General features: G+C 49.6%; 1 protein-coding gene and 1 pseudogene across 1 annotated transcript; one reads left to right on the top strand and one right to left on the bottom strand.

Moving 5' to 3' along the window:
- Positions 1-17,982: 17,982 nt before the first annotated feature.
- Positions 17,983-26,588, top strand: LOC141078036 (actin-related protein 2/3 complex subunit 1A-B-like). The gene is made up of 4 exons (XM_073564843.1): positions 17,983-18,061; positions 22,079-22,272; positions 26,241-26,331; positions 26,412-26,588. Exons 2-4 carry the CDS (start codon positions 22,145-22,147, stop codon positions 26,415-26,417), a joined length of 225 nt encoding a protein of 74 aa, XP_073420944.1. The 5' UTR covers positions 17,983-18,061; positions 22,079-22,144; the 3' UTR covers positions 26,418-26,588.
- Positions 26,589-36,506: 9,918 nt separating this feature from the next.
- Positions 36,507-53,038, bottom strand: LOC141078025 (uncharacterized; annotated as a pseudogene).
- Between the last annotated feature and the right edge of the window lie 15,895 nt (positions 53,039-68,933).

The following is a 68,933-nucleotide window of genomic DNA, read 5'->3' on the forward strand; positions in this document are numbered from 1 at the left end:
TTTTAGTGCTCGCCCATCAGTAACTGTGACCGTAATCTCCCTGTTACACCTACATGTAATATACAACGAGCCCCCGAGCATTTTAGTGCTCGTCCATCAGTAACTGTGACCGGTAATCTCCCTGTTACACCTACATGTAATATACAACGAGCCCCCGAGCATTTTAGTTCTCGTCCATCAGTAAATGTGACCGGTAATCTCCCTGTTACACCTACATGTAATATACAACGAGCCCCCGAGCATTTTAGTGCTCGTCCATCAGTAACTGTGACCGGTAATCTCCCTGTTACACCTACATGTAATATACAACGAGCCCCCGAGCATTTTAGTGCTCGTCCATCAGTAACTGTGACCGGTAATCTCCCTGTTACACCTACATGTAATATACAACGAGCCCCCGAGCATTTTAGTGCTCGTCCATCAGTAAATGTGACCGGTAATCTCCCTGTTACACCTACATGTAATATACAACGAGCCCCCGAGCATTTTAGTTCTCGTCCATCAGTAAATGTGACCGGTAATCTCCCTGTTACACCTACATGTAATATACAACGAGCCCCCGAGCATTTTAGTGCTCGTCCATCAGTAAATGTGACCAGTAATCTCCCTGTTACACCTACATGTAATATACAACGAGCCCCCGAGCATTTTAGTGCTCGCCCATCAGTAACTGTGACCGGTAATCTCCCTGTTACACCTACATGTAATATACAACGAGCCCCCGAGCATTTTAGTGCTCGTCCATCAGTAACTGTGACCGGTAATCTCCCTGTTACACCTACATGTAATATACAACGAGCCCCCGAGCATTTTAGTGCTCGTCCATCAGTAACTGTGACCGGTAATCTCCCTGTTACACCTACATGTAATATACAACGAGCCCCCGAGCATTTTAGTGCTCGCCCATCAGTAACTGTGACCGGTAATCTCCCTGTTACACCTACATGTAATATACAACGAGCCCCCGAGCATTTTAGTGCTCGTCCATCAGTAACTGTGACCGGTAATCTCCCTGTTACACCTACATGTAATATACAACGAGCCCCCGAGCATTTTAGTGCTCGTCCATCAGTAACTGTGACCGGTAATCTCCCTGTTACACCTACATGTAATATACAACGAGTCCCCGAGCATTTTAGTGCTCGTCCATCAGTAACTGTGACCGGTAATCTCCCTGTTACACCTACATGTAATATACAACGAGCCCCCGAGCATTTTAGTGCTCGTCCATCAGTAACTGTGACCGGTAATCTCCCTGTTACACCTACATGTAATATACAACGAGCCCCCGAGCATTTTAGTGCTCGTCCATCAGTAACTGTGACCGGTAATCTCCCTGTTACACCTACATGTAATATACAACGAGCCCCCGAGCATTTTAGTGCTCGTCCATCAGTAAATGTGACCGGTAATCTCCCTGTTACACCTACATGTAATATACAACGAGCCCCCGAGCATTTTAGTGCTCGTCCATCAGTAACTGTGACCGGTAATCTCCCTGTTACACCTACATGTAATATACAACGAGCCCCCGAGCATTTTAGTGCTCGTCCATCAGTAACTGTGACCGGTAATCTCCCTGTTACACCTACATGTAATATACAACGAGCCCCCGAGCATTTTAGTGCTCGTCCATCAGTAACTGTGACCGGTAATCTCCCTGTTACACCTACATGTAATATACAACGAGCCCCCGAGCATTTTAGTGCTCGTCCATCAGTAACTGTGACCGGTAATCTCCCTGTTACACCTACATGTAATATACAACGAGCCCCCGAGCATTTTAGTGCTCGTCCATCAGTAACTGTGACCGGTAATCTCCCTGTTACACCTACATGTAATATACAACGAGCCCCCGAGCATTTTAGTGCTCGCCCATCAGTAACTGTGACCGGTAATCTCCCTGTTACACCTACATGTAATATACAACGAGCCCCCGAGCATTTTAGTGCTCGTCCATCAGTAACTGTGACCGGTAATCTCCCTGTTACACCTACATGTAATATACAACGAGCCCCCGAGCATTTTAGTGCTCGTCCATCAGTAACTGTGACCGGTAATCTCCCTGTTACACCTACATGTAATATACAACGAGCCCCCGAGCATTTTAGTGCTCGCCCATCAGTAACTGTGACCGGTAATCTCCCTGTTACACCTACATGTAATATACAACGAGCCCCCGAGCATTTTAGTGCTCGCCCATCAGTAAATGTGACCGGTAATCTCCCTGTTACACCTACATGTAATATACAACGAGCCCCCGAGCATTTTAGTGCTCGTCCATCAGTAACTGTGACCGGTAATCTCCCTGTTACACCTACATGTAATATACAACGAGCCCCCGAGCATTTTAGTGCTCGTCCATCAGTAACTGTGACCGGTAATCTCCCTGTTACACCTACATGTAATATACAACGAGCCCCCGAGCATTTTAGTGCTCGTCCATCAGTAACTGTGACCGGTAATCTCCCTGTTACACCTACATGTAATATACAACGAGCCCCCGAGCATTTTAGTGCTCGCCCATCAGTAACTGTGACCGGTAATCTCCCTGTTACACCTACATGTAATATACAACGAGCCCCCGAGCATTTTAGTGCTCGCCCATCAGTAAATGTGACCGGTAATCTCCCTGTTACACCTACATGTAATATACAACGAGCCCCCGAGCATTTTAGTGCTCGCCCATCAGTAACTGTGACCGGTAATCTCCCTGTTACACCTACATGTAATATACAACGAGCCCCCGAGCATTTTAGTGCTCGCCCATCAGTAACTGTGACCGGTAATCTCCCTGTTACACCTACATGTAATATACAACGAGCCCCCGAGCATTTTAGTGCTCGCCCATCAGTAAATGTGACCGGTAATCTCCCTGTTACACCTACATGTAATATACAACGAGCCCCCGAGCATTTTAGTGCTCGTCCATCAGTAAATGTGACCGGTAATCTCCCTGTTACACCTACATGTAATATACAACGAGCCCCCGAGCATTTTAGTGCTCGCCCATCAGTAAATGTGACCGGTAATCTCCCTGTTACACCTACATGTAATATACAACGAGCCCCCGAGCATTTTAGTGCTCGCCCATCAGTAACTGTGACCGGTAATCTCCCTGTTACACCTACATGTAATATACAACGAGCCCCCGAGCATTTTAGTGCTCGCCCATCAGTAACTGTGACCGGTAATCTCCCTGTTACACCTACATGTAATATACAACGAGTCCCCGAGCATTTTAGTGCTCGCCCATCAGTAAATGTGACCGGTAATCTCCCTGTTACACCTACATGTAATATACAACGAGCCCCCGAGCATTTTAGTGCTCGCCCATCAGTAACTGTGACCGGTAATCTCCCTGTTACACCTACATGTAATATACAACGAGCCCCCGAGCATTTTAGTGCTCGCCCATCAGTAAATGTGACCGGTAATCTCCCTGTTACACCTACATGTAATATACAACGAGCCCCCGAGCATTTTAGTGCTCGCCCATCAGTAACTGTGACCGGTAATCTCCCTGTTACACCTACATGTAATATACAACGAGCCCCCGAGCATTTTAGTGCTCGCCCATCAGTAACTGTGACCGGTAATCTCCCTGTTACACCTACATGTAATATACAACGAGCCCCCGAGCATTTTAGTGCTCGTCCATCAGTAACTGTGACCGGTAATCTCCCTGTTACACCTACATGTAATATACAACGAGCCCCCGAGCATTTTAGTGCTCGTCCATCAGTAACTGTGACCGGTAATCTCCCTGTTACACCTACATGTAATATACAACGAGCCCCCGAGCATTTTAGTGCTCGTCCATCAGTAAATGTGACCGGTAATCTCCCTGTTACACCTACATGTAATATACAACGAGCCCCCGAGCATTTTAGTGCTCGTCCATCAGTAACTGTGACCGGTAATCTCCCTGTTACACCTACATGTAATATACAACGAGCCCCCGAGCATTTTAGTGCTCGCCCATCAGTAAATGTGACCGGTAATCTCCCTGTTACACCTACATGTAATATACAACGAGCCCCCGAGCATTTTAGTGCTCGTCCATCAGTAACTGTGACCGGTAATCTCCCTGTTACACCTACATGTAATATACAACGAGCCCCCGAGCATTTTAGTGCTCGTCCATCAGTAACTGTGACCGGTAATCTCCCTGTTACACCTACATGTAATATACAACGAGCCCCCGAGCATTTTAGTGCTCGTCCATCAGTAACTGTGACCGGTAATCTCCCTGTTACACCTACATGTAATATACAACGAGCCCCCGAGCATTTTAGTGCTCGCCCATCAGTAAATGTGACCGGTAATCTCCCTGTTACACCTACATGTAATATACAACGAGCCCCCGAGCATTTTAGTGCTCGCCCATCAGTAACTGTGACCGGTAATCTCCCTGTTACACCTACATGTAATATACAACGAGCCCCCGAGCATTTTAGTGCTCGCCCATCAGTAACTGTGACCGGTAATCTCCCTGTTACACCTACATGTAATATACAACGAGTCCCCGAGCATTTTAGTGCTCGCCCATCAGTAAATGTGACCGGTAATCTCCCTGTTACACCTACATGTAATATACAACGAGCCCCCGAGCATTTTAGTGCTCGCCCATCAGTAACTGTGACCGGTAATCTCCCTGTTACACCTACATGTAATATACAACGAGCCCCCGAGCATTTTAGTGCTCGCCCATCAGTAACTGTGACCGGTAATCTCCCTGTTACACCTACATGTAATATACAACGAGCCCCCGAGCATTTTAGTGCTCGCCCATCAGTAACTGTGACCGGTAATCTCCCTGTTACACCTACATGTTATATACAACGAGCCCCCGAGCATTTTAGTGCTCGCCCATCAGTAACTGTGACCGGTAATCTCCCTGTTACACCTACATGTAATATACAACGAGCCCCCGAGCATTTTAGTGCTCGTCCATCAGTAACTGTGACCGGTAATCTCCCTGTTACACCTACATGTAATATACAACGAGCCCCCGAGCATTTTAGTGCTCGTCCATCAGTAACTGTGACCGGTAATCTCCCTGTTACACCTACATGTAATATACAACGAGCCCCCGAGCATTTTAGTGCTCGTCCATCAGTAAATGTGACCGGTAATCTCCCTGTTACACCTACATGTAATATACAACGGGCCCCCGAGCATTTTAGTGCTCGTCCATCAGTAACTGTGACCGGTAATCTCCCTGTTACACCTACATGTAATATACAACGAGCCCCCGAGCATTTTAGTGCTCGCCCATCAGTAAATGTGACCGGTAATCTCCCTGTTACACCTACATGTAATATACAACGAGCCCCCGAGCATTTTAGTGCTCGCCCATCAGTAAATGTGACCGGTAATCTCCCTGTTACACCTACATGTAATATACAACGAGCCCCCGAGCATTTTAGTGCTCGCCCATCAGTAACTGTGACCGGTAATCTCCCTGTTACACCTACATGTAATATACAACGAGCCCCCGAGCATTTTAGTGCTCGTCCATCAGTAAATGTGACCGGTAATCTCCCTGTTACACCTACATGTAATATACAACGAGCCCCCGAGCATTTTAGTGCTCGTCCATCAGTAACTGTGACCGGTAATCTCCCTGTTACACCTACATGTAATATACAACGAGCCCCCGAGCATTTTAGTGCTCGCCCATCAGTAACTGTGACCGGTAATCTCCCTGTTACACCTACATGTAATATACAACGAGCCCCCGAGCATTTTAGTGCTCGTCCATCAGTAACTGTGACCGGTAATCTCCCTGTTACACCTACATGTAATATACAACGAGCCCCCGAGCATTTTAGTGCTCGCCCATCAGTAAATGTGACCGGTAATCTCCCTGTTAGACCTACATGTAATATACAACGAGCCCCCGAGCATTTTAGTGCTCGTCCATCAGTAACTGTGACCGGTAATCTCCCTGTTACACCTACATGTAATATACAACGAGCCCCCGAGCATTTTAGTGCTCGTCCATCAGTAACTGTGACCGGTAATCTCCCTGTTACACCTACATGTAATATACAACGAGCCCCCGAGCATTTTAGTGCTCGTCCATCAGTAACTGTGACCGGTAATCTCCCTGTTACACCTACATGTAATATACAACGAGCCCCCGAGCATTTTAGTGCTCGTCCATCAGTAACTGTGACCGGTAATCTCCCTGTTACACCTACATGTAATATACAACGAGCCCCCGAGCATTTTAGTGCTCGTCCATCAGTAACTGTGACCGGTAATCTCCCTGTTACACCTACATGTAATATACAACGAGCCCCCGAGCATTTTAGTGCTCGCCCATCAGTAAATGTGACCGGTAATCTCCCTGTTAGACCTACATGTAATATACAACGAGCCCCCGAGCATTTTAGTGCTCGTCCATCAGTAACTGTGACCGGTAATCTCCCTGTTACACCTACATGTAATATACAACGAGCCCCCGAGCATTTTAGTGCTCGTCCATCAGTAACTGTGACCGGTAATCTCCCTGTTACACCTACATGTAATATACAACGAGCCCCCGAGCATTTTAGTGCTCGTCCATCAGTAACTGTGACCGGTAATCTCCCTGTTACACCTACATGTAATATACAACGAGCCCCCGAGCATTTTAGTGCTCGCCCATCAGTAACTGTGACCGGTAATCTCCCTGTTACACCTACATGTAATATACAACGAGCCCCCGAGCATTTTAGTGCTCGTCCATCAGTAACTGTGACCGGTAATCTCCCTGTTACACCTACATGTAATATACAACGAGCCCCCGAGCATTTTAGTGCTCGTCCATCAGTAACTGTGACCGGTAACCTCCCTGTTGCACCTACATGTAATATATAACGAGCCCCCGAGCATTTTAGTGCTCGTCCATCAGTAACTGTGACCGGTAATCTCCCTGTTACACCTACATGTAATATACAACGAGTCCCCCGAGCATTTTACTGCTCGTCCATCAGTAACTGTGACCGGTAATCTCCCTGTTACACCTACATGTAATATACAACGAGCCCCCGAGCATTTTAGTGCTCGCCCATCAGTAAATGTGACCGGTAATCTCCCTGTTACACCTACATGTAATATACAACGAGCCCCCGAGCATTTTAGTGCTCGCCCATCAGTAACTGTGACCGGTAATCTCCCTGTTACACCTACATGTAATATACAACGAGCCCCCGAGCATTTTAGTGCTCGTCCATCAGTAACTGTGACCGGTAATCTCCCTGTTACACCTACATGTAATATACAACGAGCCCCCGAGCATTTTAGTGCTCGTCCATCAGTAACTGTGACCGGTAATCTCCCTGTTACACCTACATGTAATATACAACGAGTCCCCGAGCATTTTAGTGCTCGTCCATCAGTAACTGTGACCGGTAATCTCCCTGTTACACCTACATGTGATATACAACGAGCCCCCGAGCATTTTAGTGCTCGCCCATCAGTAACTGTGACCGGTAATCTCCCTGTTACACCTACATGTAATATACAACGAGCCCCCGAGCATTTTAGTGCTCGTCCATCAGTAACTGTGACCGGTAATCTCCCTGTTACACCTACATGTAATATACAACGAGCCCCCGAGCATTTTAGTGCTCGTCCATCAGTAACTGTGACCGGTAATCTCCCTGTTACACCTACATGTAATATACAACGAGCCCCCGAGCATTTTAGTGCTCGTCCATCAGTAACTGTGACCGGTAATCACCCTGTTACACCTACATGTAATATACAACGAGCCCCCGAGCATTTTAGTGCTCGTCCATCAGTAACTGTGACCGGTAATCTCCCTGTTACACCTACATGTAATATACAACGAGCCCCCGAGCATTTTAGTGCTCGCCCATCAGTAACTGTGACCGGTAATCTCCCTGTTACACCTACATGTAATATACAACGAGCCCCCGAGCATTTTAGTGCTCGCCCATCAGTAACTGTGACCGGTAATCTCCCTGTTACACCTACATGTAATATACAACGAGCCCCCGAGCATTTTAGTGCTCGCCCATCAGTAACTGTGACCGGTAATCTCCCTGTTACACCTACATGTAATATACAACGAGTCCCCGAGCATTTTAGTGCTCGTCCATCAGTAACTGTGACCGGTAATCTCCCTGTTACACCTACATGTAATATACAACGAGTCCCCGAGCATTTTAGTGCTCGCCCATCAGTAACTGTGACCGGTAATCTCCCTGTTACACCTACATGTGATATACAACGAGCCCCCGAGCATTTTAGTGCTCGTCCATCAGTAACTGTGACCGGTAATCTCCCTGTTACACCTACATGTAATATACAACGAGCCCCCGAGCATTTTAGTGCTCGCCCATCAGTAAATGTGACCGGTAATCTCCCTGTTACACCTACATGTAATATACAACGAGCCCCCGAGCATTTTAGTGCTCGTCCATCAGTAACTGTGACCGGTAATCTCCCTGTTACACCTACATGTAATATACAACGAGCCCCCGAGCATTTTAGTGCTCGTCCATCAGTAACTGTGACCGGTAATCTCCTTGTTATACCTACATGTAATATACAACGAGCCCCCGAGCATTTTAGTGCTCGTCCATCAGTAACTGTGACCGGTAATCTCCCTGTTACACCTACATGTAATATACAACGAGCCCCCGAGCATTTTAGTGCTCGTCCATCAGTAAATGTGACCGGTAATCTCCCTGTTACACCTACATGTAATATACAACGAGCCCCCGAGCATTTTAGTGCTCGCCCATCAGTAAATGTGACCGGTAATCTCCTTGTTACACCTACATGTAATATACAACGAGCCCCCGAGCATTTTAGTGCTCGTCCATCAGTAACTGTGACCGGTAATCTCCCTGTTACACCTACATGTAATATACAACGAGCCCCCGAGCATTTTAGTGCTCGTCCATCAGTAACTGTGACCGGTAATCTCCCTGTTACACCTACATGTAATATACAACGAGCCCCCGAGCATTTTAGTGCTCGTCCATCAGTAACTGTGACCGGTAATCTCCCTGTTACACCTACATGTAATATACAACGAGCCCCCGAGCATTTTAGTGCTCGTCCATCAGTAAATGTGACCGGTAATCTCCCTGTTACACCTACATGTAATATACAACGAGCCCCCGAGCATTTTAGTGCTCGTCCATCAGTAACTGTGACCGGTAATCTCCCTGTTACACCTACATGTAATATACAACGAGCCCCCGAGCATTTTAGTGCTCGTCCATCAGTAAATGTGACCGGTAATCTCCCTGTTACACCTACATGTAATATACAACGAGCCCCCGAGCATTTTAGTGCTCGTCCATCAGTAACTGTGACCGGTAATCTCCCTGTTACACCTACATGTAATATACAACGAGCCCCCGAGCATTTTAGTGCTCGCCCATCAGTAAATGTGACCGGTAATCTCCCTGTTACACCTACATGTAATATACAACGAGCCCCCGAGCATTTTAGTGCTCGTCCATCAGTAACTGTGACCGGTAATCTCCCTGTTACACCTACATGTAATATACAACGAGCCCCCGAGCATTTTAGTGCTCGTCCATCAGTAACTGTGACCGGTAATCTCCCTGTTACACCTACATGTAATATACAACGAGCCCCCGAGCATTTTAGTGCTCGTCCATCAGTAACTGTGACCGGTAATCTCCCTGTTACACCTACATGTAATATACAACGAGCCCCCGAGCATTTTAGTGCTCGTCCATCAGTAACTGTGACCGGTAATCTCCCTGTTACACCTACATGTAATATACAACGAGCCCCCGAGCATTTTAGTGCTCGTCCATCAGTAACTGTGACCGGTAATCTCCCTGTTACACCTACATGTAATATACAACGAGCCCCCGAGCATTTTAGTGCTCGTCCATCAGTAAATGTGACCGGTAATCTCCCTGTTACACCTACATGTAATATACAACGAGCCCCCGAGCATTTTAGTGCTCGTCCATCAGTAACTGTGACCGGTAATCTCCTTGTTACACCTACATGTAATATACAACGAGCCCCCGAGCATTTTAGTGCTCGTCCATCAGTAACTGTGACCGGTAATCTCCCTGTTACACCTACATGTAATATACAACGAGCCCCCGAGCATTTTAGTGCTCGTCCATCAGTAACTGTGACCGGTAATCTCCCTGTTACACCTACATGTAATATACAACGAGCCCCCGAGCATTTTAGTGCTCGTCCATCAGTAACTGTGACCGGTAATCTCCCTGTTACACCTACATGTAATATACAACGAGCCCCCGAGCATTTTAGTGCTCGCCCATCAGTAAATGTGACCGGTAATCTCCCTGTTACACCTACATGTAATATACAACGAGCCCCCGAGCATTTTAGTGCTCGCCCATCAGTAACTGTGACCGGTAATCTCCCTGTTACACCTACATGTAATATACAACGAGCCCCCGAGCATTTTAGTGCTCGTCCATCAGTAACTGTGACCGGTAATCTCCCTGTTACACCTACATGTAATATACAACGAGCCCCCGAGCATTTTAGTGCTCGCCCATCAGTAAATGTGACCGGTAATCTCCCTGTTACACCTACATGTAATATACAACGAGCCCCCGAGCATTTTAGTGCTCGCCCATCAGTAACTGTGACCGGTAATCTCCCTGTTACACCTACATGTAATATACAACGAGCCCCCGAGCATTTTAGTGCTCGCCCATCAGTAACTGTGACCGGTAATCTCCCTGTTACACCTACATGTAATATACAACGAGTCCCCGAGCATTTTAGTGCTCGCCCATCAGTAACTGTGACCGGTAATCTCCCTGTTACACCTACATGTAATATACAACGAGCCCCCGAGCATTTTAGTGCTCGTCCATCAGTAAATGTGACCGGTAATCTCCCTGTTACACCTACATGTAATATACAACGAGCCCCCGAGCATTTTAGTGCTCGTCCATCAGTAACTGTGACCGGTAATCTCCCTGTTACACCTACATGTAATATACAACGAGCCCCCGAGCATTTTAGTGCTCGTCCATCAGTAACTGTGACCGGTAATCTCCCTGTTACACCTACATGTGATATACAACGAGCCCCCGAGCATTTTAGTGCTCGTCCATCAGTAACTGTGACCGGTAATCTCCCTGTTACACCTACATGTAATATACAACGAGCCCCCGAGCATTTTAGTGCTCGCCCATCAGTAACTGTGACCGGTAATCTCCCTATTACACCTACATGTAATATACAACGAGCCCCCGAGCATTTTAGTGCTCGTCCATCAGTAACTGTGACCGGTAATCTCCCTGTTACACCTACATGTGATATACAACGAGCCCCCGAGCATTTTAGTGCTCGTCCATCAGTAACTGTGACCGGTAATCTCCCTGTTACACGTACATGTAATATACAACGAGCCCCCGAGCATTTTAGTGCTCGTCCATCAGTAAATGTGACCGGTAATCTCCCTGTTACACCTACATGTAATATACAACGAGACCCCGAGCATTTTAGTGCTCGTCCATCAGTAACTGTGACCGGTAATCTCCCTGTTACACCTACATGTAATATACAACGAGCCCCCGAGCATTTTAGTGCTCGCCCATCAGTAAATGTGACCGGTAATCTCCCTGTTACACCTACATGTAATATACAACGAGCCCCCGAGCATTTTAGTGCTCGTCCATCAGTAACTGTGACCGGTAATCTCCCTATTACACCTACATGTGATATACAACGAGCCCCCGAGCATTTTAGTGCTCGTCCATCAGTAACTGTGACCGGTAATCTCCCTGTTACACCTACATGTAATATACAACGAGTCCCCGAGCATTTTAGTGCTCGTCCATCAGTAAATGTGACCGGTAATCTCCCTGTTACACGTACATGTAATATACAACGAGCCCCCGAGCATTTTAGTGCTCGTCCATCAGTAAATGTGACCGGTAATCTCCCTGTTACACCTACATGTGATATACAACGAGCCCCCGAGCATTTTAGTGCTCGTCCATCAGTAACTGTGACCGGTAATCTCCCTGTTACACCTACATGTGATATACAACGAGCCCCCGAGCATTTTAGTGCTCGTCCATCAGTAACTGTGACCGGTAATCTCCCTGTTACACGTACATGTAATATACAACGAGCCCCCGAGCATTTTAGTGCTCGTCCATCAGTAAATGTGACCGGTAATCTCCCTGTTACACCTACATGTAATATACAACGAGACCCCGAGCATTTTAGTGCTCGTCCATCAGTAACTGTGACCGGTAATCTCCCTGTTACACCTACATGTAATATACAACGAGCCCCCGAGCATTTTAGTGCTCGCCCATCAGTAAATGTGACCGGTAATCTCCCTGTTACACCTACATGTAATATACAACGAGCCCCCGAGCATTTTAGTGCTCGTCCATCAGTAACTGTGACCGGTAATCTCCCTATTACACCTACATGTAATATACAACGAGCCCCCGAGCATTTTAGTGCTCGTCCATCAGTAACTGTGACCGGTAATCTCCCTGTTACACCTACATGTAATATACAACGAGTCCCCGAGCATTTTAGTGCTCGTCCATCAGTAAATGTGACCGGTAATCTCCCTGTTACACCTACATGTAATATACAACGAGCCCCCGAGCATTTTAGTGCTCGTCCATCAGTAACTGTGACCGGTAATCTCCCTATTACACCTACATGTGATATACAACGAGCCCCCGAGCATTTTAGTGCTCGTCCATCAGTAACTGTGACCGGTAATCTCCCTGTTACACCTACATGTAATATACAACGAGCCCCCGAGCATTTTAGTGCTCGTCCATCAGTAACTGTGACCGGTAATCTCCCTGTTACACCTACATGTAATATACAACGAGCCCCCGAGCATTTTAGTGCTCGTCCATCAGTAAATGTGACCGGTAATCTCCCTGTTACACCTACATGTAATATACAACGAGCCCCCGAGCATTTTAGTGCTCGCCCATCAGTAAATGTGACCGGTAATCTCCCTGTTACACCTACATGTAATATACAACGAGCCCCCGAGCATTTTAGTGCTCGTCCATCAGTAAATGTGACCGGTAATCTCCCTGTTACACCTACATGTAATATACAACGAGCCCCCGAGCATTTTAGTGCTCGCCCATCAGTAACTGTGACCGGTAATCTCCCTGTTACACCTACATGTAATATACAACGAGCCCCCGAGCATTTTAGTGCTCGTCCATCAGTAACTGTGACCGGTAATCTCCCTGTTACACCTACATGTAATATACAACGAGCCCCCGAGCATTTTAGTGCTCGTCCATCAGTAAATGTGACCGGTAATCTCCCTGTTACACCTACATGTAATATACAACGAGCCCCCGAGCATTTTAGTGCTCGTCCATCAGTAACTGTGACCGGTAATCTCCCTGTTACACCTACATGTAATATACAACGAGCCCCCGAGCATTTTAGTGCTCGCCCATCAGTAAATGTGACCGGTAATCTCCCTGTTACACCTACATGTAATATACAACGAGCCCCCGAGCATTTTAGTGCTCGCCCATCAGTAACTGTGACCGGTAATCTCCCTGTTACACCTACATGTAATATACAACGAGCCCCCGAGCATTTTAGTGCTCGTCCATCAGTAACTGTGACCGGTAATCTCCCTGTTACACCTACATGTAATATACAACGAGCCCCCGAGCATTTTAGTGCTCGTCCATCAGTAAATGTGACCGGTAATCTCCCTGTTACACCTACATGTAATATACAACGAGCCCCCGAGCATTTTAGTGCTCGTCCATCAGTAAATGTGACCGGTAATCTCCCTGTTACACCTACATGTAATATACAACGAGCCCCCGAGCATTTTAGTGCTCGCCCATCAGTAAATGTGACCGGTAATCTCCCTGTTACACCTACATGTAATATACAACGAGCCCCCGAGCATTTTAGTGCTCGTCCATCAGTAACTGTGACCGGTAATCTCCCTGTTACACCTACATGTAATATACAACGAGCCCCCGAGCATTTTAGTGCTCGTCCATCAGTAACTGTGACCGGTAATCTCCCTGTTACACCTACATGTAATATACAACGAGCCCCCGAGCATTTTAGTGCTCGCCCATCAGTAACTGTGACCGGTAATCTCCCTGTTACACCTACATGTAATATACAACGAGCCCCCGAGCATTTTAGTGCTCGTCCATCAGTAAATGTGACCGGTAATCTCCCTGTTACACCTACATGTAATATACAACGAGTCCCCGAGCATTTTAGTGCTCGCCCATCAGTAACTGTGACCGGTAATCTCCCTGTTACACCTACATGTAATATACAACGAGTCCCCGAGCATTTTAGTGCTCGTCCATCAGTAAATGTGACCGGTAATCTCCCTGTTACACCTACATGTAATATACAACGAGCCCCCGAGCATTTTAGTGCTCGTCCATCAGTAAATGTGACCGGTAATCTCCCTGTTACACCTACATGTAATATACAACGAGCCCCCGAGCATTTTAGTGCTCGCCCATCAGTAAATGTGACCGGTAATCTCCCTGTTACACCTACATGTAATATACAACGAGCCCCCGAGCATTTTAGTGCTCGCCCATCAGTAACTGTGACCGGTAATCTCCCTGTTACACCTACATGTAATATACAACGAGCCCCCGAGCATTTTAGTGCTCGCCCATCAGTAACTGTGACCGGTAATCTCCCTGTTACACCTACATGTAATATACAACGAGCCCCCGAGCATTTTAGTGCTCGCCCATCAGTAACTGTGACCGGTAATCTCCCTGTTACACCTACATGTAATATACAACGGGCCCCCGAGCATTTTAGTGCTCGCCCATCAGTAACTGTGACCGGTAATCTCCCTGTTACACCTACATGTAATATACAACGAGCCCCCGAGCATTTTAGTGCTCGTCCATCAGTAAATGTGACCGGTAATCTCCCTGTTACACCTACATGTAATATACAACGAGTCCCCGAGCATTTTAGTGCTCGCCCATCAGTAAATGTGACCGGTAATCTCCCTGTTACACCTACATGTAATATACAACGAGCCCCCGAGCATTTTAGTGCTCGCCCATCAGTAAATGTGACCGGTAATCTCCCTGTTACACCTACATGTAATATACAACGAGCCCCCGAGCATTTTAGTGCTCGCCCATCAGTAAATGTGACCGGTAATCTCCCTGTTACACCTACATGTAATATACAACGAGCCCCCGAGCATTTTAGTGCTCGCCCATCAGTAAATGTGACCGGTAATCTCCCTGTTACACCTACATGTAATATACAACGAGCCCCCGAGCATTTTAGTGCTCGCCCATCAGTAACTGTGACCGGTAATCTCCCTGTTACACCTACATGTAATATACAACGAGTCCCCGAGCATTTTAGTGCTCGCCCATCAGTAAATGTGACCGGTAATCTCCCTGTTACACCTACATGTAATATACAACGAGCCCCCGAGCATTTTAGTGCTCGTCCATCAGTAAATGTGACCGGTAATCTCCCTGTTACACCTACATGTAATATACAACGAGTCCCCGAGCATTTTAGTGCTCGTCCATCAGTAACTGTGACCGGTAATCTCCCTGTTACACCTACATGTAATATACAACGAGCCCCCGAGCATTTTAGTGCTCGCCCATCAGTAACTGTGACCGGTAATCTCCCTGTTACACCTACATGTAATATACAACGAGCCCCCGAGCATTTTAGTGCTCGCCCATCAGTAACTGTGACCGGTAATCTCCCTGTTACACCTACATGTAATATACAACGAGTCCCCGAGCATTTTAGTGCTCGCCCATCAGTAAATGTGACCGGTAATCTCCCTGTTACACCTACATGTAATATACAACGAGCCCCCGAGCATTTTAGTGCTCGCCCATCAGTAAATGTGACCGGTAATCTCCCTGTTACACCTACATGTAATATACAACGAGCCCCCGAGCATTTTAGTGCTCGTCCATCAGTAACTGTGACCGGTAATCTCCCTGTTACACCTACATGTAATATACAACGAGCCCCCGAGCATTTTAGTGCTCGCCCATCAGTAACTGTGACCGGTAATCTCCCTGTTACACCTACATGTAATATACAACGAGCCCCCGAGCATTTTAGTGCTCGTCCATCAGTAACTGTGACCGGTAATCTCCCTGTTACACCTACATGTAATATACAACGAGCCCCCGAGCATTTTAGTGCTCGCCCTTCAGTAACTGTGACCGGTAATCTCCCTGTTACACCTACATGTAATATACAACGAGTCCCCGAGCATTTTAGTGCTCGCCCATCAGTAACTGTGACCGGTAATCTCCCTGTTACACCTACATGTAATATACAACGAGCCCCCGAGCATTTTAGTGCTCGCCCATCAGTAACTGTGACCGGTAATCTCCCTGTTACACCTACATGTAATATACAACGAGCCCCCGAGCATTTTAGTGCTCGCCCTTCAGTAACTGTGACCGGTAATCTCCCTGTTACACCTACATGTAATATACAACGAGCCCCCGAGCATTTTAGTGCTCGCCCATCAGTAACTGTGACCGGTAATCTCCCTGTTACACCTACATGTAATATACAACGAGTCCCCGAGCATTTTAGTGCTCGCCCATCAGTAAATGTGACCGGTAATCTCCCTGTTACACCTACATGTAATATACAACGAGCCCCCGAGCATTTTAGTGCTCGCCCATCAGTAAATGTGACCGGTAATCTCCCTGTTACACCTACATGTAATATACAACGAGCCCCCGAGCATTTTAGTGCTCGCCCATCAGTAACTGTGACCGGTAATCTCCCTGTTACACCTACATGTAATATACAACGAGCCCCCGAGCATTTTAGTGCTCGTCCATCAGTAAATGTGACCGGTAATCTCCCTGTTACACCTACATGTAATATACAACGAGCCCCCGAGCATTTTAGTGCTCGTCCATCAGTAACTGTGACCGGTAATCTCCCTGTTACACCTACATGTAATATACAACGAGCCCCCGAGCATTTTAGTGCTCGTCCATCAGTAACTGTGACTGGTAATCTCCCTGTTACACCTACATGTAATATACAACGAGCCCCCGAGCATTTTAGTGCTCGTCCATCAGTAACTGTGACCGGTAATCTCCCTGTTACACCTACATGTAATATACAACGAGTCCCCGAGCATTTTAGTGCTCGTCCATCAGTAACTGTGACTGGTAATCTCCCTGTTACACCTACATGTAATATACAACGAGCCCCCGAGCATTTTAGTGCTCGTCCATCAGTAACTGTGACCGGTAATCTCCCTGTTACACCTACATGTAATATACAACGAGCCCCCGAGCATTTTAGTGCTCGTCCATCAGTAACTGTGACCGGTAATCTCCCTGTTACACCTACATGTAATATACAACGAGTCCCCGAGCATTTTAGTGCTCGTCCATCAGTAACTGTGACCGGTAATCTCCCTGTTACACCTACATGTAATATACAACGAGCCCCCGAGCATTTTAGTGCTCGTCCATCAGTAACTGTGACCGGTAATCTCCCTGTTACACCTACATGTAATATACAACGAGCCCCCGAGCATTTTAGTGCTCGCCCATCAGTAACTGTGACCGGTAATCTCCCTGTTACACCTACATGTAATATACAACGAGCCCCCGAGCATTTTAGTGCTCGCCCATCAGTAAATGTGACCGGTAATCTCCCTGTTACACCTACATGTAATATACAACGAGCCCCCGAGCATTTTAGTGTTCGCCCATCAGTAACTGTGACCGGTAATCTCCCTGTTACACCTACATGTAATATACAACGAGCCCCCGAGCATTTTAGTGCTCGTCCATCAGTAACTGTGACCGGTAATCTCCCTGTTGCACCTACATGTAATATATGATGAGCTGTAATCCCCCTCTTATGTCTGATCTCTGGGAGCAGGTGACGCTCTCCCGGGTTCCGGCACCTGTTCACACTCCTCTGTCGTCTCATTTGCAGGGTCACCGAGCTGCGGACGGAGAATCTTCCCTTCCTGACTGTTCTATTTGTGAATGAGTGGCGGCTGGTGGCGGCGGTAAGCCTATCTCCTCGCAGGGCACCCATGTGGTCTGCAGACTTGTTGCTGTGTGACCTCAGCAGACAGATTCAGGTTAATCTGACCCTACGGGAACCTGCCAGTACAATGTTATGGAAACGGTGCTACAGTGGTGTAGGCCCTTGTGTCCCAATAAAATCATTTCTTATTTGGAGAGACTCGAGGTGCCACCGAGCCATGATCAATCTCAGGGAGGATTCATATACAAATCAGGCTGGAGGTGCTCAGGGGGCGTGTCAATGCACTTACAGGAAACCTGGTGCCATGAAATTTCCGCCCCATCTGCAGGTCCCATATTATATATTGGAGGTGACTGTATGTAGTTTTTTGAGAAAAGACTCGGTATAACTTCTATTTTATTTATTTATTCGTCTGGTCTTTCTGCGCTTTTTGGTCACATGGGCAGCCGTCCTATCAGTGACTGACAGTCACCTCAGCATGCACAATTACACAGAAAATGCTGTCAGTCACTGATTTGACCGCACACTGGACCAAAAGAGCAGCCAGTTACATGATAAAACTCCGGTTGTACCGAGACTATACTCACAAGGCTGCATCTGATCTCCTCTAGGAGATGGTCCCTATAGATCAGACTGTGTTTCTTGGTATCTATTTCCTTTAATCTCCCTCTTCCTGGTGCACTGACAGGATCCAAGAGCAATGATACGCTCCCAGTGTACCAACAAGTCCCCGGTGCACTGACACTTCCCCGAAGCACTAACCCATCCCAGTCAACTGACCTGTTCCCATTGCACTGACATTTCTCCTGTGCACTGACCCGTCCCCATAGCACTGATACGTCCTCGATGCACTGACACGTCATTGGAGCACTAACACATCCTTGGTGTATCCACCGAGTACTGATACATCCCTGATAAACTGACACTTCCCCATTGTACTGACACATTCCTGGTGCACTAACATGTCCCTGTAGCACTGATATGTCTCCAGTGCCCTGACAAGTCTCCAGTACACTGACACATCCCCGGTGCACTGACACATCCCCGGTGCACTGACACGTACCCGGTGCACTAACCTGTCCCCAGAGCAATGATATGTCTCCGGTACCCTGACAAGTCTCCAGTACACTGACACGTCCCCGGTGCACTGACACGTCCCCGGTGCACTAACCTGTCCCCAGAGCAATGATATGTCTCCGGTACCCTGACAAGTCTCCAGTACACTGACACGTCCCCGGTGCACTAACCTGTCCCCAGAGCAATGATATGTCTCCGGTACCCTGACAAGTCTCCAGTACACTGACACGTACCCGGTGCACTAACCTGTCCCCAGAGCAATGATATGTCTCCGGTACCCTGACAAGTCTCCAGTACACTGACACGTACCCGGTGCACTAACCTGTCCCCAGAGCAATGATATGTCTCCGGTACCCTGACAAGTCTCCAGTACACTGACACGTCCCCGGTGCACTGACACGTCCCCGGTGCACTAACCTGTCGCCAGAGCAATGATATGTCTCCGGTACCCTGACAAGTCTCCAGTACACTGACACGTCCCTGGTGCACTAACCTGTCCCCAGAGCAATGATATGTCTCTGGTACCCTGACAAGTCTCCAGTACACTGACACGTCCCCGGTGCACTAACCTGTCCCCAGAGCAATGATATGTCTCCGGTACCCTGACAAGTCTCCAGTACACTGACACGTCCCCGGTGCACTGACCTGTCCCCAGAGTAATGATATGTCTCCGGTACCCTGACAAGTCTCCAGTACACTGACACGTCCCCGGTGCACTAACCTGTCCCCAGAGCAATGATATGTCTCCGGTACCCTGACAAGTCTCCAGTACACTGACACGTCCCCGGTGCACTAACCTGTCCCCAGAGCAATGATATGTCTCCGGTACCCTGACAATTCTCCAGTACACTGACACGTCCCCGGTGCACTAACCTGTCCCCAGAGCAATGATATGTCTCCGGTACCCTGACAAGTCTCCAGTACACTGACACGTCCCTGGTGCACGAACCTGTCCCCAGAGCAATGATATGTCTCCGGTACCCTGACAAGTCTCCAGTACACTGACACGTACCCGGTGCACTAACCTGTCCCCAGAGCAATGATATGTCTCTGGTACCCTGACAAGTCTCCAGTACACTGACACGTCCCCGGTGCACTAACCTGTCCCCAGAGCAATGATATGTCTCCGGTACCCTGACAAGTCTCCAGTACACTGACACGTACCCGGTGCACTAACCTGTCCCCAGAGCAATGATATGTCTCCGGTACCCTGACAAGTCTCCAGTACACTGACACGTCCCCGGTGCACTAACCTGTCCCCAGAGCAATGATATGTCTCCGGTACCCTGACAAGTCTCCAGTACACTGACACGTCCCCGGTGCACTAACCTGTCCCCAGAGCAATGATATGTCTCCGGTACCCTGACAAGTCTCCAGTACACTGATACGTCCCCGGTGCACTAACCTGTCCCCAGAGCAAAGATATATCTCCGGTACCCTGACAAGTCTCCAGTACACTGACACGTCCCCGGTGCACTAACCTGTCCCCAGAGCAATGATATGTCTCCGGTACCCTGACAAGTCTCCAGTACACTGACACGTCCCCGGTGCACTAACCTGTCCCCAGAGCAATGATATGTCTCCGGTACCCTGACAAGTCTCCAGTACACTGACACGTCCCCGGTGCACTAACCTGTCCCCAGAGCAATGATATGTCTCCGGTACCCTGACAATTCTCCAGTACACTGACACGTCCCCGGTGCACTAACCTGTCCCCAGAGCAATGATATGTCTCCGGTACCCTGACAAGTCTCCAGTACACTGACACGTACCCGGTGCACTAACCTGTCCCCAGAGCAATGATATGTCTCCAGTACCCTGACAAGTCTCCAGTACACTGACACGTCCCCGGTGCACTAACCTGTCCCCAGAGCAATGATATGTCTCCGGTACCCTGACAAGTCTCCAGTACACTGACACGTCCCCGGTGCACTAACCTGTCCCCAGAGCAATGATATGTCTCCGGTACCCTGACAAGTCTCCAGTACACTGACACGTCCCCGGTGCACTAACCTGTCCCCAGAGCAATGATATGTCTCCGGTACCCTGACAAGTCTCCAGTACACTGACACGTCCCCGGTGCACTAACCTGTCCCCAGAGCAATGATATGTCTCCGGTACCCTGACAAGTCTCCAGTACACTGACACGTCCCCGGTGCACTAACCTGTCCCCAGAGCAATGATATGTCTCCGGTACCCTGACAATTCTCCAGTACACTGACACGTCCCCGGTGCACTAACCTGTCCCCAGAGCAATGATATGTCTCCGGTACCCTGACAAGTCTCCAGTACACTGACACGTACCCGGTGCACTAACCTGTCCCCAGAGCAATGATATGTCTCCGGTACCCTGACAAGTCTCCAGTACACTGACACGTCCCCGGTGCACTGACACGTCCCCGGTGCACTAACCTGTCCCCAGAGCAATGATATGTCTCCAGTACCCTGACAAGTCTCCAGTACACTGACACGTCCCCGGTGCACTAACCTGTCCCCAGAGCAATGATATGTCTCCGGTACCCTGACAAGTCTCCAGTACACTGACACGTCCCCGGTGCACTAACCTGTCCCCAGAGCAATGATATGTCTCCGGTACCCTGACAAGTCTCCAGTACACTGACACGTCCCCGGTGCACTGACACGTCCCCGGTGCACTAACCTGTCCCCAGAGCAATGATATGTCTCCGGTACCCTGACAAGTCTCCAGTACACTGACACGTCCCCGGTGCACTGACACGTCCCCGGTGCACTAACCTGTCCCCAGAGCAATGAGATGTCTCCGGTGCCCTGACAAGTCTCCGGTGCACTACTGATAATCGCTAATAGAGGCTTGTGACAAACGCGGTTTGACCTATTCCTACAGCTGAGGGCCTGCTGCAATGTGCTAGTGCATGTAGGCTCTGTACAGGTTTGTGCTGCAGTGAATATCTCACAGGACTGTGTATTATTCTTTGTCTAGGGACATGACTGTGCCCCCTACCTGTTCACCTACTCTGGCCCAGGGAAGCTGCAAGTTATCTGCAAAATGGAGTCTGAGAAGCAAGTTGCCCGTTCTGCAACCTCAGCCATGCAACACTTCCGCAACCTGGATAAAAAAGCCGCCCAGGACAGCGAGTGCTCTGAAGTGGGCACACTGCACCAAAACAGCATCAGGTGGGAGCAAACTGCACCAAAACAGCATCAGGTGGCAGCACACTGCACCAAAACAGCATTCGATGGGAGCACACTTCACCAGAACAGAATAAAATGCGGGCACACTGCACCAAAACAGCTGCAGGTGGGAGGACACTGCACCAAACCAGCAACAGGTGGGAGGACACTGCACCAAAACAGCATCAGGTGGGAGGACACTTCACCAAAACAACATCATGTGGGAGCACACTGCTCCAAACCAGCATCAGGTGGGAGCACACTGCACCAAAACAGCATCAGGTGGGAGCACACTGCACCAAACCAGCAACAGGTGGGGGGACACTGCACCAAAACAGCATCAGGTGGGAGCACACTGCACCAAAACAACATCATGTGGGAGCATACTGTTCCAAACCAGCATGAGGTGGGAGCACACTGCACCAAAACAGCATCAGGTGGGAGCACACTGCACCAAAACAGAATCAGGTGGGGGCACACTGCACCAAACCAGCATCAGGTGGGAGCACACTGTTCCAAAACAGCTGCAGGTGGGAGGACACTGCACCAAACCAGCAACAGTTGGGAGGACACTGCACCAAAACAGAATCAGGTAGGAGAACACTGCACCAAAACAGCATCAGGTGGCAGCACACTGCATCAAAACAGCATTCGATGGGAGCACACTTTACCAGAACAGAATAAAATGCGGGCACACTGCACCAAAACAGCTGCAGGGGGGAGGACACTGCACCAAAACAGAATCAGGTAGGAGAACACTGCACCAAAACAGCATCAGGTGGGGGCACACTATACCAAACCAGCATCAGGTGGGAGCACACTGCACCAAACCAGCATCATGTGGGAGCACACTATACCAAACCAGCATCAGGTGGGAGCACACTGCACCAAACCAGCATCATGTGGGAGCACACTGTTCCAAACCAGCATCAGGTGGGAGCACACTGCACCAAACCAGCATCAGGTGGGAGCACACTGCACCAAACCAGCATCATGTGGGAGCACACTGCACCAAACCAGCATCATGTGGGAGCACACTGCACCAAACCAGCATCATGTGGGAGCACACTGCACCAAACCAGCAACAGGTGGGAGCACACTGTTCCAAACCAGCATCAGGTGGGAGCACACTGTTCCAAACCAGCATCATGTGGGAGCACACTGCACCAAACCAGCATCAGGTGGGAGCACACTGCACCAAACCAGCATCAGGTGGGAGCACACTGCACCAAACCAGCAACAGGTGGGAGCACACTGTTCCAAACCAGCAACAGGTGGGCAGACACTGCACCAAAACAGAATCAGGTGGGAGGACACTGCACCAAAACAGCATCAGGTGGGAGCACACTGTTCCAAACCAGCATCAGGTGGGAGCACACTGCACCAAAACAGCATCAGGTGGCAGCACACTGCATCAAAACAGTATAAAATGAGGGCACACTGCACCAAACCAGCAACAGGTGGGAGCACACTGCACCGAACCAGCAACAGGTGGGAGCACACTGTTCCAAACCAGCATCAGGTGGGAGCACACTGTTCCAAACCAGCAACAGGTGGGAGGACACTGCACCAAAACAGCATCAGGTGGCAGCACACTGCATCAAAACAGTATAAAATGAGGGCACACTGCACCAAACCAGCAACAGGTGGGAGGACACTGCACCAAACCAGCAACAGGTGGGAGGACACTGCACCAAAACAGCATCAGGTGGCAGCACACTGTACCAAACCAGCATCAGGTGGCAGCACACTGTACCAAACCAGCAACAGGTGGGAGGACACTGCACCAAAACAGCATCAGGTGGCAGCACACTGCATCAAAACAGTATAAAATGAGGGCACACTGCACCAAACCAGCAACAGGTGGGAGCACACTGCACCGAACCAGCAACAGGTGGGAGGACACTGCACCAAAACAGCATCAGGTGGCAGCACACTGTACCAAACCAGCATCAGGTGGCAGCACACTGTTCCAAACCAGCAACAGGTGGGAGGACACTGCACCAAAACAGCATCAGGTGGCAGCACACTGCATCAAAACAGTATAAAATGAGGGCACACTGCACCGAACCAGCAACAGGTGGGAGCACACTGCACCGAACCAGCAACAGGTGGGAGCACACTGTTCCAAACCAGCATCAGGTGGGAGCACACTGTTCCAAACCAGCAACAGGTGGGAGGACACTGCACCAAAACAGCATCAGGTGGCAGCACACTGCATCAAAACAGTATAAAATGAGGGCACACTGCACCAAACCAGCAACAGGTGGGAGGACACTGCACCAAACCAGCAACAGGTGGGAGGACACTGCACCAAACCAGCATCAGGTGGCAGCACACTGTACCAAACCAGCATCAGGTGGCAGCACACTGTACCAAACCAGCAACAGGTGGGAGGACACTGCACCAAAACAGCATCAGGTGGCAGCACACTGCATCAAAACAGTATAAAATGAGGGCACACTGCACCAAACCAGCAACAGGTGGGAGCACACTGCACCGAACCAGCAACAGGTGGGAGGACACTGCACCAAAACAGCATCAGGTGGCAGCACACTGTACCAAACCAGCATCAGGTGGCAGCACACTGTTCCAAACCAGCAACAGGTGGGAGGACACTGCACCAAAACAGCATCAGGTGGCAGCACACTGCATCAAAACAGTATAAAATGAGGGCACACTGCACCAAACCAGCAACAGGTGGGAGCACACTGCACCGAACCAGCAACAGGTGGGAGGACACTGCACCAAAACAGCATCAGGTGGCAGCACACTGTACCAAACCAGCATCAGGTGGCAGCACACTGTTCCAAACCAGCAACAGGTGGGAGGACACTGCACCAAAACAGCATCAGGTGGCAGCACACTGCATCAAAACAGTATAAAATGAGGGCACACTGCACCAAACCAGCAACAGGTGGGAGCACACTGCACCGAACCAGCAACAGGTGGGAGCACACTGTTCCAAACCAGCATCAGGTGGGAGCACACTGTTCCAAACCAGCAACAGGTGGGAGGACACTGCACCAAAACAGCATCAGGTGGCAGCACACTGCATCAAAACAGTATAAAATGAGGGCACACTGCACCAAACCAGCAACAGGTGGGAGGACACTGCACCAAACCAGCAACAGGTGGGAGGACACTGCACCAAAACAGCATCAGGTGGCAGCACACTGTACCAAACCAGCATCAGGTGGCAGCACACTGTACCAAACCAGCAACAGGTGGGAGGACACTGCACCAAAACAGCATCAGGTGGCAGCACACTGCATCAAAACAGTATAAAATGAGGGCACACTGCACCAAACCAGCAACAGGTGGGAGCACACTGCACCGAACCAGCAACAGGTGGGAGGACACTGCACCAAAACAGCATCAGGTGGCAGCACACTGTACCAAACCAGCATCAGGTGGCAGCACACTGTTCCAAACCAGCAACAGGTGTGAGGACACTGCACCAAAACAGCATCAGGTGGCAGCACACTGCATCAAAACAGTATAAAATGAGGGCACACTGCACCAAACCAGCAACAGGTGGGAGCACACTGCACCGAACCAGCAACAGGTGGGAGCACACTGCACCAAACCAGCAACAGGTGGCAGCACACTGCACCAAACCAGCAACAGGTGGCAGCACACTGCACCAAACCAGCAACAGGTGGGAGCACACTGCACCGAACCAGCAACAGGTGGGAGCACACTGTTCCAAACCAGCATCAGGTGGGAGCACACTGTTCCAAACCAGCAACAGGTGGGAGGACACTGCACCAAAACAGCATCAGGTGGCAGCACACTGCATCAAAACAGTATAAAATGAGGGCACACTGCACCAAACCAGCAACAGGTGGGAGGACACTGCACCAAACCAGCAACAGGTGGGAGGACACTGCACCAAAACAGCATCAGGTGGCAGCACACTGTACCAAACCAGCATCAGGTGGGACCCTGACAACTCTCTCTTGTTGCAGCCAGTTGTCAGCGATGGATAGTGACCTGAGCGGCATCTCCAGATTCAGCAGCAGCGGGATGGACGGCGCCCTGGTCATCTGGTCCTCACAGGTAGGATGAACCTCTGTTTGATGGGGTGATTATGCTTTCCAGGGAATGAGGAGTTAATTCTACCACTTTCTGGTCTCCAGAGCTGAGCTGACTCCTGGTAACTGCAGACACTATGGCGGATGTGGACGTGTGACCCTGAGAAACCTGAGACCTGCTCAGAAGAGACTGAGAATGTCAAGAAGATTCCTGGCAGATCCCAACTTCCTTCTCACATGAGACGGGTCCATAACAAGAAAATACAACTGTGTCTTCATGTATTACTGTGTCAGCCACCTCATTCCTCACCCCCACACACCTATATAGGGACTGGACCAGAGACCCCTGCAGTCCTATACATGGACCGGACCAGAGACCCCTGCAGTCCTATACAAGGTCCGGACCAGAGACCCCTGCAGTCCTATAGATGGACCGGACCAGAGACCTCTGCAGTCCTATACATGGACCAGACCAGAGACTCCCCACACACCTATATATGGACCAGACCAGAGACCACTGGAGTCCTATAGATGGACCGGACCAGAGACCTCTGCAGTCCTATACATGGTCCGGACCAGAGACCCCTGCAGTCCTATAGATGGACCGGACCAGAGACCTCTGCAGTCCTATACATGGTCCGGACCAGAGACCCCTGCAGTCCTATACATGGACTGGACCAGAGACCTCTGCAGTCCTATACATGGTCCGGACCAGAGGCCCCTGCAGTCCTATAGATGGACCGGACCAGAGACCTCTGCAGTCCTATACATGGTCCGGGCCAGAGACCCCTGCAGTCCTATAGATGGACCGGACCAGAGACCTCTGCAGTCCTATAGATGGATCGGACCAGAGACTCCTGCAGTCCTATACGTGGTCCGGACCAGAGACCCCTGCAGTCCTATACATGGTCTGGACCAGAGACCCCTGCAGTCCTATACATGGTCCGGACCAGAGACCTCTGCAGTCCTATACATGGACCGGACCAGAGACCCCTGCAGTCCTATACATGGACCAGACCAGAGACCACTGCAGTCCTATACATGGACCAGACCAGAGACCTCTGCAGTCCTATACATGGACCAGACCAGAGACTCCCCACACACCTATATATGGACCAGACCAGAGACCACTGGAGTCCTATAGATGGACCGGACCAGAGACCTCTGCAGTCTTATACATGGTCCGGACCAGAGACCCCTGCAGTCCTATAGATGGACCGGACCAGAGACCTCTGCAGTCCTATACATGGTCCGGACCAGAGACCCCTGCAGTCCTATACATGGACTGGACCAGAGACCCCTGCAGTCCTATACAAGGTCCGGACCAGAGACCCCTGCAGTCCTATAGATGGACCGGACCAGAGACCTCTGCAGTCCTATACATGGACAAGACCAGAGACTCCCCACACACCTATATATGGACCAGACCAGAGACCACTGGAGTCCTATAGATGGACCGGACCAGAGACCTCTGCAGTCCTATACATGGTCCGGACCAGAGACCCCTGCAGTCCTATAGATGGACCGGACCAGAGACCTCTGCAGTCCTATACATGGTCCGGACCAGAGACCCCTGCAGTCCTATACATGGACTGGACCAGAGACCTCTGCAGTCCTATACATGGTCCGGACCAGAGGCCCCTGCAGTCCTATAGATGGACCGGACCAGAGACCTCTGCAGTCCTATACATGGTCCGGGCCAGAGACCCCTGCAGTCCTATAGATGGACCGGACCAGAGACCTCTGCAGTCCTATAGATGGATCGGACCAGAGACTCCTGCAGTCCTATACGTGGTCCGGACCAGAGACCCCTGCAGTCCTATACATGGTCTGGACCAGAGACCCCTGCAGTCCTATACATGGTCCGGACCAGAGACCTCTGCAGTCCTATACATGGACCGGACCAGAGACCCCTGCAGTCCTATACATGGACCAGACCAGAGACCACTGCAGTCCTATACATGGACCAGACCAGAGACCTCTGCAGTCCTATACATGGACCAGACCAGAGACCACTGCAGTCCTATACATGGACCAGACCAGAGACCCCTGCAGTCCTATAGATGGACCGGACCAGAAACCTCTGCAGTCCTATACATGGTCCGGGCCAGAGACCCCTGCAGTCCTATAGATGGACCGGACCAGAGACCTCTGCAGTCCTATAGATGGATCGGACCAGAGACTCCTGCAGTCCTATACGTGGACCGGACCAGAGACCCCTGCAGTCCTATACATGGTCTGGACCAGAGACCCCTGCAGTCCTATACATGGTCCGGACCAGAGACCTCTGCAGTCCTATACATGGACCGGACCAGAGACCCCTGCAGTCCTATACATGGACCAGACCAGAGACCACTGCAGTCCTATACATGGACCAGACCAGAGACCTCTGCAGTCCTATACATGGACCAGACCAGAGACCTCTGCAGTCCTATACATGGACCAGACCAGAGACCACTGCAGTCCTATACATGGACCAGACCAGAGACCCCTGCAGTCCTATAGATGGACCGGACCAGAGACCTCTGCAGTCCTATACATGGACCAGACCAGAGACTCCCCACACACCTATATATGGACCAGACCAGAGACCCCTGCAGTCCTATACATGGACCAGACCAGAGACCCCTGCAGTCCTATACATGGACCAGACCAGAGACCCCTGCAGTCCTATACATGGACCAGACCAGAGACCCCTGCAGTCCTATACATGCACCAGACCAGAGACCCCTGCAGTCCTATAGATGGACCGGACCAGAGACCTCTGCAGTCCTATACATGGACCAGACCAGAGACCTCTGCAGTCCTATACATGGACCGGACCAGAGACTCCCCACACACCTATATATGGAACAGACCAGAGACCACTGGAGTCCTCTAGATGGACCGGACCAGAGACCTCTGCAGTCCTATACATGGTCCGGACCAGAGACCCCTGCAGTCCTATAGATGGACCGGTCCTATACATGGTCCGGGCCAGAGACCCCTGCAGTCCTATAGATGGACCGAACCAGAGACATCTGCAGTCCTATACATGGTCCGGACCAGAGACCTCTGCAGTCCTGTACATGGTCCAGACCAGAGACCCCTGCAGTCCTATACATGGTCTGGACAAGAGACCCCTGCAGTCCTATACATGGTCCGGACCAGAGACCTCTGCAGTCCTATACATGGACCGGACCAGAGACCCCTGCAGTCCTATACATGGACCAGACCAGAGACCACTGCAGTCCTATACATGGACCAGACCAGAGACCTCTGCAGTTCTATACATGGACCAGACCAGAGACCACTGCAGTCCTATACAAGGACCAGACCAGAGACCCCTGCAGTCCTATACATGGACCAGACCAGAGACCACTGCAGTCCTATACATGGACCAGACCAGAGACCACTGCAGTCCTATAGATGGATCAGACCAGAGACCACTGCAGTCCTATACATGGACCAGACCAGAGACCACTGCAGTCCTATACATGGACCAGACCAGAGACCTCTGCAGTCCTATACATGGTCCGGACCAGAGACCCCTGCAGTCCTATACATGGTCCGGACCAGACACCTCTGCAGTCCTATACATGGACCGGACCAGAGACCCCTGCAGTCCTATACATGGACCGGACCAGAGACCCCTGCAGTCCTATACATGGTCCGGACCAGAGACCTCTGCAGTCCTGTACATGGTCCGGACCAGAGATCCCTGCAGTCCTATACATGGTCCGGACCAGAGACCCCTGCAGTCCTATACATGTTCTGGACCAGAGACCTCTGCAGTCCTATACATGGACCGGACCAGAGACCCCTGCAGTCCTATACATGGACCAGACCAGAGACCACTGCAGTCCTATACATGGACCAGACCAGAGACCTCTGCAGTCCTATACATGGACCGGACCAGAGACTCCCCACACACCTATATATGGAACAGACCAGAGACCACTGGAGTCCTCTAGATGGACCGGACCAGAGACCTCTGCAGTCCTATACATGGTCCGGACCAGAGACCCCTGCAGTCCTATAGATGGACCGGTCCTATACATGGTCCGGGCCAGAGACCCCTGCAGTCCTATAGATGGACCGAACCAGAGACATCTGCAGTCCTATACATGGTCCGGACCAGAGACCTCTGCAGTCCTGTACATGGTCCAGACCAGAGACCCCTGCAGTCCTATACATGGTCTGGACAAGAGACCCCTGCAGTCCTATACATGGTCCGGACCAGAGACCTCTGCAGTCCTATACATGGACCGGACCAGAGACCCCTGCAGTCCTATACATGGACCAGACCAGAGACCACTGCAGTCCTATACATGGACCAGACCAGAGACCTCTGCAGTTCTATACATGGACCAGACCAGAGACCACTGCAGTCCTATACAAGGACCAGACCAGAGACCCCTGCAGTCCTATACATGGACCAGACCAGAGACCACTGCAGTCCTATACATGGATCAGACCAGAGACCACTGCAGTCCTATAGATGGATCAGACCAGAGACCACTGCAGTCCTATACATGGACCAGACCAGAGACCACTGCAGTCCTATACATGGACCAGACCAGAGACCTCTGCAGTCCTATACATGGTCCGGACCAGAGACCCCTGCAGTCCTATACATGGTCCGGACCAGAGACCTCTGCAGTCCTATACATGGACCGGACCAGAGACCCCTGCAGTCCTATACATGGACCGGACCAGAGACCCCTGCAGTCCTATACATGGTCCGGACCAGAGACCTCTGCAGTCCTGTACATGGTCCGGACCAGAGATCCCTGCAGTCCTATACATGGTCCGGACCAGAGACCCCTGCAGTCCTATACATGTTCTGGACCAGAGACCTCTGCAGTCCTATACATGGACCGGACCAGAGACCCCTGCAGTCCTATACATGGACCAGACCAGAGACCACTGCAGTCCTATACATGGACCAGACCAGAGACCTCTGCAGTCCTATACATGGACCAGACCAGAGACCACTGCAGTCCTATACATGGACCAGACCAGAGACCCCTGCAGTCCTATACATGGACCAGACCAGAGACCCCTGCAGTCCTATACGTGGACCGGACCAGAGACCTCTGCAGTCCTATACATGGACCAGACCAGAGACTCCCCACACACCTATATATGGACCAGACCAGAGACCACTGGAGTCCTATAGATGGACCGGACTAGAGACCTCTGCAGTCCTATAGATGGACTGGACCAGAGACCGCTGCAGTCCTATACATGGACCAGACCAGAGACCCCTGCAGTCCTATACATGGACCAGACCAGAGACCACTGCAGTCCTATACATGGACCAGACCAGAGACCTCTGCAGTCCTATACATGGACCAGACCAGAGACCACTGCAGTCCTATACAAGGACCAGACCAGAGACCCCTGCAGTCCTATACATGGACCGGACCAGAGACCCCTGCAGTCCTATACATGGTCCGGACCAGAGACCTCTGCAGTCCTGTACATGGTCCGGACCAGAGATCCCTGCAGTCCTATACATGGTCCGGACCAGAGACCCCTGCAGTCCTATACATGGTCCGGACCAGAGACTTCTGCAGTCCTATACATGGACCGGACCAGAGACCCCTGCAGTCCTATACATGGACCAGACCAGAGACCACTGCAGTCCTATACATGGACCAGACCAGAGACCTCTGCAGTCCTATTCATGGACCAGACCAGAGACCACTGCAGTCCTATACAAGGACCAGACCAGAGACCCCTGCAGTCCTATACATGGACCAGACCAGAGACCCCTGCAGTCCTATAGATGGACCGGACCAGAGACCTCTGCAGTCCTATACATGGACCAGACCAGAGACTCCCCACACACCTATATATGGACCAGACCAGAGACCACTGGAGTCCTATAGATGGACCGGACTAGAGACCTCTGCAGTCCTATAGATGGACGGGACCAGAGACCCCTGCAGTCCTATACATGGACCGGACCAGAGACCCCTGCAGTCCTATACATGGACCAGACCAGAGACCACTGCAGTCCTATACATGGACCAGACCAGAGACCCCTGCAATCCTATACATGGACCAGACCAGAGACCACTGCAGACCTATAGATGGACCGGACCAGAGACCCCTGCAGTCCTATACATGGACTGGACCAGACCAGAGACCCCTGCAGTCCTATAGATGGACCGGACCAGAGACCTCTGCAGTCCTATACATGGACCAGACCAGAGACTCCCCACACACCTATACATGGACCGGACCAGAGACCTCTGCAGTCCTATAGATGGACCGGACCAGAGACCTCTGCAGTCCTATAGATGGACTGGACCAGAGACCCCTGCAGTTCTATAGATGGACCGGACCAGAGACCCCTGCAGTCCTATAGATGGACCAGAGACCTCTGCAGTCCTATAGATGGACCGGACCAGAGACCTCTGCAGTCCTATACATGGTCCGGACCAGAGACCCCTGCAGTCCTATACATGGACCAGAGACCTCTGCAGTCCTTTACATGGACCGGACCAGAGACCCCTGCAGTCCTATACATGGTCCGGACCAGAGACCCCTGCAGTCCTATAGATGGACCGGACCAAAGACCCCTGCAGTCCTATAGATGGACCAGAGACCTCTGCAGTCCTATACATGGACCGGACCAGAGACCCCTGCAGTCCTATACATGGACCGGACCAGAGACCTCTGCAGTCCTATACATGGTCCGGACCAGAGACCCCTGCAGTCCTGGACCAGACCAGAGACCCCTGCTGTCCTATAGATGGACCAGAGACCTCTGCAGTCCTATACATCGACCGGACCAGAGACCCCCCACACACCTATATATGGACCAGACCCGAGACCACTGGAGTCCTATACATGGTCCGGACCAGAGACCCCTGCAGTCCTATATATGGACTGGACCAGAGACCCCTGCAGTCCTATACATGGACCGGACTGGAGACCCCTGCAGTCCTATACATGGACCAGACCAGAGACCCCTGCAGTCCTATAGATGGACCAGAGACCCCTGCAGTCCTATATATGGACTGGACCAGAGACCCCCACACACCTATATAGGGACCAGACCAGAGACCACTGGAGTCCTATACATGGTCCGGACCAGAGACCCCTGCAGTCCTATATATGGACTGGACCAGAGACCCCTGCAGTCCTATACATGGACCGGACCGGATACCCCTGCAGTCCTATACATGGACCAGACCAGAGACCCCTGCAGTCCTATACATGAACCAGACCAGAGACCCCCCACACACCTATATATGGACCAGACCAGAGACCACTGGAGTCCTATAGATGGACCGGACCAGAGACCTCTGCAGTCCTATACATGGTCCGGACCAGAGACCCCTGCAGTCCTATACATGGACCAGAGACCTCTGCAGTCCTATACATGGACCGGACCAGAGACCCCTGCAGTCCTATACATGGACTGGACCAGAGACCTCTGCAGTCCTATACATGGTCCGGACCAGAGACCCCTGCAGTCCTGGACCAGACCAGAGACCCCTGCAGTCCTATAGATGGACCAGAGACCTCTGCAGTCCTATACATCGACCGGACCAGAGACCCCCCACACACCTATATATGGACCAGACCCGAGACCACTGGAGTCCTATACATGGTCCGGACCAGAGACCCCTGCAGTCCTATATATGGACTGGACCAGAGACCCCTGCAGTCCTATACATGGACCGGACCAGAGACCCCTGCAGTCCTATACATGGACCAGACCAGAGACCCCTGCAGTCCTATAGATGGACCAGAGACCCCTGCAGTCCTATATATGGACTGGACCAGAGACCCCCACACACCTATATAGGGACCAGACCAGAGACCACTGGAGTCCTATACATGGTCCGGACCAGAGACCCCTGCAGTCCTATATATGGACTGGACCAGAGACCCCTGCAGTCCTATACATGGACCGGACCGGATACCCCTGCAGTCCTATACATGGACCAGACCAGAGACCCCTGCAGTCCTATACATGAACCAGACCAGAGACCCCCCACACACCTATATATGGACCAGACCAGAGACCACTGGAGTCCTATACATGGACCAGACCAGAGACCCCCCACACACCTATATAGGGACCAGACCAGAGACCTCTGCAGTCCTATACATGGTCCGGACCAGAGAACTCTGCAGTCCTATGCATGGTCCGGACCAGATACATGGACCAGACCCCTGGAGTCCTATACATGGATTGGACCAGACACTCCCACACACCTATACATGGACCGGACCAGAGACCCCTGCAGTCCTATAAATGGACCGGACCAGAGACCCCTGCAGTCCTATAAATGGACTGGACCAGAGACCCCTGCAGTCCTATACATGGACCGGACCGGAGACCCCTGCAGTCCTATACATGGACCAGACCAGAGACCCCTGCAGTCCTATACATGGACCAGGCCAGAGACCCCCCACACACCTATATATGGACCAGACCAGAGACCCCTGCAGTCCTATACATGGACCAGACCAGAGACCCCCCACACACCTATATAGGGACCAGACCAGAGACCTCTGCAGTCCTATACATGGTCCGGACCAGAGACCTCTGCAGTCCTATACATGGTCCGGACCAGATGCATGAACCAGACCCCTGGAGTCCTATACATGGATTGGACCAGACACTCCCACACTCCTATATAGGGACCGGACCAGAGACCCCTGGAGTCCGACCAGAGACCCCTGCAGTCCTATATATGGACCAGACCAGAGACCCCTGCAGTCCTATACATGGACCAGACCAGAGACCCCCCACACACCTATATAGGGACCAGACCAGAGACCTCTGCAGTCCTATACATGGTCCGGACCAGAGACCTCTGCAGTCCTATACATGGTCCGGACCAGATGCATGAAGCAGACCCCTGGAGTCCTATACATGGATTGGACCAGACACTCCCACACACCTATATAGGGACCGGACCAGAGACCCCTGGAGTCCGACCAGAGACCCCTGCAGTCCTATATATGGACCGGACCAGAGACCCCTGTAGTCCTATACATGGATCGGACCAGACACTCCCACACACCTATACATGGACCGGACCAGAGACCCCTGCAGTCCTATATATGGACTGGACCAGAGACCCCTGCAGTCCTATATAAGGACCGGACCAGAGACCCTAGCAGTCCTATATATGGACCAGACCAGAGACTCCTGCAGTCCTATACATGGACCGGACCAGACACCCCCCCAGTCCTATATATGGACTGGACCAAAGACCCCTGCAGTCCTATACATGGACCGGACCAGAGATCCCCCAGTCCTATACATGGACCAGACCAGACACCCCCACACACCTATGCATGGACCGGACCAGAGACCCCTGCAGTCCTATACATGGTCTGGGCCAGACACTCCCACACTGCTGTGGAGACAGAAGGGTCAGTGGTGCTCTCGTCCGCTGGCCAGGCTGTCTTTAGAATGACCTCATAGACCAGGGCTCATACCACTGAACGCCCGCTCTCCTTTCCCTGTGGGCATATTACTCCTCAGACCACACCAGGGCTCATCCCATTGGACGCTCCCTGTCTTTCTCCATGGGAAGAACACTACTCAGACAACGCAGGGTGAGCATAAAACAGTGTGGCAATGCTTTACTGTACCACCAAAACAGACAATAACATAGAACAGGCCCAGCAAAATACTCAAGATGGGGCGCATTACAGAGTCTCACCCCTCCACTGACTCGCCGGGATAATAGCAGCTGTGACTTCACAGCTTCCAGGGCCGATTACCCCAACCAGTAGCCAGCTCCTGCAGAAAGGAGGTAGCGGCAAGGTTAGGAAGCTGACTGAGTTCATTGAGGTATGTGGCCAGGTGACTGATTGCCCCAACCTGGATTCTCCAAACGTCTTTGAGGGTTTACAGATGGTCAATGGAGCATTCCTCCAGTTAGGGCCGTGGTCCCTTAAACTGGCTTCCTGTAGAATGTCTCTGCGAACAGTGGCAGATCCCCTTTTATAGTTCCCAACTGTCCTTCAGGACATCATCAACAGGTCAGGGGAAAGGTGGGATGATTGTTAAACTCTCATTGTTCAAGTATTCAGTCAATTTGCATAGTTTATCCTTAAATGTCTGCAGGTCAAAAAACTGCATTGTCTGGTATAATGGGTAATCAACATGTTAGCAAACATAAATTGTTCAATTACCTAGTGTCCTTGTCCTCCAAGGATAGCAACACAATATTCAGTTCAAGAGTCAACATTTAGGCTTATATGAACAATGGCCTCTTGACCCACTAAAGAAAAACACAAATTCAAGAGTCAATGTTTAGGCTCATATGAACAATAACCTATGTCTGGACTTATCAAGAACAAATGCTGTTTTGTCACAACTCCTATTCATGGACCAGACAGTTGTAGAGACCAGGGGGTCAGTAGTTGCTCTTGTCCACTGACCTGAGACCGCATGGACCAGGGCCCCTCCCACTGAATGCTCACTCTCCTTTCCCATGAGCAGAATACTACTCAGATAACAGGGTGAGGGTAACACAGTGTGGCAATAATCTATTGAACCACCAAACAGACTATAACACATAGAACAGTCCCAGCAAATTAACCAAGATTGTGCAAATTACAGTCTCGCCCCTCCGCTGACTCTCCGGGATTAGAGCAGCTGTAACTTCAGGGTTTCCAAGGCCGACAACCCCCACCAGTGGCACCCCGCTTTTGGCGGGCACCCACAGAGAGTAGGTAACAGCAAGCTGAGGAAGCTGACAGTCCATTGAGGCACGTGGCCAGGTAACCGGAGGGTCAAATCCTGGCTTCTCCAAATGTTTTCATGGGACCAGGTCACCAGGGGGTCCCAATCTTGGCTTCCCCAAATGTATCCATGGAGCCAGGTGACTGGAGGGTCACAACTCGGCTTCCCCAAACATATCCATGGGTTTAGTGATGGTTAATAGTGCATAATGTATTCCTCCAACTAGGGCTAATGTCCCTTAAGCTGGCATCCTGTAGAATATCAAATCTGTGTTCCCCATGATGGTGCCATGGCGGAGGTGGGATGAGATGAACTCTCATTGTTTGAGTATTAACCCCTTCGCCCAGAAGCCTGCTTTCACCTTCCTGAACAGGCCAAATTTTTCAATTCTGACCAGTGTCATTTTGTGGTAATAACTCTGGAACGCTCCACGAATCCCACCGATTCTGAGAGTGTTTTCTCATGACTAGTGTTGAGCGATACCGTTCGATACCCAAAAATATCGTATCGGATGGTATCGCCCGATACGAAAATAATATCGGGTATCGCCGATTCCGATACCGGAAGTCCCATTCAAGTCAATGGGACTTCCGGTATCGGAATTAAAAAAAGCCCTTTATTTCCTTGTTGGCTAATTCTACATAATTGAAAACAAATAAGAGTCATGTAGAATGTATTGTGGGAGGTGGAGGAGACATTAAAAGCATAGTGGTTTATTCAAATCACATGGCATAGCATTAATTCCAATTTTTTTTTTCAAGATGTTCGGAGTTAAAAAGATATTGACTATGTTAACCTTTTTTATATTTAGTCAGATTATGTATGTTTCACAACTTCCATGCTCTTCACCTTCTTTTGTACTTCTCCCACACTTTCTCCTTCATGATCCGCAGCAGTAGCATTTTTTTCATCAACTATTTCTTCACCTTATTCATCTTCTTCTTCTTCACCTTCTTCCCATTATTTTTTTTTCCATTCTTCATATTCTTCTTATTCAGCTATTATTAATTTTCATATGCTATTTCTTCATCTTCTTCCTATTCTTCTTCTTCTTCTTCATTTTCTTATGGTGACAGGCATTCCTGTAGTACTTATCTATAAAAGTTATAAGATTACACCTTACGTTCTGCCTGTCACAAAAGATTTACAACAGGATTTGTCCGCGTTCAGTTTGGCCTGCAGCAGCAGGCATTTTCCAGGGGCACCACGAGGAGGAACGGACTCACCCCCATTTACTGCTTAGTCTTCTTCTGCTTATAATTTTGATTTCTTCTATGCTGATTTTTTGTCTTATGCTTAATGTTCTTCTGCTTTCTGTTCTTCTGCTTTTGCTTCTTCTGCTTCTTGTTCTTCTGTCTTTTGTTCTGTATCTTGGTGGTTGTCTTCATGTTCTTTGTCCTCTTGGTCTTATTATTTAGGGTCATATTTCTGGTCTTCTTTGGTGTGGTCTTCAGGGTCGTCGTCATCAGGGTCATCGTCATGGAGATCAATAAGGATTACCAAAGACAATTTCAAAAAGCTTGATCTTGGAAATGTAGCAGAAGGTACAAGAAGGCTGAGAAACTGGCGAGAACCAGCAGACAGTGCTGGCACCCGGATGGGTAGCAGAAGGAACAAGAGCCAATGGCACTACCGAGGACCAACTGACGGTGCTGGACCACGGTTACTAAGCAGAAGGTACCTGTGCTAAAAAGCACTACCAAGGACCAGCTGACGGTGCTGGACCTCGGATACCGAGATGGAGGCACCTAGGCCAAAGGCTGTGGCGAGAACCAGCAGACAGTGCTGGCACCCGGATGGGTAGCAGAAGGAACAAGAGCCAATGGCACTACCAAGGACCAACTGACAGTGCTGGACCACGGTTACTAAGCAGAAGGTACCTGTGCTAAAAAGCACTACCAAGGACCAGCTGATGGTGCTGGACCTCGGATACCGAGATGGAGGCACCTAGGCCAAAGGCTGTGGCGAGAACCAGCAGACAGTGCTGGCACCCGGATGGGTAGCAGAAGGAACAAGAGCCAATGGCACTACCGAGGACCAACTGACGGTGCTGGACCACGGTTACTAAGCAAAAGGTACCTGTGCTAAAAAGCACTACCAAGGACCAGCTGATGGTGCTGGACCTCGGATACCGAGATGGAGGCACCTAGGCCAAAGGCTGTGGCGAGAACCAGCAGACAGTGCTGGCACCCGGATGGGTAGCAGAAGGAACAAGAGCCAATGGCACTACCGAGGACCAACTGACGGTGCTGGACCACGGTTACTAAGCAGAAGGTACCTGTGCTAAAAAGCAGTACCAAGGACCAGCTGACGGTGCTGGACCTCGGATACCGAGATGGAGGCACCTAGGCCAAAGGCCGTGGCGAGAACCAGCAGACAATGCTGGCACCCGGATGGGTAGCAGAAGGAACAAGAGCCAATGGCACTACCGAGGACCAACTGACGGTGCTGGACCACGGTTACTAAGCAGAAGGTACCTGTGCTAAAAAGCACTACCAAGGACCAGCTGACGGTGCTGGACTTCGGATACCGAGATGGAGGCACCTAGGCCAAAGGCTCTGGTGAGAACCAGCAGACAGTGCTGGAAACCGGGTGAGTAGCAGAAGGTACCCATTGAAAGCAAAGTAGCCAGGCCGCAAGCCGGCCGCAGTTACCGAAACCCACAGTCCTACAGGGGGTCCATGTCCCATTGGCACTACGGATCCAGCCTTCAGTGCCAGTTCCCGCAGCCCACATAGGAGTCACCTAAACTGCAGGCACCGTAGAGTCGGCTAACCCTGCCGCAAGAAGACAGGACAACGGATTGGTGGCATAGTGACCTTGACACTACCCGGAAACAGCAGGCGTGCTGGAACCAGGCTGGGCAACAGGGAGTCCCTGTGCCAAAGACACTGCCGAGCACCAACTGGCTTTGTTGGAGCCCAGGGACAATCATGGTGTAGGCCGAGGCCTACTTGGTGGTAGTTTTAGATTGTTTGTAGGCTACAACAAACTGTCAACGTGCTCCAATTAGGCATCTGTCTCCACTCTGTTTCCAGGATTTCACGTGACCACCAACACCGCCAGTTTATGCGTACAGTAGCCGTCTGCCCAATCCACTCGTGTTCCTGTGTTACTGGGGTTCTGTAATGTCAGCAGATACCCTAATGTGTGTCTGCCAATGTCTCCTGCTCTGTCCACATTCTCACCGCTTGCAGTGGGAAGGTGGACAGCGCAGGAGACAGTGGCGGACACATATTGGGGGATCTGCTGACGTTACAGAACCCCGGTAACACAGGAACACGTGTGGAATGCGTGGACGGCAACTGTGAGCAGGAACTGGCGGTGTTGGAGGTCAGGGGAAATACTAGAGACAGAGTGGAGACAGAGGCCAAATCAGAGAATGTTTAAATCTGAAGTAGTTACAATTTGGAGGCAGCAGCAGTTTGCCCTCCACACAGCAGGGGATCAGCTGACGTTACTGAACCCCACTTTCACATGAACGAGTGTGTTTTTCTGTGTGGACAGCACTTCCGAGCACCAACTGGCGGTGTTGGAGCCCAGGGACAATCATGGTGCAGGCCGAGGCCTACTAGGAGCCAGGTGTAAAGCTGAGGTATTTTGACTTTGGAGGGAGCAGGACACTTTGCCCTCCACACAGCAGGGGATCAGCTGACGTTACTGAACCCCACTTTCACATGAACGAGTGTGTTTTTCTGTGTGGACAGCACTTCCGAGCACCAACTGGCGGTGTTGGAGCCCAGGGACAATCATGGTGCAGGCCGAGGCCTACTAGGAGCCAGGTGTAAAGCTGAGGTATTTTGACTTTGGAGGGAGCAGGACACTTTGCCCTCCACACAGCAGGGGATCAGCTGACGTTACCGAACCCCACTTTCACATGAACGAGTGTGTTTTTCTGTGTGGACAGCACTTCCGAGCACCAACTATCGTTGTTGGAACTCAGGGACAATCATGGTGCAGGCCGAGGCCTACTAGGAGCCAGGTGTAAAGCTGAGGTATTTTGACTTTGGAGGGAGCAGGACACTTTGCCCTCCACACAGCAGGGGATCAGCTGACGTTACTGACCCCCACTTTCACATGAACGAGTGTGTTTTTCTGTGTGGACAGCACTTCTGAGCACCAACTAGCGTTGTTGGAGCCAGGGAGAACCAGGGTGCAGGCCGAGGCCTACTTGGTGGCAGTTTTAGATTGTTTGTAGGCTACAACAGACTGTCAACGTGCTCCAATTAGGCATCTGTCTCCACTCTGTTTCCAGGATTTCACGTGACTACCAACACCGCCAGTTTATGCGTACAGTAGCCGTCTGCCCAATCCACACGTGTTCCTGTGTTACTGGTGTTCTGTAATGTCAGCAGATCCCCTGATGTGTGTCTGGCAATGTCTCCTGCTCTGTCCACATTCCCACCGCTTGCAGTGGGAAGGTGGACAGCGCAGGAGACAGTGGCGGACACACATTGGGGGATCTGCTGACATTACAGAACCCCAGTAACACAGGAACATGTGTGGAATGCGTGGACGGCAACTGTGAGCAGGAACTGGCGGTGTTGGAGGTCAGGGGAAATACTAGAGACAGAGTGAAAACATTCATAACACAATCAGGCCCAATAGCAAAGAACAGCATATTGAACGAACACTCATATCTCTGGTTCAAAAGGTTCAAACTTGAAATTTTTTGTGTTTTTCTGCTCCTCTAATCATCCCAAACAAGATTTGAAAAGCTATATCATCAAGATAAGACATGGCAAAACCATCAAATCCTTCCAATAAGTGATTAACCAACCTCTGGAAGGTGGCAGGGACATTTTTCATACCAAATGGCATCACCAGAAACTCAAACAGCCCGAATGGTGTTATAAAGGCAGATCTCTCCTGAGCTTCTTTGGCCAGGGGTATCTGCCAATATCCCCTACTTAGGTTCATGATAGTGAGGCACGATGCATCCGCTAGCTGGTCTAACAACTCGTCTATCCTCGGCATGGGGTAGACCTCACATGTAGTCAGTAGATTTAATTTTCTGTAGTCTACACAGAACTGGGTAGTGTGGCCTTTTACGGGACAAGAACCACAGGTGAGGCCCAGGCACTCTGGGATTGTTGTATTACCTTCAGCATCTCCTCTACCTGTTCCCTCATGTGCACCTTCACCTCTGCTGACACCCAGTATGCAGGCTGTCTTACTGGAGGATTGGTACCAGTGTCTACATGGTGAGTGGCTAAGTGAGTCCTCCCAAGCTTCCCTTTGAAGACTTCTGTGAACTTGCTGAGCACCCCCATCAGCTCAGACCTCTGACAGTGGGATAGCTCAGGGTTAAACTCTACTGGCTCCATATGCTGAGTCCCAGCCCCCATCATTTACCACTTGTGTACAGTGTATGGTCCCTCCCATGCGGCCTGTAATTTATTATGTAACATAGGGACCAACACCCAACCCTTCTGCCCCTCCTCATAGGCCCTCAATCAGGCATTATGCTCGTACCAGACCTCCTGGTACCTCCACCAGCATTTTGAGCATTTGTTTTAATATCCCGTTAAAACGCTCGCAGAGTCCGTTGGTTTGGGGATGATAGGCGCTGTGTTAGGCGTCTGAATCCTGTGGCTACACAGCAGGAGTCCAGAGCCTCACATTCTGCGGTCTCCCATTATTTATCGACTGCAGAGGGGATTGCTCAGCAATCCCAGCATCACAGATGCTCTGCCCAGACCTGCTCTATGGGTCTGGCTGTTGCTGCCACCTTTGGGTCAGCAATAGCAATGCAGACTGCTCAGCAGCAAATCGCTCCAGAGGCTCCCTCCGCCGCTCTATTGATCATGCTCATGAGACGATAACCTATTGGAGATCGGGAGTCACGTGCTCAGGTCCTTCTCCTGATCTCATTGGTCCATCTCAGAGATCTGGAAGGTCCCGCACGACTATAAAAGGTCCGCATGGCCGCTCGGCCATGCGCTTGTATAGGCTATACTTTCTAGATGTGTGAATGGTGACGGATGTATGATTCTGGTGACTGACTCATTTGAAACCCCTTCTCTCTGATATTACACATATGGATAGGGAACTAGAGTTATAGTCAGCGCCAGTCAGTGGCAAGCCATACTCCACAGTGCATACCGCACTGCTACACTAGCGTCCGATAATGTGATGCCTCACGGCACTGTCGTACAGTGGCAGTAGTTACTGCCGCGCTGCAGTTAGCTGCACTTACTGGTGTCCGCGGTAGCGACACTGCACGCACGGTGACCATATCCTGTGACCGTATACCGTGTGGTCATGCCAGCTGAGACCTGTGAAGCTAACAGGCTCGGCGTTTATGCTTTATTGCCACATAGCTAGTCTGCCATTACTTAGCAGCGGTTGTTACACCTACTGCACGGTGGACCCCGGGCGGTGAATGCACTTCCTATTATTTACATTTAGTGCGTTCCGCGGTCCCTAATATTATACTAGCGCCAGGGTCAAGCTAATAATGGCAGACTTGCAGCAGCTTCAGCGGTACATTCAGCAGCTGGAGGGCAGGTTGGCTACTGTCGAGAGTGCCGCCTCTGCTGCGAAGTTTACTGAGGCTGCTGCTCAGGCAGTCGCAGAGGCTGTCTCACGTGTGTCCACGGCCACGCCTGCACCGACAGTTACCCGCCTCCCGTTGCCCGATAAATTTTCTGGCGATAGCGCCTCATGCAGGGGTTTAGTGAGCCAGTGCTCTATTCAGCTTGAGTTACTGGCCGCATGTTTTCCTACAGACCGGGCCAAGGTGGGGTTCCTTGTTTCCCTTCTGTCGGGCAAGGCGTTGGAGTGGGCCATGCCACTGTGGGAACGTGGTGACCCAGAAGTTCGGACCGCTGCTCAGTTCTTAACATCTTTAAAGCAGGTCTTTTTGGGTCCACAGGTCACTCACGATACCTCTCTCCAGTTACTTGCGCTTACGCAGGGAACTCAGTCGGTCAGTCAGTATGCTATTTGTTTTCGGACACTGGCTTCCAACCTCGAGTGGCCTGATAGAGCACTCATCCCTGTGTTCTGGAGAGGGTTGGCTGAGCATGTCAAAGATGCCTTATCCACCAGGGAGGTTCCCATCAGCCTGGAAGAGTTGATAGCGATCTCTACCCGTATAGACCTCCGTTTTACGGAGCGCGGGCTGGAGTGTACTCAATCCAGACAGAAGTTTAGGTCGACTCCTGGCTTCTCCGAATTGCTGGAGCCTCTTGATCTGGAGGTTTTACCTCCTGAACCCATGGATGTGTCCCGTACCGGTCCGAAACCACGTCCGGCACAGGGTCCCACTTGCTGCTACCTGTGTCGACAGTCGGACCACCTGGCTAATAGGAGTCCGCAGCGGTCGAAAAAATGTTCAACTCCGGTGGCAGTTGGTGGAGATCTACCTAATACGAAAACGTTCCCCTCCAAACCAGTATTCCGAGGGACGTTAGATAGCGGGGCTTCCTCCTGCGAGGTAGAGGTCACAGTGGACTCTGGGGCAGAGGGAAACTTTATGTCCTCAGCCTTTTCCCAAAAGCACGCCATTCCACTGGTGCCACTTCCTCACCCCGTGACCATTAGGGTGGTTAATGGATCTACCTTACCGTCTCAGATTACCCACCAGACAGCACCCCTGGGGTTCTCAATCTCCCCGTCTCATCGCAAGACGTTGTCCCTGCTCATCATGCCTAAGGGCATCGACCAGGTGCTTCTCGGACACCCCTGGTTACGTTGCCATTCTCCCCATATTGAGTGGTCCTCGGGGAGTATACTGGGCTGAAGCAAGGACTGTGTGGGAAGGTGCATGGGGGGCAGTGTTCAAGTAGCCTCTGTGGAGGTGCCCGCGGATCATTCTGCACCCCTCACTGGGAATCTGAAGTTCAGGGCTCCTGTCGTCCTTGAACCAGTGCTGCCAAGCAAAACCTTTGTTCCACCTCACCTGCGGTCCAAGGTTCTTGCATGGGCACACGCGTCCAGGGTGGGTGGTCACTTTGGTTACAAGCATACCACAAAACTCCTGGCTAGCTCCTATTGGTGGCCGCACAGGGCTCAGGACACTAAAGAGTATATTCACCTACTAAACAGAGGTCGGCTGGGTTACGGTGTCTCTTGCCGGTGGCAGACCGGGCAATGGAGGTCCGCGACAGTCTGGGTCGCACCCCGCACGTCACTCAAATCTCTGTAATGAGAATGAAGACGCCCGCCGACACACTTCGGCGCCCCACTCCAACTTCGGCTCCTGGTGACTAAGCCATCCCCGACGCCCTCCACGTGCCTTCTCTCGGACCAATTCACATGTTCCGGTTTTTCAAGTCATCTGCTGGGGCATCAGGCTGGTCTGCGGACGAGCCTGAGGCCTACGCCTCTGTGGGTCATAAGGTGGTACGTGGCAAAAAATGTTGCCAGGAGGGGGGGCGCCATAGGAGGGGGGGTAATGTTAGGTGTTGGATTTCTGCGGCTACACAGCAGGAGTCCAGAGCCTCACATTCTGCGGTCTCCCATTATTTATCGACCGCAGAGGGGATTGCTCAGCAATCCCAGCGGCACAGACGCTCTGCCCAGACCTGCTCTATGGGTCTGGCTGTTGCTGCCACCTTTGGGTCAGCAATAGCAACTGCTCAGCAGCAAATCGCTCCAGAGGCTAAGAACCTCCACCACTCTATTGAGCATGCTCACGAGACGATCTCCTATTGGAGATCGGGAGTCACGTGCTCAGGTGCTTCTCCTGATCTCATTGGTCCATCTCAGAGATCTGAGTGTACATGAAAATCCCCTTAAAACACAATTTTATTATTGATCATAAAAACACCTTCCCAGTGACGTTGGAAAAAATGTCAAAAAAATAAACCTAGTATAAGGTGCTGCATAGCCCTAAATTAAGGCCTAACTGATACCTTCCTATCCGTGGAGGTTGGCACCCTAATAGTACGATATTGGCGCCCCCACTCAACGAGGACTATCCCTCACTTCCCTAGTGATCCCTAGTATCACAGAGAGGAAAACAATATCAAGATAGAACAGTAATGAAAAGATCAGAATGCCCTAGGACTTATGCAGACCAAACAGATAATACAACAATAAAAAATAACAACCCACATCATGATATCATGTGACCCACAAAAATAGCAGCTATTCTCACTTGGAGAGATAAATATCAAATATAATCAGCAATAAATGAAAGGTCACTTATCATGTCTCATGGGGGACCCTCAACGCATTTCCCCACCGTAGCGGTTCATCAGGAGGAATAGTCCAATCAAAAATATTGTTGTTGCTTCATGCCTGATACCTTCAATAATAGTGGCACCAGAAGTCTAGGAAACCGGATTTAAATAACCGGTGTGATTGTTTTGCATACCACCCACTATCCGGCAGTCCAATCGGTGTGAAGATGCAAATAGCTGAGAGCCAGGTGTGCAGCAAAAAATATCATATACCTGAGAGCCCGCCGCTGTATTCAAAATTCAAAGCGGAAGAAGGGGTCATTAGCGTGCGTTCCACCGTGGGGCGTATCCAATATGGCGCCCATACTTCCGGTCGCGCAACCCCCTCAGCGGGTCGTAGCCTCCGGAACCATCCTGTGCGGGCAGAGCGGAGGGGAATCAAAGATGGCGCCGGCACTTCCGGTCACATGTTTCCCCTTAGCTCCCGGACACGCCCATAGATACCAGCAATGGGCGCATCACCAATGTGGGCCGGACCTTCCGATCACATGCTTTCTGCTCAATAATGTACACAAACAGCGCATCATATGAAATCGCCGGGAGATCAAGAGTCTGCCCGCAATACAGTGTCCCACAGATTTATCGCAGTAAGGATGACCCCAGTAATACCAGTGCCCTCATATTCGGATTAATGCTGCACATCAGAAATTCAAATGTAGAAAAATAAAGATGCATATTGCTATGCGATAAATCAGATCAACCATCCAATGTGGTCCATGCCATACAGGCATCATCCAATATGCCAGACATATAAAACCCCCTATCATAACCCCCATAACAGAAGTATAGTCTGTTGAGATGGACAAGCCATCACCCAGAACCTTTGAGGAGGGGGATACCCAAAGGACAGTTCCTTAGGGTTCGAAGGAACTGCACGGAGTTGAGTGTCTATAGAAGACAAGCCAATGACCTATATAAGAGATTTAGAAACAGGGGTTATCCCCCACGTTTCCTGAATGGGCCATGGCATGAAGCATTCATAGCGGATAGACCCTCTCTCCTCCAGTCAAAAAAAGAAGATACTGTCAGGGACACTGTTGTCAGACTTATTGGCACGTATGATGGTCAGTCAGACAGGGTGTACCATGTTCTTAAAAAGCACTGGGGGATACTCTTAGCTGACCCGAATCTGAAGGGGCTGATACCACCTAAACCCTCTATTACATATAGAAAAGGGAGATCTATAGGGGATCGGCTTGTGCACAGCCTCTACCAAAGACCCAAGGGAACGGGTACATGGTTAGACAGAAAACCTTTGGGCTTCTTCAAGTGTGGGGACTGTACTAAATGCAAATATATGCTTCAATGTAAGACCTTTATGAGTTCACACAATGGTAAGACCTTTTATCTGAGGGATTTTGGAAACTGTAAATCAACAGGTCTGGTCTATAAGGCCACGTGTACCTGCCCATTGGATTATGTGGGAAAAACCACTAGAGAATTAAGGGTGAGGGTGGGTGAACACCTGGGGGATATCAGAAATAAACGTGATACTCCTGTCGCCAGACACATCAATGGTATACATCAGGGTCGAATGGGTGACATCACCTTTAATATGATAGAATTAATCAAACCAAGGGCTAGGGGAGGTAATCTGGACAATTTAATTCTGAGACGGGAGTGTGAATGGATGTTCAGACTGCAATCGGTCTTCCCTAATGGGATGAATGAATGCATCTCATATGCCTGTTTCTTATGATCTTTTGAGTCTCTGGTTGGTTGAACTTGCCCCCCTTTTTTCTGTTATAGGGGGTTATGATAAGGGGTTTTATATGTCTGGCATATTGGATGATGCCTGTATGGCATGGACCACATTGGATGGTTGATCTGATTTATCGCATAGCAATATGCATCTTTATTTTTCTACATTTGAATTTCTGATGTGCAGCATTAATCCGAATATGAGGGCACTGGTATTACTGGGGTCATCCTTACTGCGATAAATCTGTGGGACACTGTATTGCGGGCAGACTCTTGATCTCCCGGCGATTTCATATGATGCGCTGTTTGTGTACATTATTGAGCAGAAAGCATGTGATCGGAAGGTCCGGCCCACATTGGTGATGCGCCCATTGCTGGTATCTATGGGCGTGTCCGGGAGCTAAGGGGAAACATGTGACCGGAAGTGCCGGCGCCATCTTTGATTCCCCTCCGCTCTGCCCGCACAGGATGGTTCCGGAGGCTACGACCCGCTGAGGGGGTTGCGCGACCGGAAGTATGGGCGCCATATTGGATACGCCCCACGGTGGAACGCACGCTAATGACCCCTTCTTCCGCTTTGATCTTTGAATGCAGCGGCGGGCTCTCAGGTATATGATATTTTTTGCTGCACACCTGGCTCTCAGTTATTTGCATCTTCACACCGATTGGACTGCCGGATAGTGGGTGGTATGCAAAACAATCACACCGGTTATTTAAATCCGGTTTCCTAGACTTCTGGTGCCACTATTATTGAAGGTATCAGGCATGAAGCAACAACAATATTTTTGATTGGACTATTCCTCCTGATGAACCGCTACGGCGGGGAAACGCGTTGAGGGTCCCCCATGAGACATAAGTGACCTTTCATTTATTGCTGATTATATTTGATATTTATCTCTCCAAGTGAGAATAGCTGCTATTTTTGTGGGTCACATGATATCATGATGTGGGTTATGTTTTATTGTTGTATTATCTGTTTGGTCTGCATAAGTCCTAGGGCATTCTGATCTTTTCATTACTGTTCTATCTTGATATTGTTTTCCTCTCTGTGATACTAGGGATCACTAGGGAAGTGAGGGATAGTCCTCGTTGAGTGGGGGCGCCAATATCGTACTATTAGGATGCCAACCTCCACGGATAGGAAGGTATCAGTTAGGCCTTAATGTAGGGCTATGCAGCACCTTATACTAGGTTTATTTTTTTTTGACATTTTTTCCAACGTCACTGGGAAGGTGTGTTTTTATGATCAATAATAAAATTGTGTTTTAAGGGGATTTTCATGTACACTCAGTTTTTCCAATCTCCATTTATTTATTTTTTCCATCTCAGAGATCTGGAAGGTCCCGCACGACTATAAAAGGTCCGCATGGCCGCTCGGCCATGCGCTTGTATAGGCTATACTTTCTAGATGTGTGAATGGTGACGGATGTATGATTCTGGTGACTGACTCATTTGAAACCCCTTCCCTCTGATATTACACATATGGATAGGGAACTAGAGTTATAGTCAGCGCCAGTCAGTGGCAAGCCATACGCCACAGTGCATACCGCACCGCTACACTAGCGTCCGATAGTCGTACAGCGGCAGTAGTTACCGCCGCGCTGCAGTTAGCAGCACTTACCGGCGTCCGCGGTAGCGACGCCGCACGCACGGTAGGTCAGGACGGACACCGACCTCGGCCTTGGTCCGTGTCCTGTGACCGTATACCATGTGGGCACACCAGCTGAGACCTGTGAAGCTAACAGGCTCGGCGTTTATGCTTTATTGGTACTAAAGCGCCTCTGTGAGTTTAACAGAGTCCGCTCTGCGCACCTCGGGTGACGTTTAACCCGAGCGCAGTATACCGCCATATAGCTAGTCTGCCATTACTTAGCAGCGGTTGTTACAAGTATTGCACGGTGGACCCCGGGCGGCGAACGCACTTCCTATTATTTATATTTAGTGCGTTCCGCCGTCCCTAACACGCTGGCCACAAATTGGTGCACTTGTATTTTCTCGCAGAGGCTTTCCATCAGTTCGGACATGAATTGGGCTCCCTGATCGGTTAACATTTCCCTGGGGAAGCCCTCACGAGAGAAAACAGTCAGTAAAGCCTCCGCCACTTTGTCTGCTCGGATGGAGGACAGTGCCACAGCTTCCGGATACCGTGTAGCATAGTCCACCACTGTGAGGATGAACTTTTTGCCAGAGCTGCTAGGTATTGTAAGTGGCCCTATGATATCCACAGCCACTCGCTGGAAAGGCTCATCGATCACTGGCAGTGGTTTCAATGGGGCTTTCTGTGTATCCCCAGACTTTCCAACAATCTGACAAACTACGCAGGATCGACAGTAGTTGGCTATATCTGTCCCCATCTTGGGCCAATGGAAGTGATGTGTCAGGTGAGCTTTACTCTTTTGTATTCCAAGGTGTCCAGCCAGAGGAATTTCATGAGCAATTCTCAATAATTGTTCCATAAATGGATAATGAACGACCAGCCGCTTTTCACAGTCCCAAGGTTGTGTAGTATCTGTGGGGAGAGTCTCTTTATACAGTCTGCCCTGCTCCCAGTATATTCTCTATATCAGAAGCAGTAGGGGTTAATCTGCAAGACACCTGAGCTTCTCCAGACTGACATCTGTCCACAGGGCCTCCTGGAATCTCTGACGGTCAGTCTGCAGCCCCTGGCCTAGTGTGACTGCCAGGCCCTGGTCGTCAGTGTCGGTTATCGGGAACTTGGTGGGTCTGCCATGTGAGGAGGTTCCGGGGCCACAGTATGGCCCTCCTGTTCTGGCAGTTCTATTTGAGACTCATCCTCTAATCTTTGGGGTTTTGTCTGAGCCGCAGCCTGACTCCGGTCACAGCTGCTACATACGTACATTCCTGTACATTTTCCCTCCTGGCACAGGATCTCAGGTGAGTCACTTGCTTCCACCTTCTCTGTAGCATTTACCGTATTTTTCGGACTATAAGACGCACCGGACCATAAGACGCACCCCAATTTTCAGTAGGAAAATAGGGGAAAAAAATAATGTGTCAAATGGGGGTCCAACAGTCCGAATTCAGCTTACCTTGGAAGGGATTCAGCAAAGGTGGAGAAGTAGTCACAGGGGTCATTCAGTGGTCCAGGCTCGTGCGGTGGCGGCTATGTGCTGGGGCAGGTTGGTTGTGCTGGGGCAGCTGCGCTGGGGTAGGGGCAGCTGTGCTGGGGCTGGGGCAGCTGTGCTGGGGCAGCAGTGCTGGAGCAGGTGGGCTTTGCGGTGGTGGCAGCTGTGCTGGGGCAGGGGCAGCAGTGCTGGGGCAGGGGCAGCAGTGCTGTGGCAGGGGCAGCTGTGCTGGGGCAGGTGGGCTCTGCGGTGGTGGCAGCTGTGCTGAGGCAGGGGCAGCTGTGCTGGGGCAGGGTCAGCAGTGCTGGGGCAATGGCAGCTGCACTGGGGTAGGGGCAGCAGTGCTGGGGCTGGGGCAGGTGGGCTCTGCGGTGGTGGCAGCGGGCGGCACTCTGCGGTGCGGTGGTGGCAGCGGGCTGTGCTCCGGTGCAGGGGCGGCGGCTCCGCCGGCATTTCTTCGCAGCCCTGGGGCCACCGCAGTTCCCTTGCTGGCCGCCGCCATGTTGCGGTGGCCTCCGGGAGCATGGACGCCGGGAAGATGGCCGCCGGTCCAGGGACGGCGCATGCGCGGGATCAGATCTCATCCTGAGATCTCGGGGGATGAGATTCAAATCTCGGCAACGAGATCTCGTCCCCCGAGATCTCGGGACGAGATCTGAAGCTGCGCATGCGCCGTCCCCGGACCGGCGGCCATCTTCCCGGCGTCCATGCTCCCGGAGGCCACCGCAACATGGCGGCGGCCAGCAAGGGAACTGCGGTGGCCCCTGGGCTGTGAAGAAATGCCGGCGGAGCCGCCGCCCCTGCACCGGAGCACAGCCCGCTGCCACCACCGCACAGCGCCGCCCGCTGCCACCACCACACCGCAGAGCCCCGCCTGCTGCCACCAGCCACCAGGTTAGACCGTGTATTGTGACCATAAGACGCACCCCCCACTTTCCCCCAAAATTTTGGGGGAAAAAAGTGCGTCTTATGGTTGGAAAAATACGGTACTTGTAAGGGAGGGATACAGTGGGACACCATCCTCCCCAAGTCTGTGCCTAGCAACACATTGGTGGGAATAGCCTCTGATACTCCCACCTCTCTCAGTCCTTTCTCTGCTCCCCAGTCCAGGTACACACGGGCCATGGGCACGGCAGGGCTGACCCCTCCAAGCCCAGTTATAGACATAGTTTTTCCTGGTATGACATCTGCAGGGGTTACCATTGCTGGACACACCAGAGTCACCTGGGCCCCAGTGTCTCTGAGGCGAAAGGTGACTTTATTGCCAACAGTGACAGATTGACAGTCCTCATTGGTCCTCACATCAGAGCTGGTCACAAAGAGGACAGAAGGTGGAAGGTGCAAGCCCAGACGGCTTTGTGGTTGTAGATGGGCGTTTCTCCCTATCAGGGCAGACTGCGCTGACATGTCCCACGTTGTTGCAGGCGAAGCACCGGCGTGTATCGCCTAAAGAATGTCTAGTTCCCGGGACCCCATAGGAGGTGGGTGTGGACGGCACTGGTGATCGTCCGGCAGAGGGAGAAGGGTCCCTCTTTGGCTTACCTCCCTTCCAGCTGAATCCCGATGGCTTCCGCACCTTAGGCATCCTATAACAGTCAGCAATCTTTGCAGCCTGATCCGCAGTTCGTGGCTCCCGATCACACACAAATTGTCGTACATCCGTGGGGCACATATGAAGAAATTGATCCTTGACCATAAGATCTGTCCTCAAAACTGTTAACAGAAAGTCCTCTTATCCATTGGTGGAACGAGGTCCTCAAGCTGCTCACGACATCCGCATAGCTGTCAGTTGATCCTCATTGTAGGTTCCAGAACTTTCTCAGATACACTTCTGGGGTTAGGCTGTACTTCCTGATCAGGGCCATTTTTATTGACTCATAGTTCCCATCTAGTTCTGGCAGGAGGCTAGCAAAAACTTCCAGGGCTTTGCCTCTCAACCCTGGGGCTATATACTGCACCCACTGCTCACTGGCTAGATGGTATTGCCTGCAGTTTATCTCAAACCCCCGAAGGGAAAGTGTCTAAGTCTGTTTCCTTCTCCATCACAGGGAAATTTTCCAGATGTCGTTCCTTGGATTTATGTCCTGGAGGGGTGTCAGCTGTGGACTGTTAGCTCAAATAGAAAGAGGTATCTGAAGCTTGAAAGCTCTCTCCTCCTGGCATTCTGCAGCCTCTCTCTCCTCCCGGCATTCTGCAGCCTCTCTCTCCTCTCTTAGCCTGGCGTTCTGCAGCCTCTCTCTCGGCCTGGTGTTCTGCAGCAGAAGCCTCTCTCTCCTCCCGGTCCTGGCGTTCTGCAGCCTCTCTCTCAGCCTGGTGTTCTGCAGCAGCATCCTCTCTCTCATCCCGGTCCCGGTGTTCTGCAGCCTCTCTCTCGGCCTGGCGTTCTGCAGCGGTGGCCTATCGGTACTGTAGAATAAGCTGAAGGAGCAGACTGGGATCACTTGTTCCCAGCTGTTTTAAGTCCATTAAGTAGAGTCCATAGGCTCCTCAGCACTGGCATTACTGGCACCTCCATCAGGTATCTCCGGTGCAAGAGCTGGCATTGCTGCGTCTCTCTGAGGTGGACTCTCTCCTTGGCCAGATGCTTCAGTATTTTGCTCTATGTCCTGCTCGACCGAGGCGCGTATCAGCAGTTCCTTGGATTTGTCGACTGTCTCTGTTCCTCTCTGCTCACAGAGGTCGGTCAGAGCCTCTTTGCTCTGCTCCTTGTACAGGGCTGCCATATCGATGACTAGCCCTTGCCAAATAAAAGATAGATATCAGGACCTGCCAGGCGAACACTCACCAGGGGTCTGAGCTGCAGGAGGTCAGAGTCACAGCTGCCCCAGGACAGACGGCGGCTTCCATGCCATCCAGGAACTCAGAGCAGCGACCGAGGTGCCGCGGTGCAGGCAGACAAGCCAGGAGAGTGAGTAGCATGGGCCTAGCACAATGCTGCCGGAGGTGACAGTGGAGCGCACAGCAAATACCCGAGATTTGGAGGGGAACGGGAGTTACGGGAAAACAGAGTGGGGAGGGCTCAAGGGAAGACTAGTCAAAGCAAGTCGGGTCAGGGAAGTCAGGTCAGACGAGGAAGTACCGAATCAGAAGACAAGTAGAAAAGCCCTAGGACACAGCTGAAGTCAGCAACCAGAGAAGCAGATGAGGTACAGAATCAGGAGGCAAAAATCACAATGGGGAACCAGGTCAAAACCAAACATTCAGAAGAGGACTCAGGCACAGGCACAAGGGGGTCAACATACTCAGCCGAGGGCAAAATGATAACCGGAGGCTCCCAAGATTAACCCCAGCAGCTCCAGACATAAGCATCCCAGGCAAACCATGACAAAAGAAAAACGGGGAAGGGAAACTGTTCGCAAGTATGTCTAAGTAAGCACTGAACTGAACCTTGTAGAACTGGTGCACTCCTCGCAAGGATACCAACTCTTTAGTACAGGGAGTAATCGCTCACACCATGCACTAATGCTCTAATAGAAATCAGTTCTATCCCACCGCTGCCACCAATTTGTCACAAATTACCAGGGGGATTATCCTAGTTATCCCACCGCTGCCACCAATTTGTCACATACCCCCTTCTCAGCACGTGACTTGGGGTTGCACCTGCAAGGGTTAATCTATCTCCTCTCACTCAATCCAGCATTCACCCTCTGTCCTATGCTGCAGTGGGAGCATAAATCACACCCCGACACAGACCACACACCCCGCTCATACATGCTGCCACCACTCATAGAACACACGGGCGATGAGTCCCAGAAGTACTGCTACTACTGTCTGCCAATCACCAGGATCACACACTGTAAGGCTATGGATTCTTTAGAGCAACAAGGTTCAGACTTATTAAAGTTTAAGCTTTAATAGAAAAGGAACAGAGCTTACAATAAAAGAATATAAAAATATGGGAATAAAAAGTATTCTGTGTTGTGAGTTCATTTTCCCCTTCTCCATTGAGATCTCATGAACTCCCTCTTCTGGTGAAGGAAGGTAGTGAGGCTGATTACCAAGCACCTGAGCAGGATGATGAAGACTGGGTGACTGGATTTGCTGACTGGATATAAGGCAGCCGACGCCCTTCTGCCTTGCTGGTGATTTCTCAGAGGGATTCTAGGAGACCAGTCTGATTCCTGCTCCTCAAAAGCTAAGTTTTCTGCTCCGCTTTTTTGCATTTGTGTTTTGGTTTTGTTTTGCCTTGTTTTTCTGGATTTCTGCCATTCCCTGCTGGGGTGAGCTGAATTCCTTTTTGCTCTGTCTTCAGAAAATACCTTAGTACTGATATAGTCTTTTTGAAGCCTAGCGTCTTCAGGGCTTTTTTCCCTATCAGTCTGTTAGCTCTTGTTTTGGCGGAGTGCAGACAGCAGCTTTTCTATCCTGTCCTATTTAGGTAGCTTGGGCCCCATCATTTGCTCAGCCTATCTTTCTATCTGTGTGAGTGTTTTTCATCTTGCTTCACCGTCATTATATGTTGGGGGCTGCCTATTGCTTTGGGGTCTGCTCTGGGGCAGTTTAGATTTCCCTTTCTGTCTTTAGGCTATGTAGTTCTCCGGCTGTGATCGAGGGGTCTAGGGCACCGTAGGAACCCCCCACGGCTACTGCTAGTTGTTGTTGATAGGTCCAGGGGTCTGCAATCCGATAGCTGCCAACTTCTCTGGTTTTCTGGACTTAGCTAGTATTTCTGTTTTTGCCTCCTACAGTGACTAATTCATAACAGAATCACCAGCCATACCGCAGATCCTAGGGTACTCAATAGCAGGAAAGAATTGTAAAAAAAAAAAAAAAAAAGTGTATATTTTTTCCTCTATGTCTCTGAGGCCGCAGGGGGAATTTTTTTTTCTCTCAATGGAGATGAAGCAATTGTCTGATCGTGTGGAGCAGCTCGCTACGGAAGTGCGGGGAATTTCCGCCTACCTTGCTCATTCACATGCTGCTGAACCAAAGATCCCTACTCCTGATGTGTTTTTTGGGGATCGATCTAAATTTTTGAATTTCAAAAATAATTGTAAATTATTTTTTGCCTTGAAGCCTAACTCATCAGGGAGCTCCGCGCAGCGGGTTGAAATTGTCATCTCTTTGCTGCGTGGCGATCCCCAGGATTGGGCATGTTCTTTGAAACCAGATGATCCTATTCTGACTTATGTGAACGCATTTTTTCAAGCCTTGGGGTTGTTGTATGACGAACCTAATGCTATTGATCAGGCTGAAAAGACCCTGTTGGCATTGAGCCAGGGTCGAGAGTCTGCAGAATTGTACTGTCAAAAATTCCGAAAGTGGGCGGTCCTTACTACCTGGAATGATAATGCCTTGGCAGCTCTCTTTCGGAAGGGTTTGTCAGAAGTCGTAAAAGATACTATGGTGGGATTTCCTGTTCCCTCTGGTCTTGACGATTCTATGTCATTAGCCATTCAGGTTGATCGGCGTTTACGTGAACGCAGGACTGCACGAGAGGTGTTGCCACCTGTTGAACAAGTGTCTGAATCTATGCAATGTGATAGAGTTTTGTCCAGGGAGCAACGTCAGGAGTTCAGAAGGCGTAATAAGCTGTGTTTTTTTTGTGGAGATGCCTCGCATATTATTTCTGTCTGTCCTAAACGAGAGAAACGTTTTGCACACACGTTTTCTGTGGGTGGTGTTCAACCTAAGTTTCTTCTGGCAATTACTCTGATCTGCTCCCTGTCCACATTTTCCGCCAAGGCTTTTGTGGATTCGGGAGCAGCCCTGAACCTAATGGACTTGGATTTTGCTAAACGTTGTGGATTTCTGATGACACCTCTGCGGACGCCTATCCCTTTGAGGGGGATTGATGCTACTCCTTTGGCAAAAAATAAACCTCAGTTTTGGACCCAGGTGGTAATGCGGGTCGCCCCAGACCATCAAGAAAATTGCAGATTTTTGGTGTTGCATAATTTGCATGATACCATTGTTCTGGGGTTTCCCTGGTTGCAAATTCATAATCCAGTTTTGGATTGGAAATCTGTGTCTGTGGTGAGTTGGGGTTGTCGGTGTGCCCTTAGTGAGGCTCCGTTTTTTTCCACCTCTCCTCAGTTGCATGATGTTCCTGACTATTTGGCGGACTTTTATGATGTATTTAGTGAGAATGAGTCTGCATCTTTGCCTCCTCATAGGAGTTATGACTGTGCAATTGAACTGAGCCCGGGGTGTAAATTTCCCAAAGGTCGGCTCTTCAATTTATCTGTACCCGAGCACGAGGCTCTGCGATCCTATATTAAGGAGGCGTTGGAGAAGGGTCATATTAGACCATCCTCTTCACCCTTAGGTGCCGGGTTTTTTTTCGTGGCCAAAAAGGATGGTTCATTAAGGCCTTGTATTGATTATCGTGTCCTCAACAAAATTACTATTAAATATCAGTATCCGTTACCCCTGATTTCGGATCTATTCTCCAGAGTTAAAGGTGCTTGCTGGTTTACCAAGCTTGACCTCAGGGGGGCGTATAATCTTATCCGCATTAAGCATGGGGATGGATGGAAGACGGCGTTTAATACTCCGGAGGGACATTTTGAGTACCTGGTGATGCCTTTTGGGCTCACTAATGCCCCTTCTGTCTTCCAGTGCTTCATGAACGACATTTTCCGGGACTTTGTGGATAAATTTTTGATTATCTATCTGGATGATATTTTGATCTTCTCCAAGGATTGGGATTCTCATGTGGAACATGTTCGGACTGTGTTCCGGATCTTGAGGGAGAATTCCCTGTATGTCAAAGGATCGAAATGCCTTTTTGGGTACAGAGGATTTCATTTTTGGTATTTATTTTGTCTCCGTCAACTATCGAAATGGACCCGGCCAAGGTACAGGCCATTTATGATTGGGTTCAGCCCACTTCTTTGAAGGCCCTCCAGAAGTTTCTGGGTTTTGCTAATTTTTATCGGAAATTTATAGCAAAATTTTCTAGTATTGCCAAGCCATTGACTGATCTGACTAAGAAGGGTGCTGATGTGTTGAATTGGTCTCCGGAGGCTGTTTCTTCCTTTCAGGAGCTGAAGCGAAGATTCACTTCTGCCCCGGTTTTGCGGCAACCTGATGTCTCACTCCCGTTCCAGGTAGAGGTGGACGCTTCTGAGATTGGTGCAGGAGCTGTTTTGTCCCAAAAGGATCCTGTAACATCTAAAATGAATCCCTGTGCTTTCTTTTCCCGAAAGTTCTCTCCATCTGAACGTAACTATGATGTGGGAAATCGGGAACTGTTAGCCATGAAATGGGCATTTGAGGAGTGGGGACAATGGTTGGAGGGAGCTAAACATCAAGTCGTGGTCCTCACTGACCACAAGAATTTGATTTACCTGGAGTCGGCCAAGCGCTTGAATCCTAGACAGGCTAGGTGGGCCTTGTTTTTTACACGTTTTGATTTTGTGGTCTCTTTTCTTCCTGGCACTAAGAATGTCAAGGCTGACGCTCTCTCTAGGAGCTTCTTTGCTGATTATCCTGTGGTGACCAAGCCTGCTACCATCTTAGGCGAAGGGGTAGTTCTTTCTGCCATCTCGCCCGATTTGAGACGTGCTCTGGAAGAGTTCCAGGAGGACAAACCTGAGCGTTGTCCCAGTGGAAAGTTGTATGTTCCTGACCAGTGGAAGAAGAGAGTGATGTCTGAAGTTCATTGCTCTGCATTGGCTGGTCATCCAGGTATTTTTGGTACTAGAGATCTGGTGAGTCAGTCTTTTTGGTGGCCCGCCTTGTCTCGTGATGTCAGGAATTTTGTGCAGTCCTCTGGGACTTGCTCCCGGTCTAAACCTTGTTCTTGCTCTAGTGGGTTGTTGATGCCTTTGCCGGTCCCCAGGAGGCCATGGACCCATATTTCAATGGATTTCATCTCTGATATGCCTGTCTCTCAGAGAATGACTGTTATTTGGGTGATTTGTGATAGGTTCTCTAAGATGGTTCATCTTGTACCACTCCCTAAGTTGCCATCTTCCTCTGAGTTGGTGCCCCTGTTTTTGCAACGGGTGGTTCGCTTGCACGGGATTCCTGAGAACATTGTATCTGACCGAGGAGTTCAGTTTGTGTCTAGATTTTGGAGGCCTTTCTGTTCCAAGCTGGGAATTCAGTTGTCCTTCTCCTCTGCTTTTCACCCTCAGACCAATGGGCAGACAGAGAGAACAAACCAGACCTTGGAGTCGTATTTGAGATGTTTTATTTCCGCTGATCAGGATGATTGGGTTTCATTTTTGCCTTTGGCCGAATTTGCTTTAAATAATAGAGCTAGTTCTGCCACTTTGATGTCACCTTTTTTTTGTAACTTTGGGTTTCATCCTCGATTTTCTTCAGGGCAGGTGGAGCCTTCTGCCTGCCCAGGTGTTTACACTGTGGTGGAGAGAATGCACCAGATCTGGGACCAAGTGGTGGAAAAGTTCTCTCTCCCAGGAAAAGGCCCAGCGGTTTTCCAACCGACATAGGACCATTGGTCCCCAGTTTAAGGTTGGTGATATGGTTTGGTTATCATCAAAAAATATCGCTATGAAGGTGGCTTCTCCTAAGTTTAAGCCTAGATTTATTGGACCCTACAAGATTTTGGAGATTATTAATCCGGTCTCTTTTCGTTTGGCTCTTCCTGTTGCATTTAAAATCCATAATGTGTTTCATAAGTCTTTGTTGAAGAGGTTTGTTGAACCAGTTGTTCCTGGGGTGGCACCTCCGGACCCTGTATTGGTTGAAGGTAACATGGAATATGAGGTAGAGAAGATACTGGATTCCCGTCTGGCTAGACGGTGACTCCAGTATTTGGTTAAGTGGAAGGGTTATGGTCAGGAGGATAATTCCTGGGTCTCTGCCTCTGATATTCATGCCAAAAGATTGGTGCGTGCCTTTCATCAGGCTCACCCTGATCGCCCTGGTGGCGTCGATGAGGGTTCGGTGACCCCTCCTCAAGGGGGAGGTACTGTTGTGAGTTCATTTTCCCCTTCTCCATTGAGGTCTGATGAACTCCCTCTTCTGGTGAAGGAAGGTAGTGAGGCTGATTACCAAGCACCTGAGCAGGATGATGATGACTGGGTGACTGGAATTGCTGACTGGATATAAGGCAGCCGACGCCCTTCTGCCTTGCTGGTGATTTCTCAGAGGGATTCTAGGAGATCAGTCTGATTCCTGCTCCTCAAAAGCTAAGTTTTCTGCTCTGCTTTTTGCATTTGTGTTTTGGTTTTGTTTTTCCTTGTTTTTCTGGATTTCTGCCATTCCCTGCTGGGGTGAGCTGAATTCCTTTTTGCTCTATCTTCAGAAAATACCTTAGTACTGATATAGTCTTTTTGAAGCCTAGCATCTTCAGGGCTTTTTTCCCTATCAGTCTGTTGGCTCTTGTTTTGATAGGGTTTTGGCGGATTGCAGACAGCAGCTTTTCTATCCTGTCCTATTTAGTTAGCTTGGGCCCCATCATTTGCTCAGCCTATCTTTCTATCTGTCTGAGTGTTTTTCATCTTGCTTCACAGTCATTATATGTTGGGGGCTGCCTTTTGCTTTGGGGTCTGCTCTGGGGCAGTTTAGATTTCCCTTTCTGTCTTTAGGCTATTTAGTTCTCCGGCTGTGATCGAGGGGTCTAGGGCACCGTAGGAACCCCCCACGGCTACTGCTAGTTGTTGTTGATAGGTTCAGGGGTCTGCAATCCGATAGCTGCCAACTTCTCTGATTTTCTGGACTTAGCTAGTATTTCTGTTTTTGCCTCCTATTGTGACTCATTCATAACAATTCTGCCTTCAGGCACGCTGACAAGATGTGCAATCCAGCATACATTATAAACCACAGCTCTGTCTTCCAAAATAAGCAGACTGTTCTCCTGTAGTCTAACTTGTTTGTGAAGAGTACAGAACATGCACGGTAAAGAATACAATGACATACATAAGTATTGGGCAGATGATCACACAGTTAACACAGATACAGGAAGCATTTAGTGTGATGCAATCTACATAGAAAAAACACATGTGTCTAATTACATCTACTGAATGCAGCTAATAAAACTCTGCACACACACTGCATTGTAGGAAAGATTGAGCTTTCCAGATATGCTATTTACCTGGATAACAAATTCAAGTTGGAGAATTAAGATGGAGGACAGGTAAACACGTGCATCCTATGATATACACAGAAGCAAAATGGCTCTTCTTCATCCCAGAAGACATTGCTTCCTTCCCAGAAAGCACTGCTTCAATCCCATAGTGCATTACTTCTGTTAAAGGCACAGACTATGAGTCAACAGTGTGATGCAGCAGCAAAAAAGGCAAATGCAATTCTAGGATGTATTAACAGAAGCATACAGTCTAGATCACGTGAAGTCATTATTTCCCTCTACTCCTCTTTGGTCAGACCTCATCTGGAATACTGTGTCCAGTTTTGGGCACCACATTTTAAAAAAGACATCAAAAAACTGGAGCAAGTTCAGAAAAGAGCGACCAGAATGGTGACCGGTCTGCAAACCCTGTCTTATGAGGAAAGGTTGCAGGATTTGGGAATGTTTAGTTTGCAGAAGAGAAGACTGAGTGGAGACTTAATAGCTGTCTACAAATATCTCAAGGGCTGTCACATTGTAGAAGGATCAACTTTATTCTCATTTGCACAAGGAAAGACTAGAAGCAATGGGATGAAACTGAATGGGAGGAGACACAGATTAGATATTAGAAAAAACTTTTTGACAGTTAGAGTGATCAATGAGAGGAACAAGCTGCCACGAGAAATGGTGAGTTCTCCTTCAATGGAAGTCTTCAAACAGAGGCTGGACAGACATCTGACTGGGATGATTTAGCGAATCCTGCTTTGAGCACGGGGTTGGACCAGATCCCTTCCAACTCTACGATTCTATGACTATATAATGCTATCAAAAACACTGCTATAAATTCAGCCACCACTAGATGGTGCTATAATTAACCCAGCAGAAAATAAACATATTGCTTTATTCAGAGCACATAACACAAGACAGACTGCCCTATATCAGAGGGCAGAACACTCCCTGCTTGGTATCAACTGATGCCACTCACAGGCTCTTTAGGCGAAAGCAATAGAATTAGCTCCGCAACTGGTCTGAGGAATAGTTTACTCTCCCCAGCCTTCCACACTTTCACCTCGACCTTGCGCACCTTCTCATCTTTGCTTGGGAACACCTTGGTGATGAGGCCCAGAGGCCACTCTTTTCGATGTGACTGACTGTCCTTCATGAGCACAATATCACCGGGTTTGATGTTCGGCTTGTCGATCTGCCACTTCTTCCTAGGCAGTAAGGTGGAGAGGTATTGCTTTCTCCATCTGTCCCAGAAGGTATTGGAGAGACTTTGGACTTGTCTCCATTGATGTCTGTAGAGGTCCTTGTTGCTGAACTCTCCTAGTAGTGCTAGGGGTGTCGGTTTTCTGAGTGAGTAACATGGCGGGAGAATGGTTGGATCTTCAGCATCACTGGAGAGTGCAGTCAATGGTCTGGCATTTATGATGGCCGAAACTTCTGCCAAGAATGTAATCAAACCTTCGTGTGTGAGTCTTGTGCTACTTTCTTGCAAGAAGATAGAGTCTAAGATTCTGCGTGCTATTCGTATCATCCTGTCCCAAGCTTCTCCCATGTGAGAAGAGTGTGGTAAATTGAAGGTCCAGGTTCATCCCTGTTCACTCAGGTATCTTTCCGCACTGGTAATGTCTAGATTGGAAGAAGTTTGGAGTTCTTTCACTGCTCCTCTGAAATTTGTGCCTCTGTCAGAGCGAATGTGTTTCATGGTGCCTCTGATGGCAATGAAGCCATCATGAGTGCATTTATGAAACTTGATGTGTCCATGGATTCAATCACTTCGATGTGGACCGCTCTGATGGACATGCAGATAAACATATTAAATTAGAAAATGGTAGCACACCAAATATGAAATACGAATAGCAAAATGGCTTTAGTAATACATTTCAAAATGGCTTTTTGTAAGGCATATCAAATATGAAATAAGTGAAATATGAATAGCATAATGGCTTTTGTAATCTAGAAAAAACATATGAGATACTTGGCACAAAATTTGGCCAAAAGATGTGAGCCCATTCACCAACGTCAAGGTGATCTCAGATTGAATGGGTCCCTATATGTAAGTTGCCTTTTGGTATGCACCTATTCAGATTAGTTCTAGATGTGCCGTCAGTTTTTTCTATTACATGCAGATAAACATAACTGCCCAGCGTTTTGTGTTGGCTTGGACTCTTCTAATATGCCACGCAACCACAGCCCGAAAATATCCAGTCCGACGTTGGTAAAGGGAGGATCCATACTAAGTCTGTCTGATGGGAGATTGGCCATCTTTGGGCTTTGAGTCACACCGTGGAGTTTGCGACAAGTCACACAGTTGAAGATGAGTTTACTCACACATCTCTTTGCTCCGACTATCCATAGTCCAGCAGTTCGTAGTTTCCCTCCGGCAAGCAATCGGCCCTGATGTTTCACCAAAACATGATGGTGCTGTACGAGCAGAGTAGTCACATGATGATGGCCAGGAATTATTACAGGGTGTTTTTCCACGAATTCCACCTTGGCTTCCTGAAGACAATCTCCAATTCTTATCAGCTGATTTTGGTTAACTATTGGATCAAGCTTTTTCAAGACACTGTCTCTAGAAATGGGTAGACCTTTGTTAAGGTTGTCTATTTCTTTGGCGTAACACTCGTGTTGTATGGTACGAATTATCGTGTTTTTGGCATTTTCCAGGTTTGGAGAGGTAAATGTGTGTTTGCAATGGTGCCAACCCTTACAAGACTTCTGACTGGTGGGTAAGCATTGCCTCTGGGGTTTAAATGGTAGAGGGACCATCCAGCTCTTTGACTCATCTCTTACCATCTCTCAATCCATGATTTCCAAAAACAATCCGTCTTCTAGGGACATTGCTACCTTGTTGTCCTCTTTTGTTCTGTGGAAAACTGTGCACCCTATGTGATCTTGGTCACCGTCACATGAGTGGTCTTCACAGGAAGGATCAGCTAATGGACAAGGTAGAGGAGCATTGTGTGGCAACTCTTTTACCAGGAAGCTACTCTTACACGGCTGGAAGAGAGACGGATGTCCATTTTCAAGAGTATTGGTAAGCATGCTGTCGACTACGGCTGGCTTGTGTGCTCCTCCTAGGCAGACTTCTCCTATGATGACCCATCCAAGGTCTAGTCTCTGTGCGTGCGGAGCATTCCTGGAGCTGTTTATACATTCTCTAGCCTTGTGGACTTGTAGAATATCTCTCCCCAGAAGTAGAGCTATTGGGGTTCCTGGATCTGGTTCAGGTATCAGGTGGGCTATACGCTTTAGATGGGGGTGATATGTCGCCACCTCCCGTGAAGGTATTTCTGACCTGTTGTCAGGAATCTGGTTGCACTCCAGGATGGTCGGTAGTGATAGGCAGGTCTGGCCATCTATGGACTCCACTTTGTATCCGGTTGCGTTTCTCCCCGCCGTTTCAACTGTACCTGAACACGTCCTCAGGGTGTAGGGAGAACCAGGGCCTACAGTGCTGAAGTTGTCAAAGAAGATGGACCTGGCTAGAGACCTGTTACTTTGGTCATCCAGGATTGCATAAATCTTGAAGGCTTTGTCCTTGCGGCCTGCAGGATAAACTTGGACAAGGCAGATTTTTGAACAGGACCTTCCTTCTGTGAGTCCTCTACAGATCTCAGTACATTTAGAGCTGACATCCGGGGTGTCTTCGTCAGTGTCCTTCTGCTTTCCATCGTGCTCCTCTGCTTGCGACAACACTCGTGGAGGTGATCTAGGGTGCAAGGCTGTATTGTGATCCGTGCTGCTGCATTCTGCACATTTCACGCTAGCTTCACAGTTCCTGGCGCAGTGAGAGGTTGTGGCACAACATTTGAAGCAGATGTTGTTCTCTCTTTACCATCCTCTAAAGACTTCTCCTTGAAGGCTCTGCATTTTAGTAGAGGATGTGGTTTCTTGTGTAGGGGACAATATTTACTGACATCCTGAGGTTTGCTCTCGTCTGGAGGGGTTTTATTCACCTTGTGAGGAGGGCCTGTGGAATCAATGTTAGTTTTGTGGACTGCCACGGGTGTCTTACCAGGTTTGACACCAGTGGCAGTGGAACACGACAGAGTAAAATCAAAACTAGGGTCATTTCTAATCCTAGATTGTTTGGTGACAAAATCAACAAATACAGTGAAAGGAGGAAATGATACATTATGATTGTGTTTATACTCTGAACCACATGTAATCCACTTTTCTTGTAGGTTGTAAGGAAGTTTCTGTACTATCAGATTGACACCCTTAACGGTATCTAAGAATACCAATCCGGGCAAGTCTCCTTCCTGCTGAGCAACCTGCAACTCATTCAATAAATCTCTCAGTTCTCTAAGCTTTAGATAACCTTTAGGTCCTATCTTAGGAAAATCCTCAATTCTTTCATATAAAGCATTCTCTATGACTTCTACTGACCCATAGCACTTTATGTAGGGCTGTGCGAGGATGTTTTACATTAATGTCTCTCAGTCTTTTGGCATGCTTGACTGACTCACTTCCGAGCCACTTTACCAGGAGATCTAACTCCTCACCACAAGAAAGGCCCAGACCATGAATGGCGTTCCGGAATGAGGCTCGCCATGACCGATAGTTCTCGGGTTTGTCAGTGAACTTTGCAAGTCCCTTTGTAACCAGTTCTTGGCGGGCAAGGAACTTTGCAAGGTCTTTGATGGCTCCGTCAGTGCTGGCACGGGCCGGTGTGTAATAGTCAGATCTAGTGTGTGGTGCATCACCATACTTCTAAGATGCTTGTGACTCTGGATAGTCTGTGCGGTACCTTGTTGGTGAAGGTGTCTCTTTAAGGCGGGATGGGAGCTGTACCTTCTTTTCAGTGGAACGGTAGCTGTAGTTGACATCTCTGTGCTGGATGTCTCCTCGCCTATGGTAGTGAAGCTCGTGGTTGGATCGCTGGTAATTGGCATGGGCTGATCGATATGATGCGCCAGAGCTGTCATCTACGCTGGAACATTGATGGACGTACTCTGCGACGCGTTGCGGTGGATCTTGCTGCTCTAGATCTGGGCTGAGAATGCTGCTGTGTCTCTCAGAATCAGGATTCTTCATAGCTTCCAAGCACTCTGCTTTAGCTACTGCAGCTGCTGTCTCTTTGTCTGCCACAAGTCTTTCTAGCTCTGCTTGCAAACGTGCAGTTTCGGCTTGCAGGCGTGCAGCTTCTGTATTTTGATGTTTGTCTCAGCTTTAGATGCATCTCTCGTTCGGCGAAGGAGGATCTCACCTTGTCTGCCTCGGCGCGAGCGACAGCAGCTAACTCTGCTAAGGACGACCTGCTGGAGCTTGCTCATGACCTTGTTTTGAGTGAGGATGTACTTTTCCGAGACATTATGCGTTTAGCTGAGTACTGCTGAGTATATTAGAGGGAAACAGTCTATGTATGGAAGCTTCCGCGTGGTGGGGAAGATGTAGCACTTCTTGGCGGCCTGCGTTAGCGTTCTGCGGCTGTGTGGCGGCTGCTGTGATACCTGTATGCTGAGCAGTGTGGGTATTAGCGGTCCCGTACAGTCTATGCAATCACCGCATGCGACCAGCGGTCTTTTGCGGAGCCCTGGGCTTGTCTCCTGCGGCTGTATGGCGGCTGCTGTAGTACCCGCATGCGGAGCAATCTGGGTGATAGCGGTCCCTTACAGCCTGAATTAACTGTCGCAGGCGTCTGGCAATCTGTTTTACTATTCTGCCTTCAGGCACGCTGACAAGATGTGCAATCCAGCATACAGTATAAACCACAGCTCTGTCTTCCAAAATAAGCAGACTGTTCTCTGTAGTCTAACTTGTTTATTTGTGAAGAGTATAGAACATGCGGTAAAGAATACAATGACATCCCTAAGTATTGGGCAGATGATCACGTGGTTAACAGATACAGGAAGCATTTAGTGTGATGCAATCTACATAGAAAAAACACACAGTAACATAGTTTTGGAGGCTGAAGGAAGACCTTATGTCCATCTAGTTCAGCCTATTTTTAGTGCAGCTGTTCTGCATTGTTGATCCTGGGGAAGGCAAAAAACCCACAGAGTAGAAGCCAATTTTCTCCATAGGGAAAAAAATTCCTTCCCCTAAGCTGGGTCACCCATCTACCTATAATATTCTGTTATTCGTAACCTTCTATACTGTTACTGACAAGAAAAGCCTCCATTCCTTTCTTACATTCATTCAGTGAGTTGGCCATCACCACTTCCTCAGGAAGAGAATTCCAGAGCCTCACTGCTCTTACCGTGAAGAACCCTCTTCTATGCTGGGGCAGAAATTGTCTTTCCTCCAAACGAAGAGAATGCCCCCTTGTTCTTGTCACAGTCCTTGGTACAAACAGTTCATTGGAGAGATCTCTGTATTGCCCTCTGATATACTTGCACATATATATTAAGTCTCCCCTAAGTCTTCTCTTTTCTAGAGTAAATAGACCTAATTTTGATAACCTTTCTGGGTATTGTAGTGAACCAACTCCATTTATCATTTTAGTAGCCGCCTTTGAACCCTTTCAAGTTCAGTAATGTCTTTCTTGAGCACCGGCGTCCAAAATTGCACACAATCCTCCAAGTGTGGTCTGACGAGTGATTTGTACAGAGGGAGAATTATGTTTTCATCTCGTGTCCCCAGACCTCTTCTAATGCATCCCATGACCCTAGACATGTGTCTAATTACATCTACTGAATGCAGCTAATAAAACTCTCTGCACACACGCTGCATTGGACGAAAGATTGAGCTTTCCAGATATGCTATTTACCCGGATAACGAATTCAAGTTGGAGCATTAAGATGGAGGACAGGTAAACACATGCATCCTATGATATACACAGAAGCAAAATGGCTCTTCTTCATCCCAGAATACATTGCTTCCTTCCCACAAAGCACTGCTTCAATCCCATTGTGCATTACTTCTGTTAAAGGCACAGACTATATAATGCTATCAAAAAACACTGCTATAAATTCAGCCACCACTAGATGGTGCTATAATTAACCCAGCAGAAAACAAACATATTGCTTTATTCAGAGCACATAACACAAGACAGACTGCCCTATATCAGAGGGCAGAACAAAAAGTGACATACAAATATGCAAAACTGTTCTAAAAATAAAAGGGAGAAACTTACAGAAATATCTAAACGTTGCGGTCTGGTAGCCTGCTCCCTGAGGGGGGATTAATATGGAATGGATCACACCAGCTTGCTGTCCCTCAGTCTGTGAACAGCTTTCTATGTGTAAAGGCCTAATTTATAGATTTAACCTGGAGATCAGATTTCTGGACCAACCTCTCAGGTTAATATTCTAATTCCTGGTTTGTGACTGGATCCTGGCTATTTACCCATGAAAACATTATTTTCCTCTGACCACTCTGTGTAACCTTTCTCATAGACAGTGTCAGGCTGCACTACGTCCCACTTGGTGTCTCCTTTCAAAGGCATCAGAGGTGTGAAATGTTCCATTCTGTGTGTTCTCAGGAAGGCCCCCTGGGGTCTAAGACCCTGCGACCAGGAAAGCTGTCCTCAGGATAACATAGGTTGTGACCTTTGTGGAGAGCTGCAGCCTACAGTCCGATGCTAACTTACTGCCGGCCATACATATTTCACTACACATGGGCCTGCTGCTGTTAGGTCGGAAGAAGCAGTTACATGGGACTGCACATGTTAGGTCGGAGGATGTTACATGGGGCTACTGTTAGGGCGGAGGGTGAGTTACATGGGCCTGCTGCTGTTAGGTCAGAAGAAGCAGTTACAAGGGACTGCAGATGTTAGGTCAGAGGATGAGTTACATGGGATTGCAGATGTTAGGTCGGAGTATGAGTTACATGGGGCTGCTGTTAGGGTGGAGGGTGAGTTACATGGGCCTGCTGCTGTTAGGTCAGAAGAAGCAGTTACATGGGACTGCAGATGTTAGGTCAGAGGATGAGTTACATGGGATTGCAGATGTTAGGTCGGAGTATGAGTTACATGGGGCTGCTGTTAGGGCGGAGGGTGTTACA

This window comes from Dendrobates tinctorius, unplaced genomic scaffold (assembly GCF_039654945.1).
Source record: "Dendrobates tinctorius isolate UK_male_01 unplaced genomic scaffold, ASM3965494v1 ptg000491l, whole genome shotgun sequence".
NCBI classification, from domain to species: domain Eukaryota; kingdom Metazoa; phylum Chordata; class Amphibia; order Anura; family Dendrobatidae; genus Dendrobates; species Dendrobates tinctorius.

Coding starts and splice junctions, on each gene's coding strand:
- LOC141078036 (XM_073564843.1), top strand. CDS start 22,145: ATGGAGTCTGAGAAGCAAGTTGCCCGTTCTGCAACCTCAGCCATGCAA. Junction 22,273..26,240: donor CTGCACCAAAACAGCATCAG/GTGGGAGCAAAC, acceptor CTCTTGTTGCAG/CCAGTTGTCAGCGATGGATA.